Source organism: Colletotrichum karsti, assembly GCF_011947395.1.
Source record: "Colletotrichum karsti strain CkLH20 chromosome Unknown Scaffold39, whole genome shotgun sequence".
Classification (NCBI taxonomy): Eukaryota; Fungi; Ascomycota; class Sordariomycetes; order Glomerellales; family Glomerellaceae; genus Colletotrichum; species Colletotrichum karsti.
In genome coordinates, this window is record NW_024065939.1 from 143,267 (window position 1) to 205,551 (window position 62,285).

A 62,285-nucleotide genomic window follows, 5' to 3' on the forward strand; every position below is an offset into this window, starting at 1 on the left:
CCAATCCGACTCGTCCGGTGGAGCACGGTCATCCCTGTCATCACTTCACGCGCCCAATGTTGGGCACAGCAGACTTTTCTTGCCGCCGACCTATTCCTTGTCCACCTGTTCTCCAACATTCCTCTTCAGGAAATGGAGCTACGCAGCAACATCGTCACCAAAGCAAAACAGCCCTCACCATCCCATTTTCGTCAACACTTACAGGGCTGTGGGGCCTCCATCCTCCACTCCTCCCGACCTACCTACGACACCCTTCTGCAACTCCAGCAGGATGAGGTTGTCTAGAGCCCAAAAACGTGTCCCCCTTGTGATCACCACGGCAGCTGCCACACTATCCTCGAATTTGCTACAAGAGAAGGGAGGTCTTCACCGACTGAGCCGATATTACTGCCAAGGGACTTGGAGATGTCCCACGGCAGCCATAATCGGCCCATTGCCCCACGCAATGCACTCGACCTGTTCCGACACGTCGAATCTACCCAGCGACCCTAGCAGGGCACAGTAATCGCAAACTGTGCGCACCCAACGACCAACCCTTCACGCTTTGGACTGCCATTGCTCCCCGCATCGGTGAAAACCATCCGAACCAGAGGGTAAGAGGGCTCCCTGACCGCCTTGCAACGGACACCAAAGGACACGCTCGGAAGCCATTCAGGGGCCGTCGACGTAACGTGGGCCCCTCTGGGACACCAGCGAATGGACCCGAGACACTAAGCATGAGGCACGATTTTGACCTACTATGAGCGTCTAATTTCCGGTCGCCAAGTAGTCATCGAAGTCGATGTTGCTCGCCTTCTAGAAGCCACGAACGCACCAACCGCCCAGAACCCGGTAGCATTTGATGCTACGACGGAAGCTCGACTTCAACTGTGCCGTCGTTTTACCACACTACGGTTACTCACTGTATGGACGAAGCCCCTTGGACCAGGCTGTCAAGTCAGAGACATCCGCCCTGGCGGCATATCGTCTCCTGCGTATTTACAAGTTTAAGCCCGCGTTGTGCAACTACGGCGACTGGAACCTTGCTCTGTCGGTATCGCAAGGCTTGGCTTACAGAGTCTTGCCGATACGAACGCCGTCAGAAGCAGCGGCTTTGGGTCATGCAGTCGATCAGCCAGTGACAGAACTGCACTGCTCGGGACACGGTCGGGTCTGAGGCAAAGCATTTCTCTGTTACGGCAACTGGAGACAGCATTGCCAGCCGGATCGCTCTCTTGCGTCGGGACAGTAATGTGATCGATCTGGGGGAGGTCTGGGCATGAAGACGCTTCCGTGACAGGCAAGGCACCGTCGACGAGGTAACGACAGCGCATGTAACGTCAGAACAACCAACAGCTTCCCAAGCGCGGGCGCAAGCCATCGACGTCGCTAATGACGAACAGATTGGCATCAGCCGCGCCTTTTAGCAACTACACGAAGAATGCGATGCCCATACGTATCCGATGCATTGCACTCGAGCCTTCCAGGGTGAGTATCATTAAACGAACAAACTCCAGGGTCTGGTCGAGGATCCGAGCATGTAGAACAAGCGCGAGAAGTCATGCGGGCCGATTGGTGAGTTGTACGACCGCGCTTGGGACTTGATGCTCTCAAGTGGCCCGTTTACGTGTGATCGCACAAAGGATCGCTTTTCGAGAGGATCGCGGGTCTATGACAGGTAGAAACCCTGGTCACTCGAACATCAAGCCAACGCTTGCCGCCGACAGGCCCTGGAGAGCCACGTCGAGGGCGCTCACTACTTCTGTACGTCTTCCAAGTAGGACTACCTGCAGACTTCATCCGCCACATATCCTTTCGGCCCCCTCTGCGAGAACACGCGTCGCCCTTGCTCAAAGCGACCTATCATCGGACACAACGTTGTGGAATGAGTCGTTCATCTGCCGACTGGGATTTTTCGCAGTACTCAGAATGAGCGAAATCCGTACATGGCAGGAACGGGGGACGAAACGAGTGTACTGAGGCTATGCCGTATCGGAAACGCAAGACAAAAGGCCTCGGAGGTCTCTAGGGTGATAACGGCCGTCCCAGCCAATCTTGGCGTCTCGGAAAAGCTGGCAATACCGGTACACAGCCAGTCTTGCGTTGAGTCCAAGTGAAGCCTTTCTTCGGCAGAGATATGATAGACGATGGCCTCTCGTCGGCGTCAAAGTTATCGCGCCTGTTTTGGAGACATTCACTCAAGCAAACTGTCTGGCTATCGAGCCTGAATCTATCCTCCACCAGTGGTACACGCCAAAATCAACAACAGCAGCCTCCCCCCGCCTCTTGTGATGGCAACAGTGGTATGATGAGGACGATCCTTCTTCTCCTCTAAGGCTTTGTCAACGGTGTTCTGGGCTTTAGCTGGGTCCGAAGGGGTAACCACGGATACGCAATCTGCGAAGTGATTTCGCATTATTCACCTGAAAAGGTCCTCCATGCTCAGACCCCGTCGAACACCACCAAAGATGGGAAGCCCAAATTTCTGCGGTGCCCGAGCACGGGGGCCCTTAATTCCATGATGATGGATGCAGGACGGTTGAAATGATGGTTCCAGGGACCGCGTTATCCCGACTTGGGCGTTCAGTCTGGACCCTGACAGTCAACGCTCGGGGACACGGGAAGCCCGAAAGATGCGAGATTAATGGCCTGCGTTCACTGATCTAGACCTCAGAAGGGCGATTGGAAAAGGACCTATCTGTGGCCTTCGCTCACTTGGCAAAAGTCTTACTACTGGCGACGAAGAGCAGGCCTTTGAGAAATCGTCTGATTTCAAGAAAGAACTCAGGTACTGCTGAGGAATCTCCCGTTCATGTGGCTGCGCAAAAGTGTCCCCCGTCGGAGTCGGGCTTCAGCTCCGGGCGGGGATGATGTTGACGAACGCACTGGACGTATGTTCCTCGGAGTGCCGTAGCGCGCCTCGGGTGGCTTTTGCCGTGAGTCACTTTGATTCAAAGCGGGATCTAGGGCGACTCAAAACCGAGTCAAATTTCCCTTTGCCAAATGTTGACGGAAAAGCGTTTGGTTTTCTCATCAACTGAGACAAAAACCACCCTAGAATCACGGCCGCGGACGCGAGGGAATGACGGGCGCGAGGGAGAAGAGGTAACTGGATTCACAGTGGCGAATGCCCTCTCAACGATTGGGCGCGCGCAATGAAGGTTACGCCCTCATGCTATTCCCAGCGGGCTAGTTCTACTCCTTACGTGACGGTATTTTGAGATCATGCCCAGGTGACTTCTCTTTTCTCTCTGTGGGCGAAAGTAAAATGTCTAAGCATGTAGTCAAATTATATGCTTTTGAGCCGCTGTGACGCCGGGTACGTGCTGCTTGACGGGGCTTGACAGAAATGGGGGAGGCTGATCTCGCGGGTGATTGCATGCTTGTGTTGCAACGCAGCGGTTACAGCGGCAACAGGCCGACGACATCACCGCGAAGCAGGCGTGCATGTCTCTCATCCCGGTTCAGAGCTATCTCACTCGCTTTCGCAGACGGTCACCATTGACATGTAGACCTGTCATTCCGCTTGACCAGCTTCCTGATTTCCAACACAGTGTAAGTGAGATGTTGTTGTTGTTGTTGTTGTTGTTGTTGTCGTTCGCCAAGGCTGAAGTAAAAGCCACGACATCATCCCTCAGAACAGGACGGACCTAGGTCCGAAGAAAGCCCCCCGCCCCAGACACTACCCGAGCGGACTCAGGTTCGACGACCTCTTGTTAGATCTTACGCCAACGGTCCGCCAACTAAAACTAAGCCCGTGGATTAGCATGCGGACGTTTACCTGCTACCGGGTTATTGGGCAGGCACCTCAGCAGACACCATGCAAAAGACACGATTCGTCCGTTGGCCGGGGCTGACGAGGCCGACGCGAAGAGGAAGGAAGAGCGGGAGTAAGTGCCGAGGGTTTCTGTTTGCGTCATCGTTCATCGCATCGACTATCAGGGAGGCAACAAGACGAGAAAGAAGACCGGGTCTACGGGCGGACGAGATCTACAAGAAGTCGGCGCTATTTGAGCGAAGCCCTCGAAACAAGAAGTGAACGTTTCCTTTCCGTCCTGACTACGTAAATGCTCGCGCAGAGATTGTTGAAGTTAGAGAGGTAAATAACGACTGCCCCAACGAATGCCACTAGTTACACACCAACTGATCCCCCATGGTGATTTGAAAAGAGTAAGGCAACAAATAACGAAAACCAACTCCTTTTTGGAAGGGTCGGCGAACTTGCCGATAGCATGAAGGCCTCCCGCCTCCCGGCGGCGGAGGTCAAGTCTGTCGACCGATGACAGCTCGTTTCCACCACTATTAGCATTTACTCTTCCTGGTAAGAAATCTTACGCATCTCTCCTAGCCTGTGCCTTGCGGCCGACAAGGCATTCTCGAGCTGCAAAATCTCGACCTAAAGAACATAACGCGTCAGCATAATCTCCTTCATGAGTTGTTGGGACTGCCGACCAGACACCCTCTGCCAGCAATGGACTGACGATGCCGGGTAATGAACGTACCTGTTGCTCCATCTCTCGCACCTTGAACTCGTGCGCCCCGAGCTTGGAGTAGTCGACGGCCTCTTCCTCCTCGTTGCGATCCTTGATGATACTCTGCACCTGGCGCACAAGCGCCCTGCAGGCGGCGCCGACGGCCTTGGAGGCCTGCTCGAGGTTCTCCTGGCTCTTGGACATGAAGCCAGCCTTAACTCTGCTCGCGGCGACGAGCTGGGCGGTGGATGCCGCCACGTCGTTGGACGCCACGATCAGCTGCTCGGGACTGTTGCGGTTCGAGAGGACACCGTCGGCAGTCTCGATGAGGGTGTTGGTAGACGTCGCAACGGCTTTGGCTGCGGAGATGAGACCCTCTGTCCACCTGTTGTTCTTCTTGTAGAAGGCGGTTCGCGAGGATGAGCCACGACCGGCCTGAACGATCTCCTGCTGCGTCGCGGTGGCAGCCTTGATCAGCTGCGCGATGGCGTTGGTAATGGCCATGGCGGCGTCGAGAATCGTGTCGTGCACCTTAAGTTCGTAGGTGGAGTAGCCGTCACGAGGTTTGTTCTTGAGCTTGGCCAATCGTGCAGCGGCGGCCGCGATAGCGTCGGCGGCCTTGCTCAGTTCCTGATCGACGATGTCGCCGAGGTCGCCCTTGCCCGCCAGCTTGCCGGTGTTGGGCGCGAAGGTCTCGACGAGCTTGTTGAGCTTCTGGAGGTTCATCTGAACCTCATTGTTGCTGTTGATGACAACGTCGGTCTTCTGCATGGGGTCCATGCCCTCCAGACGGAAGCTTTGAAGGCCGCGGAAGAACTTGACGGTCGACATCGCAGATTGGCGAGTACCGTTCATCAGGGAATCGCCCTTCTTCTCGTCCGTCGCCAGACGGGTAATACCTTTGGCGTTAGTGCAGACATCGGCGATAGCTCCTGCGAACACATTGATCGTCTTGATCAACTCTGCATGCGTGGCGTTGGGACCATCGGCGATGAAGTTGTTGAAAGCAGTGGCAAATTCCATTGCACTGGAGGAGGCCTTCTCGATTTGCGACAGCACGTAAGACGGCGATGCATTCTGGTTACCAGCTTGCATCGTGGAGTCCAATTCGTAAAGTGCATCATCCACCCTCTGCACACCGGACTGCAACACCGAGTCAATGATGTCGTTGATCTTGTCCAAGTTGGCCATGATCAATGCATCAATCTGTCCATCAATGACTTGGTCGGTGTCACCTTGGTTAAGTTTCAGCTCGTTGAGCTCAATGAGCGTCTGGTCCATGCCCGCCTTGTAAACCTCGAGCTCCTCCTCCTTGTCACGGAGAAGTTGCTCAAGATCGCTGCTGCCATCTCTGAGCTTGGCCTGCGCATCTTCCAAAGCGCGGGACTTGAGGCGCAGCGCCTCCTCGAGGTCGGCCATCTCACGGTTGTACTTAGACAACATAGTCGAGAGCTCGTTACCCTTGCTTCTCTCGATATTGTCTGCGCGGTCCATGGCCATGCGCAACTCTCGCTTTAGCTTCTCGACCTCGTCCTTGTTCGCCCCGGAGAGACGGTCCTTGTCGTGCAGCGCGCGATCTCTTTCTCTAATCATGTCGGCAAGCTCAAGGTTCTTTGTCTTGATCTCGCGCTCGAGCTTCTCCCGGCGCTCAATCGCTTCTTGTGCTGAGGCGGCCTTCAGCTGGACGGACTTGAACTTCTGGAGCAGATCCAAGTGCTCGTGGCGAAGCTGAGAGTAGAGCTTGGCGAGAGCTTCGTACTTTGTACGCCATGTGTTGACCTGCTCCTGCAGAGCTCGGATCTGGTCATCCTTGCTCGCAACTTGCTGTCCGAAGTGGCCCTGGATCTGGGAGAGCTCGCTCTCAAGAGCCTTTACCCTCTGGTCGTACTGCTGCAGCATAAGCTGATCTCGCTCGTACTGAGCTCTAGCATTGAAATTCTCTTGCTCCAGCTCGGCAAGACGGCCCTGGGTTTGATATTGCATTTGCTGCTGCATCAAAGCCTCCTGCTCGCGACGCTGCTGTTCAGCCAACCTACGTTGCTGCTCCTCGAAGTCTCTCTGCGCCTGCTCTTGTGCTGCCATTTGCATCGCTTGCTGCTGTCGCGCCTGCTCCTCGAGGACTCTCTGTTGCTCTTCATATTCACGGTTTTGACGTTCCAGCTCGTTCTTCCAGAACTCAGATATGTCGTCAGGCTCCTGGGACTTCGGCTCGGGGGGTGGAGTCGGTCTCCGCTCAATCTCTTGCTTCGGACGAGCGGGCAGTTGTGGCGCATCTTCGTCCTCGGCCAGTAAGTTGGGCGGGTCTTGCGGTAGCTTGGGAATCGTAATCAAGCTAGTCAAGTATCGCAGGTTCGAACACTCGTAGTAGAACTTGACGAGGCGGTAATGTTGAGCGTCGTATCTCTCACGCAAAGGTTGGAGCACATCGGCATCACCGGTTGCTGCAAAAGTCAGGAACGATGCTTAGGAAAACGCAAATGAGGCCAGGGAACCCACTGGAGTGCATCGCGCGCAGCATGCTGGTAATGAACTTGTAGATACCGTAGCTCTCCTGCACCAAGGGCACCAGGGAGGAGATGCGGCACTCATTGTTTCCAACATGACGGAAGTGCGAGAAAATCAACTTCTGGAACTGCTCAATCTTATCCTGGAGCGTCATCAAATCGGTAATTGTTTCGTAGCCCTCATTGGGGTCGTTGATGGCCTTCAAACTGAGATATTCCTCGTACTCAAACGTGCCGTTAAACTCCGGGTGCTGCTGGTGGAAAGACAGCTTTGCCAGGAGGTAAAAGACGTATTCGCGAATCAGGGGGCCGTATCCGCGCACTCCTTCTCCGCCCATTCCGCGGTTCAAGCTGTCGATCCAGCCTCTCTGGGCCATGGCCTCCCTCAAAGTGTTCGGGTGCCCTTCCTGGAGGACTTTGTGCACCGTAATCAAAGCCTTGAATGTCTGAACTTCATCGGCAAGAATGGGCTGGCTACGGAAACAGTACCGTCAGCGATTTACCCCCACGTCGGCTACCATTCATCACTTACACCTTCATCCCGGCCCAGAAAGCCTGGGAGGAGCGGTGGTCCCATGTGTACACAATGCAGCTGCGGACATGTTTTCGCTTCGGCGCAGTCTCGTCGGGGTTCGTCGCCTTCTTGATGTTGATTGCCAACTCCTGGTCGGTCCTTACTAAGTGTCAGTGCACCGTTACGACGAAACACAGCGAGGCATTGGGCTGGAGGGGAGAAGGATAAACGGACTTTGTGTGTCTGGTATCGGGCACGGCGGCCATCTTGTCCAAATTCTATGCGCGTAAGGGCGCTATTCGTGGGAGATGGTTGGCGAAGGTGTTCGTTTGATCCGGGCGATTCGAGAATATGACGTCTCCCAATCAGTTAAAGGAGACAATAGCTCCACGTGCCCTTGTAATGCCGCCTGACGGTCGCAATATAACGGACGACAGGGTCTGGAGGAAAATGAAGCAGTCGCAAAAAAAAAGGAAAACTTCAGCGACTCCCGTGCCAAGTGGGAGAGGCGGGAAGAGTCGTCAGCGTTGACAAAGCTCTAGAATAAAGTGAAGGAGCTCGAGTGTGGCTGGGTTCTGCAACATGCACAAGCTCCGGCGATAGAAGCGCCAAGGCGACGCCGTACGGTGGTTGCGCTTCGGCTCGGTTCCAGTTTAGGTTGGGCATAAAGCATGGAGCAATGATAATCCGGTGGAGGCGCCAGTGTCACGGGCTGTCACTGAGCAGTCACCACTGCCACATACGGGGTCAGGTACCTAAGCTCTGTGCACATGCCTGATCTGATGACGATAATGGTGGGGTAAGGCGGGCAACGTTGACCCCAAGAAGTCCCGTCCCTGCAATGCTACCCGGCTGCTGATTGCGGTACGGATGCTGACTTAAACTCCCAGAAGACTCTCGAGAGGCAACTCAATCAACTACAAGCCGATGCAATCAATCTTAACTTGAAACCAGAAAGAGAAGGAAATCAGAAGATTAGCGCTTCCCAGCGGTGTAAAGCGTTGACAAGCGCGGTCGCAAAAGTGCATTGCATGTGTCAGGACTGAGCTAATAACTATGGATGACTGGATGAGACAGACTTTATTCGTATATGCAAATGCCAGGAGATGTCCCTCGCATCGACGTCAAGTTTCATGCGAGTTGCCGCGAATTGACTTGACTATAACCACCATGGTACTTCACATTGACCAAGATTGAGTAAGAAAGGATTGATCATTTCGAAACATCGCAGAATATCGACCTGTCTGAATTGACTCAAAGTTGCCAGTGTCCTTCACCCACCCCTGTCATCTTGATCAGGCTTGTGGCCGTCGCTCTTCAACCAAAAAACCGCTGGCAGGGCAGACGTAGAGGATGATAACGAATCACTGAGACGATGTCAGAATAGTGAATATTAAATTTCGCATATCTCCCCAATGTTCGTGGCGACGATACGGATCCCAAATGAAAAGTCGCAAGGTCATGTTCTTCCATTGATCAAGGGTATCATGAAGCCCGGCGAGAAGCAGAGCCATCTATTCTGTCTGCCAACCAACAGGCGCGCACTGGAATGACAGTGGGTTCCCGAATAACACAACACCTAGACACCGGACCTGTGCCATGCTTCCAACCCGGAGGGGCGACCCCGAGACGTTGCGGCAAGGTCGCGTAGGGCCGACGGGTCTCACTGGTAGCATTTCGGCGTACAGGCAGACATTGAATTGTCATTGGTTTCTTTTTTCCATTCCCTATGAACGTTGCCGAAAACGTGATGCCTTTCCATGCTAGAATTCTTTCCGTTCCTCACGTAAACACCCCATGCAAAAGAAGAACTGCCAAACCCCCACACAAAGACACCTTAAATCGTGGTCTCGTAAGGAAGAGGGGTGACGGTCTCGGGCTTGTTCTCCTTGAAGTCGACGGTGCGGGCCTCACGGGGGAGGGCGGGGAGGCGCTTGAGCTGGACGGGCTTGCCCTCGGCCTGGGCCTTCTTCTTCAGGGCGGCGTTCTCCTTGACACGGCGAAGGAAGTCGTCTCTCGAGCGGGAGGGAGAGATGTGCTCGATGCGGAGGTTGATGCGCTTCTCGATGTAGCGGTGCTTGACCTTCTTGTAGATGATGACACCGACGGCGGACTTGGTGACGTTGTAGATGACACCGGTCTTGCCGTGGTAGACCTTGTGAGGCATACTTTGATCCCAACCTGTCAGTCTTCAAATGCGCACAAAGACCACCACATTTCCCGAAAGCTCCAAGTCTTCTCGATTGCGATCGGTTTCGTGGTTTCTCGGGTGGGTTCGTATCTTACCCCTTCTGGACGGCACCGTTGGCCTTAATGTCGACAATGTCGCCGACACGGTACTCGCGGAGGTACGTGGAGAGCTTGATCATACCCTTCTCACGGAAGTTTCTGCTGAACGCATACTGCAAACGACCGTCAGCAATTCGCCCAAAATCTCAGAAAAGTCGACGGCATCGTGAAACTTACGCGCGTTCCCGCGCGAAGACCCGCTGGGTGACCCATTTTGCCGGTGTTGTGTCGTTAAGGTCGGTGGTGATGGTTGATTGTCGTCGAGGTCCTGAGGAGATCGCGAAAAAAAATTCCCAAGCAAATTTCGGTAGCCTGTGTCCTGTGGGAATTGCTCGGCCATCCGGGAGACGGTCGCTTAGGGCAGCTAGACCATCACGTGACTCTCGCCAGAGTGCCTCTTTCCTGATCCGGTAAGGGCCCACCTTAAGCCCTGTCCCACAGCGTCCACCAACTTCCGGCTGAATTTTGAGAACTACCTTAACGCTTTTTTTTTCTCCCCTTCGTGTATCGAACGACAACGACAACGAGGAAAATCGACGGGTCGGCAAGATGGCTCCGTAAGTCTATGGATGAGAGTCGCGCATCGCAATTCGACTTGCTGACAATGGTTGCAACAGTCTCACCTACTCCAAGACCTCCAAGGTCCCCCGTCGCCCCTTCGAGGCCGCCCGATTGTCAGTATTCTCCGGCCACTGAACGCGAGCTTGCTCGGTTTACGTCGTGAATCCGAAAACTGACTTCGACATCACAGGGACTCCGAGCTGAAGCTCGTGGGCGAGTACGGTCTCCGCAACAAGCGTGAGGTCTGGCGTGTCCAGCTTACCCTCTCCAAGATCCGTCGTGCTGCCCGGTATGTTGCTCTTGGTCGCGTGCACCCATGTGCGCACATGTGTTGAGGGGCAAACCTTTCGGCTAACACCCGTTCCAGTCAGCTCTTGACTCTTGATGAGAAGGACCCCAAGCGTCTCTTCGAGGGTAACGCCCTGATTCGCCGTCTCGTGCGTGTCGGTGTCCTCGACGAGTCCCGCATGAAGCTCGATTACGTCCTGGCCCTGAAGGTCGAGGATTTCCTTGAGCGCCGCCTCCAGACCTGCGTCTACAAGCTCGGCCTCGCCAAGTCCATCCACCACGCCCGTGTTCTCATCCGCCAGCGCCACATCCGCGTCGGCAAGCAGATCGTCAACGTTCCCTCCTTCATCGTCCGTCTCGACTCTCAGAAGCACATTGACTTCGCCCTTACCTCGCCCTTCGGTGGTGGCCGCCCCGGCCGTGTCCGCAGAAAGAAGGCCGCCGCCGCCGAGAAGGCCGACGGTGGTGAGGAGGAGGAGGATGAGGAGTAAATGCAACGCCATTTAAGCTGAGGATTGGTCACAAAAATATCTCTGGGACTGGCTGGAAAACAATACCAACCACGGGAATTGGGGTGTTCATAGTCACGGCGTTCGCCAGAGGCAAAATGGAATGATTGCATCAAATACGGATACCACGAATGAATGTTACAGAAAAGTTTGTTTTTGTTCAGGACACGAGAGATCACCCTTGCATGCGAAATGATGAAGGGAAATGGGTATCATGTTTGTCCTATGCAATGCCTCACTACCTTAGTCTAGACCAATTCATCCTTTCCCAGGAACTTTGCCATCGGATCGTTCGCCGCCGTACGCTTTCTCCTGTACTCTTCCATCTCTGCTTCTGAGACCCCTCCCATCATTTCCTCCACTGTGCGCTTCTTCGCAGCTTTGTCGGGTATGATGTCCTGTTTGTCTTCCTCTCTGGCGGGCTCAGGAGCCTCCTCCAATTCGGGCAGACCTACACCAGTGCGTTGTTTCTCTGATGCTTCCCAGGCCAACTTGCCCTCCTCGCCTGTGCAGTAGCTGTTCTTGACCTTCGAGTGACAGCAGGCGTAGCCCCATTGGAAGTTGTGCCACCAACTGCCCCAGATAGACGTGTGGTTGTGAATGTAGACATCCTCGGGGTACTTGGACTTGGCGATGATTTTGGGGGCGCCCTTGATGAGGCCGCTCTCATCGTACTCCACGTACTGTTCCGACTCCGTCATGAGATTCTTCATGTCCTCGGGCATGGTGTACTGCGATGTATCGCCGTACATCTCCTTGAGCTTCCTCTCTTTCTCGGCGCGCTTCTTCTCGGCTTCTTCCTTCTCCTTCTTGCGGTAGAACTCTCCTGCGGTGGGATTTGCCTGAAGATGCTGTGTTGTGTTGCCGCTCTTCTCCTGCGCTTCCCAGGCGTATCGTTGGGCCTGCTCAAACTCTCCTGCGTCCCCTGAAGCTCGCATGAATCCGTCCTCTGCGAAAAGGTCTGCTGCCTTGTCCGCTGTTGCGCCACCATCCACCAAAGATCGGGTCTTTGGATCGTATTTGGCTGAGTCCAAATCCAGATTGACAAGATACTTGGCGGTGTCTTCTCGTATTCTGAGCTGGCGCGTGGCTGTACTCTGGTGCTTGCTCATATCGTTTTCTTCGGCGTACTTGTCGCCTTCGTCCTGCTCATCCTCGTTTTCACCATTCTTGAGGGCCTTCTTCCGCAACGCCTCCATCTCGTTGTACTCCTCTACCACGTTGCGGTATTCCTTGGGGTCGTATCCGTTCCAGCGATCCCGCTTGGCATCCCAGCCCAGCTTAACGTCCTGGATAACCTCGTCCGCTTGGATATCTTTGCCGGTCCACTTTGCGCCCTTTGCCCTCGGTCGGCTCAAGCAGTCTTTCGCCTTGTGTGTCATCGCGCCGCAGTTCTCGCACGCGCCCTTGCGGTACTTAGTCGCGGCCGGGCCAGCTTTCCTCCCGCGATCGTACCATTGCGATTTTTCGTTCTTCTTTTGGAGACGTTGATGCTCGAGATAGTCGGTCTGGTCATCGCCTTCCTCGCCTGCGTAAAACGGTCGCTTACTGATGAAGGAGGGGATGTAAATGTTCTCCTCCTTCGATGCAGCGCCGGACGCCTTAGGGTCTGGCTTCCGAGGTGGCGGCGGTGGTGGCATTATGTTGGTGATGACGAAATTTTGAAGTTTTGAGGAGAGAGAAAGAGTAAGACCGACGTAAAGCCAGGAGAAAGGAAACCGTTGCAAGTTGCAGGTGTTGCGACGGAGAGCGATGTCTTTAGAAGAATTACGGGCCTGAACTGCGCCTGGCGGTCCGGGTTCTCGGGCTCTCCATTCTCAGTAAAATATGGCAGAAAGTGTGGCTGACGCACGTAATATGGCTTGCTTCACAGCGACTCTCACGTGATCCCGCACCCGAGTCGCACCTTCGACGCGCTGCCTGCTCGACAACACGACTAGGTCGCGTCGCCGCACACGCCTCCCAAAGTGGCCAAACGCCGTCAGCATGAACCGGAAAGACTACTGTCGCTGTTTATCATGATTCACCGTGTCTCCTCTCGCTTTCATCCTCCATGAGTCTCATTTATCGCCACTATGGACTTGTTCAGGGTAAGGTTGAATTGCATCGACCACTACCAAGCGACTCCGACGCATTATGATCCCCAGCTTCGCAATGATATCGGTTCTGCACAAGCGAAGAAAGGCCCGAAGGTTCCAGTGATCAGAGTTTTTGGCTCAACGGAAACCGGTCAAAAAGTATGCGCTCACATTCACGGAGCTTTTCCGTATCTTTACGTGGAATACGAAGGCAGCCTGGAGCCCGAAGACGGTCAGTATAAGTGCCGATTTGCTGAAACCAAACTGACTGTAAGTAGTTGGTGCTTACATATACCGACTTCATCTCTCGATTGATCATGCTTTGGCTGTCAGTTACCGACGTGATCAATACGGAGAGAATGCAAAATTCGTTGCCCGGATCACCCTCGTCAAGGGTGTGCCATTCTATGGCTTTTACGTTGGCTACAGGTTCTTTCTGAAGATTTACATGTTCAACCCAGTCGTCATGACACGACTTGCCGACTTGCTGCAACAGGGTGTCATCTTGAAAAAGAAATTCCAGCCATACGAGGCCCACCTTCAATACTTGTTGCAGTTCATGACTGACTACAATTTATACGGATGTGGCTACCTTGACGCGGCTGACGTCTACTTCAGAGGACCGGTGCCATCTTACAACGAAGAAGGAAACTCCCGACATTTGTGGCACGACAACTCAATTCCACGGGGCCGCGTACTCGACGATCTCAGTCTCCCAAGAGTTAGCCATTGCTCAGTCGAGGTTGATATTTGCGTCCAGAATATCACCAATCGCCGGCTGGTGCAAGAGCGCAGGCTTCACCATGACTTCGTCGAGCGACTGAAGCCACTTCCAGCGGACATGAAGCTGGTTTACAGCATGGCAGGGCTGTGGAAAGATGAGACTCGCCGACGAAAGATGAAGATGCCTGACGCAGACCCAGGAAGTAGTCCATTCCCTGCAGAAGTCTTGGTTTCAATGTCGGCGAATCCTCGAGATTCTCAACCGCAAGGTTGGATTCACGAAGAGGAATACAAGGAAGAGGTCGCCAAGCTCATCGACGCTGAAAGGAATCCAGACGACCCCTCTGAGCCAAGCTTTGAATCTTTTGTCGATCACGCGCCCCAAGAATCCACGATCAGGACGGCTCTGCAGTCCGTGGAGGATTTGTATCCTGCCAATCTCCTACCAGCTCTTGGGCTACCTTCCAATCACTTACCTACCAACCAAAACCCTGCTAGCAGTATCGAAGTCGACGAGCAAGCTGTCCTTGACCTCGGAGTTGACGACTTCGACCCATTCCCTGCTGATTCCGACGAGGAAGCTATCATGCAGATGGGCCATACTAGTACCAATAAGGGCGACCAAGTCGACCAAACAACTGAAACAGACGGGAAGCACCTTGCACATCAGACGAAAAGGATGCAGCAGAAGGCCAGCGACGGAGACACTAGCTTGTCTCTCAGAAGGACCATGAATAGCCCAAGAGACCCGTCGCTTCCACCATACGAGGGTGTTTGGGCCAGCAGGCTCAAGACCGGAAGGTTGCCAGGAATGCCAGTCTGGCCTGAGCTACTCAACTCGGCTGAAGAGGAAGGTCTTGTGTCCAAGATAAAAGGGGGCACTGATAAGACTGCGCGTCGAACGAACTCAGTCAAGCGGCCAGTTTCGCCTCATCCTGCAGCACCTTCAATCAAGCGCCACAAGTTTGTTGCCCCAGAGCTCTCAAGTATCGACCCCAAGGCACCGACCAGAGGAGCCATGCAAGGAGATGCTGCACCCGGAAGCCAGCAAGTTATCATGCTACCTTCCTGCTCCCAACAGAACCTGCGTTCGTCGCAACAGGGCCTGGCCGCGAAACAAATGGCCAATCAGCAACTATCGTTTCCGGTGGTTAAAAGTCAGGAAGATCCAACCACTAAACTGCGTTTGAGCCAGAAGAACCAGTCTCGAGCCGCCCAGCAGGGGGAGAGGGAATCTCAAAAGCACGTGTCCTTCAACCTTGCCCCAGATGTCGTTGGCCCCGAGACGGACGCCAACCGCATCTTCAAAAAAGTTCGCATCGCAACTCCGATAACAGACTTGAGTGGAACGGATAGCCAGATCCATCGAGCACAAAAAGCCCTTGAAGCTTTCAGTAGCAGACGGCATCTCTTGTTCGAATCTCTCCCTCCTGCAGCAAAAGGCATTACGTCAACGCTGAAAGACATGCAAATTTCCGACGCTATCTACCAGGATGCTTATTACAGCGAGGAAAAGGACGTGCCTGCTCGTCCAAGGGAATATGCAGGTCGAGAGTTTCGACTCGAGAGCAACACTCTGCCCTACCTTGCAGACTTTGATCCAACGGGAACATCTGCGGCAAGTATGGGCACCAAGTCAGATCATCCCTTTGACAAGGCCAAGGTCGATCTGGTTCACGAAGCACAAGGGATGATTTGCTCTTATCGAAGCTGGGAAATAGCCCAACCGCCACCATCGTTTGCCGAAGTCGAGAAATGGTGGAACAAGAAACGTCCTCCCCGGAAGGACTCATCCAGCGTCAACGGGAGAATTGTCGGAAGTCCACAAGCTTCAAGACGCCATCTGTCTCAAATCGACGGACCAACGCCGAAGAACAAGCATGGCTTCAAGTATTCGCCGAAGAAGAAGTCGACAAGCGTGAAACATGAGGCACAATACATGAGCACCTTGGCTTTGGAAGTTCACGTCAACACGAGGGGAAAATTCGTTCCGAACCCCGAGGAAGATGAAGTCCAATGCATTTTTTGGTCCATCAAAGCAGACGGGACCATCAGCGCAAGCCAAGATGCAACTGGCGGGATCATTGCTGGAGTTGTTGTCCTCTCGCCGGATGGTGAGCTTGCTTCTCGGATGAGGCGATACATATCTGCAGAAGTTCTAGAAGAATCATCCGAACTAGACCTCATGGTGCGCATGGTGGAGATTGTCCGGATGCATGACCCTGATATTCTGACGGGATACGAAGTCCATGGCAGTTCCTGGGGCTATCTCATTGAGAGAGCTCGCTTGAAGTACGACTACGACCTCTGTGACGAGTTTTCTCGTACGAAGAGCAACTCGCACGGTCGGATTGGAAAAGAGAACGATCGATGGGGCTTCAACACAACCTCGTCCATTCGTGTCACTGGCAGACACATGATCAACATTTGGCGAGCGATGCGAGGAGAACTCAATCTGCTTCAGTACACAATGGAGAATGTTGTGTGGCATGTCCTCCATCGCCGCATACCTCATTATTCCTGGAGAACCTTAACCGAATGGTATCGAAGTGATCGGCAAAGGGATCTTGACAAGCTACTGCGCTACTATCTTGCCCGGACAAGGATTGACATCCAGATTCTGGAGGCAAATGAGTTGATCCCCAGAACCAGCGAACAAGCTAGACTTTTGGGAGTTGACTTCTTCTCCGTCTCCTCTCGCGGTTCCCAGTTCAAGGTCGAATCCATCATGTTCAGGATCGCTAAGCCTGAGAACTTTATGCTCATCTCCCCGAGCAGAAAGCAGGTTGGGGGTCAAAATGCCCTTGAGTGCCTCCCACTCGTCATGGAGCCTCAGAGCGCCTTCTACAATAGCCCATTACTGGTACTCGATTTCCAGAGTCTATACCCCAGCGTCATGATCGCCTACAACCTATGCTACTCCACCTTTCTCGGACGTATTGTCAACTGGAGGGGAATTAACAAAATGGGCTTCACAGAATACCGGAGGCACAAGCGGCTGCTCGAGCTTCTGAAAGATCATATCAATATTGCACCCAACGGCATGATGTATGTAAGGCCTGAGATCCGGAAGTCTCTGCTGGCAAAGATGCTAGGCGAGATTCTGGAGACCCGAGTCATGGTCAAGAGCGGGATGAAGCAGGACAAAGACGACAAGACGCTGCAGCAGTTGCTTAACAATCGACAGCTTGCACTTAAGCTCCTCGCCAACGTTACCTACGGATACACATCAGCATCGTTCTCTGGCCGTATGCCTTGCTCCGAAATCGCCGACAGCATTGTCCAAACTGGCAGAGAGACGTTGGAAAGAGCCATCGCGTACATTCATTCACAAGAGCGATGGGGAGCTGAAGTCGTCTACGGCGACACAGACAGTCTCTTCGTCTACCTGAAAGGTAGAACCAAGGACCAAGCATTCGACATCGGCAACGAGATCGCCAAGGCCATCACGGATATGAACCCAAGACCTATCAAGCTCAAGTTTGAAAAGGTGTACCATCCTTGCGTGCTGCTTGCTAAGAAGCGCTACGTCGGTTACAAGTACGAGAGCAAAGACCAGGCCAAGCCGGACTTCGATGCAAAGGGTATTGAGACTGTTCGACGAGATGGAACGCCCGCAGAACAGAAGATCGAGGAGAAGGCGCTCAAGATCCTTTTCGAGACAGCCAACCTCAGTGAGGTAAAGTCCTACTTCCAAAAGCAATGCGAGAAGATTATGCGGGGGTCCGTCTCGGTTCAGGATTTCTGCTACGCCAGAGAAGTCAAGCTAGGCACCTACAGCGAGAAAGGACCTCCGCCACCAGGGGCCTTGATCAGCACCAAGAGAATGCTCGAGGATGCTCGCGCAGAACCGCAATACGGAGAACGAGTGCCCTATGTTGTCATCACCGGTGCGCCGGGGGCACGACTTATCGACCGGTGTGTGGCGCCGGAAGACCTTCTCAAAGACTCCCATTCCCAGCTGGATGCTGAGTACTACATTTCCAAGAACTTGATTCCACCCCTGGAGAGGATTTTCAATCTGGTAGGCGCGAACGTACGGCAGTGGTACGACGAGATGCCCAAAGTACAGCGGATTCGCCGGGTTGATCAGACACTCGGTGGTGGACTGGCCAAAAAGACGCTAGAGTCATATCTGAAGTCTGCATCGTGCATCTCATGCAACGTCAAAATGCAAGTCGAGGGAGTGCTGTGCTCGAAATGCCAGCAAGACGCGCCGTCGTCCCTGTTCAATCTTCAAACACGGCTGAACCATGAGGAGAGGAAGTATATGGACGTCGTCAAGATCTGCCGAAGCTGCTCGGGACTCCCTGCGGCAGACGACGTTCCTTGTGACAGTAAAGACTGTCCTGTATTCTACTCGCGCGTCAAACAAAGCGCGCGACTAAAGACGGAGAAAAGCGCTCTAGACCCAGTTATTCGAGACTTGGTGCTGGAGGCAGGAAAGGCAGCATTGGACTGGTGAGGTAGTTTGCTTTCATTATGATACCTGGATGGTGTGGTACGTTTTGTTTCGTTTCGGCGTTTCTGGCAGGAGGCATTATGAAAAATGGATTGGATGCTCCAACGGCCTTTGATGGACAATGAGCTATGATGTCACGATTGAACAGACCGTTGTTTTGGTTGGACCGCTGTAACAAAGACGGAGATTGAGTAACATAATTGGAGATTAAGCGGATACAAGCCCGTCTGTTTTGGTGCCAGACAGACTTCCGGATGCACTGATTGATACGTTATCTACATTGTACTGACTTATCGATTTCATTTGTGAGGATGGGAATGAAGCAAGAACGGGTATTCTCAGCATGATGCTCTTGATGCTATCGGTGACCTCACTGTGGCCAGGGAGCCCCATTTTCAGCGATCCTCGCGGGGTATACAGGGATGTCCGGGTTGCTACCGGCACTGCTCTCCCGTCAGAGTGAGCCAGGAAGCGGTGTTGGCGGTCGGCGGGCGGGTCATTCGGCACCTTCTTTCAGGCTCTCGACGCCACCGCTTCCCACTAGCCGCCCTGCGACTCCACACGAGGTCCTCGTTCAAACCGCTGGAAGGCAAAGCCAAAGACTGTCGGCCCGCTGCGGCCAGCTGTCACAAAGGCAGCACTCCATCACATGACGGTGTCAAAGCAACCCATTGGACACTGGGGAGCTCTAAAGTGACCTGCTGAACGTGCGAAGGTAAGTACCTGTCTTACCTGGCCCATCTTCGATCCAGAAACTCATTCGTGTGGCCAAGACCCAGAAGAAAGCCGCGTGGGATTTGCTGTCCACTTTCCCAAAAGTTGCTCTTCGAACTTGACATTGCCGTACTCATTTGTTTTCGGCCTGAAACAAGAGCTCTCCTCCCCGCGATTCCCGAGCGATACGACCGATAATCCAAGCGCCGATGCTCCCGTCCAAAACCCTCCACTTCCTCCTCCTCGCCTGCTAGTTGGCAATACTGCAGATAGTGCAGCCTGCGCAAAAGCGGAAATCCTAGGAGAGGGCGAAAGAAGAAGCAGCCGCAGCCATGGGGGGCTGGACCAGCTTCTTGTTCACCTATCTCCTGGGAGGCTTGACCTTCATCCCTCTGGTCATCGTCGCCGTCCTTGCGCACGCATACTTCACCCTTCCCTACCGACAGGATGCAGACACGAGTCTCGAGGATGACGGCGGTCAAGACTCTATTGTGCAGCCGGGAGACGATGTCAAGGCCCTCGAGGCTGCGAAGGCTGTCGATAAGGACGACTCCGCGAAGCGACCTGCGACTCAGGATAACGACGTAGCGGCGGGGTACTTTGCCGTGTGTCGCGAGTACACGCCCATGGGGATCAACGCGAAGCCTATCGAGCGAGCCACACCCACCGGGTCTGCCACTGTCGCCGCGCCGAGCCAGAGTGTCTACCAGACTATGTATCGAAGCATTTTCGAGCGGAAGCCGACGCCAGGACCTCTGGACAATAAAAATGGCCTGAGCCAGCGTCCCAAGAATGCTGGCAACGTCTTCTATGTCGTCTTGAGGTGTGTGAACTCTGCTGTGCGCCTGGTGTTCTCAACTGACAACCCGCAGACATGGGCACCTGATGCTCTTTGACGATGACGAGCAGATCGAGGTGCGACACGTTATTTCGCTTGCGCACCACGATGTCAGTATATACTCGGGAGGAGACGTGACACCAGAGGGCGAGCTGTATATCAAAAGAAATGCGCTGTGTCTTTCCAGGAGGCCGGATGGCCCGGAGGTTGGCCCCGACAGTCAGCTCTCCAAGCCGTTCTATCTTTTCTCGGAGAACTGCTCAGCCAAGGAGGACTTTTACTTTGCTCTGCTTCGCAATCAGGAGCAGACCTTCGGAGCCGAGCGGAAAGCGCCTAAACCGAAGCAGTTTGAGGTTAAGAACATCATATCGCTTGTGCAGAAGCTGCACTCGTCAGAGGAGCACCTGTCCACGCGATGGCTGAATGCCATGATCGGCCGAATATTCCTTGGTCTTCACAAAACAGCAGACCTGGAACACTTGATCCGAGAGAAGCTCACTAAGAAGATCGCCCGAGTCAAGCGGCCGTCCTTTCTCACCAACATTGCGATCCGCGGGATTGACACTGGTGAATCAGCTCCCATCATCACGAATCCCCGCCATAAGGACCTGAATGTAGAGGGAGAGTGCGTGATGGAGGCCGATGTGCGATACACGGGGAACTTCCGGATTGAGGTTGCAGCAACGGCCCGCATCGACCTTGGATCGCGCTTCAAGGTTCGCGAGGTCGACCTCGTTCTCGCAGTCGTCTTGAAAAAGTTGGAGGGACACATGCTTTTCAAGATCAAACCGCCGCCGAGCAACCGAATCTGGCTCTCTTTCCAGAGTCAGCCGAAGATGGAAATGACCATTGAGCCTATCGTCAGCGCTAGGCAGATTACATACACTATTATTTTGCGACAAATCGAGAACAGGATCAAGGAGGTCATTGCCGAGACGTTGGTGCAGCCGTTCTGGGACGATATGCCCTTCTTCAACACGGAGCACAAGAAGTGGCGTGGTGGAATCTGGGAGGATGACGATGCCGTTATTGGCTCGCCTACTCTAGAGGCTCACGTCGCACAAGAGGGAGACGTTGAGGGAGTCGACCGCTTGGACGACACAGGAGACTTGCAGAGCGATCTGAGACCAAGCGACATGAGACCATTCGAGAAGAGTCACAGCATGCCCATCGTCGAGAATACACCGCCAACTGGCTTGTTCGGCAGGAAGATCCAGGGCAAAGGACTCAACAGCCCCTTGAACGGATCTTCTACCAGCGTCGACGCCGTGGGGTCGCCGCCGTCGCCAGCATCGAAACCTAGGCCGTTTAGATCGCCGTCGGTGTCAAGCCCTGCAAATCCTGTTGTTGGGACCGACGCTGCTCATGCAGACATGTTCAAGCCGTCATCATCTCCGCCTGATCATGCGTCAAATCTGATGGCGGCGTTGTCCGCAAAATCTCAGGCCAATTCCCCCGCGGTAACACCTGCCGAGACACCTGCAAGGCCGGCATCCGTCGCAAAGGCACCGAGCCAGTCTTCTGCTTCGTCCCGTGAGGCGACGGACAACGAAAACGAGGCCGACCGGACACCCGTGGGCAAGATACGGCGAAGTACGACGTCGTCTGCCGAGTCGATGCGGGCGAATGAGACGACAGATCCGGGTTCACCAAACCCCTCCTCACGGGCGCCGTCGATCAAGAGCGCCACGGGCTCCATCTCAAAGGGATTATTCAGGCGTGAAAACACGGGAAGCACCATCTCGGGCTCGGGCGCGTCGACAAATGGCGAGACCAAACGCACCACCCTCGCCGCCGTCGCAAACGCGGCCGTCACGGCGAGACAATGGGGATGGAACGCTCTCCAAAAGCACAAAGATACAAGGAACGGGAACTCGGCCGAGCAGAATCCGCCAGTGGACTTGAACCGGCCTATGGGACGTGGACAACCGCTGCCGCCGCCCGGCACACCGCTCCCTCCTCCTGTGAAGGGCTCGAAAGTGACGACGATACCCGTGCCCAAGCGGAAGCCCATCCCTCCTCCAAGTTTGCCAGAGCGTCCGCATTCCGCAGCTCTTGCAGATAGCAAGCCAGAACGCAAGCCTATCCCGCCGCCGCTGGTGGAAAGCAAGTCGGATCGGTCGGAGCGCAGGCCAGTCCCTCCGCCGCCCTTGCCCTCACGCCGGCACATCGACAAAGATGACAATGATGCCGGCGAGAACATGCTAGTCGTCGAAGCCCCTCTCGACTCGGAACCGACGACCCCAATGGACGAGAACATTCCCCAGCCAGCATACGTACAACCGTGGGCCGAGGACACAGACGACTACGAAGAGCCCCCCTCGATAGGCCCATCCCGCGAGAGCAGTAGCTCCTCAACTACCAGCGAAGGAGCCAGCCGCACCCCTCCGCCACTACCTGAAAGACGTGCCAGCCCCATCCAGACGATGCCGGCCACCGTAGGCGACGAAGACGATGATTACTCCGCGTGGATGGAAGATGACGACGCGACCACCACCACCAACGATACATACGAGGACGAGAACAAGAACCCCGAGTATCACGGTCTCGGCGGACGGAACTAATGGGGCGGTACGGCGTTTATTTTGTGATTTGTATTTTTCCCCCTCTTTTTGCATCGGGAATCGGCCAGGGATTGGGAACGAGGAGGGATTGGGGGAGTTGCACATTTTTAGGATACCAAATCATCATCACTTACTCAATCGGTATACACATTGGGAAAGGTAAACCGAAATCCAAGGTCGACACGGACTTTTGCTGTTAGTATACTTTTACCGTTCCTGTACATAACACACACATACAATTGGTATTCCCCAAGCCGAGAATTAAAGAAAGACATCCACTTAGATCAGAAAAGATGTGCATGGCCTCGTGGTACCACGTCGTTGATACCGTCGCACGTCTTGTCTTGCGCCGCACGCCGACGAGAGATACGTCCGTCCTTCCGTGAATGCTCACGTACCTTACGTCGGGCTAACTTCATGCGTCCCGATGGCGCCGAGGAAGGACGGGGTTCATCGTTCCACACAGACACCAAACGCTTGGCTTTCCCGAACTTCGTTCGACATGTCACTCACGGGATGATCCCAGTCGTTCCCGGGAAGACGCGTATCCCAACAAGTAGTCAGCAGTCAGCCACCGCGAACCGATCAACCTTCGCTCGCGCGACACGGTACACGCAGGAATCATAAGGGCAGAAGCAACTAAGCATTACATCTACACTATGCCGACCGACCCAACCCAATCTCGTAGAGGGTTGAGCTCGGCGGTCTGATACTAACGTAGTAGAAAAAAAAAGAAGAGGTTTTTAGAGAGAGAAAAAAGACTGGTTTTACATAAAAGACTGGTTTCGAGTGTTTTTTGTGGTGTGCCAACAGAGAGCAGAGGAGTGTCAAACAAAAACTCCCACCGCTCCGTTGCGGATTGATTTGTGATACATTTGCCATGCTATGCCATCGCCCCCAGTTCGCCGCAACACGCCGTTTGGAAATAAAGAAAAGGTACCAAAAAGTGGAAAAGGCTCGGCGGAGTTTGATTAAACCACCCTCCATGCGAGCAAGCGAGACAGGTTGCTCCCGGTAATACAACAGAGACCAAGTGAATAAGCCAGCATGTAATCTTCATGATTGGTTGCCGGCAGTCCCCGGAGATCCTTTTGCGGTTGGTGGTTTGTTTAGCAGTAGTGGTTTTTGTTGATCAAGTCGGACGACGAGAACGCGTGCAAAGGAAATTTGGTCGTAGGACGCGGTGTCCTGGATGCAGTCGTTATTGATTAGGTCGAAAACGGAAGGAGAATTGGGCCTTGGGATGCAGGGCAATCCTAGGCTAGTAGACGGCAAGGAGAAGGTTGTCATAGACGTCGTGATCCGTTGCGTGAGAGCGAATTGATCATGAGTGGGGAGGGCATCCCACGAGCCAATTTTGGCGGAGCGAGTGGATTTGAAGTGTGCTTCATTGCATTTAAGATTACTTGAGAGGGCTGCTCAACAGCCGCGTGGAAGTGTCGACGGGTCTTGAAACCACAAGGTTCAGGCTCGTGACCTCAGAGTGCTCATGGCAGATGCAGAGCGTCCGGGCTGAGAGTGAGAGTGAGAGTGAGAATGGGAGCCAGAGGGCTGACCTCTCTTAGAGTGGTGGTGAAGAGTACCAACGTCGTGCTTCCCTGTGTGGCTGTTAGTATTATCCATGTGAGAGAGAGAAATTAGAGGGACTCACCATCGCAGCAGGCGCGCACGTTCTCAAGCCTGTCGGCCTCCCGATCTTGCTTCTCAATAATCTCCCTTACGTCTTCAGCACTATCGTGCACCTCGCTAGCCTCGTAGATGCTGGAGTTCGGCGCCACTCCACTGCGGCTTCTCAGACTCGAGAAAGTGTTGAAGTAGCCGCTGATCCTTCCCAGGGTTCCGATTGAAGGTCTCTGGGCCTGGCCCTTGTTGGGGGTCAGTGTAGGAACATTCATCGACATGTCGATCGCGGGAGACTGGTTGCGAGTGGTCCGCGAGTTGTACGAGGACAGGGATGGCGGCGGGCGGGGTCGAGCCGTGGAGTTAGTACGGCGACCAAATTGGGGGTTAAACTCATCCACATCGGCTTGTGTGATGTTGCCTGCCATCTCCTCCACGTCAGATTGACCCTCATCAGCAGTACGAAGCAACAGGTAAGACAAAGCGTTGAACCAGGTCTCATGTCGCTGGCCCGTTGTGCAGGTGAACTTGATAGTTCTGCCAGGAGAAATGACAATCAAGCTCTTGCGGTGGAGACCAGGAGGCATGGGGTTGTCGTCCGTTACCACGCGAACAGCCTCGATGGGTACACTCTTGCCGCGGAGCTCAGAACGGCCGGCAGAGGCGGGGTCACGGTCGCCCCAGTACAGAGTGCGAGTGTACGGATGAACCCAGAAGTACCGTCTGTGTCTGTAGTCGGAGATTTCCCCACGGCCAGCCTTGCGAGTGTACTTCCACAGGTATTCACCAATCATGGTCTGAGTGATGGCCTGGATCATGCGAGGATCGGTGTTAGCACCAAAGCCGGATGGGTCCATGCCGCCCAGCTCGTTACGAGGGTTGAAGCGATGGTCGATTTCAGAGACGAATGAGGACACCGACGATTGTCTGCTCATAGTCGACAGCTTAGTCGGAGACTGGACGGACTGAACGTCGGCTGTTCCGTATGAAGGACCGGCCCGGGCCATACGAGGAGTGGCCGAATGCTTAGTAGCAATTGACAGAGGAGATTGTGGCCTTCCACCATTGGGCGTGTGCGGGCGTTGATGCCTCATAGCGGAAGCGGGCCACAGAGGAGGACCCATGACCGATGAGCTTCCCTGCGAAGATCCAGTTCTTGCTGCCTCGATGGCCTCCTTGTGGTTCGAAGGCAGAGGCGGGAGTGGCTGGTTAAGCGCACGGCTGCTGCTAGAGCTGCCAGGTCTCCTGTTTGCCAGGTCCATCTTCTGCTCCGTAGACACACTGCTGAGGCTGTCATGCGACGGGCGGCGGATACGAACAGTGCCCGAAGTACTCGGAGTACCGATGATTGACTTGTCTAGTGACTCGACAGGCTTCTCCTTTGCCAGCAGCATCTCATCGATTGCCTCCGCCGTGAGGGAGGTTTGAGCGCCCATATCAGTTGTTTGGCTCGTGGCCTTGCGAACAGGGCGACCGTTGGCGTTGGTTGAGATCTCCTTGAAAGGCCGCTGGGACTCAGGAGTCTCAGACTGACGGACCTCGCTCGGTGACTGCCTCGTCTCATCCTCTGCAATGACCGGGCTGTCCGGGGCCTTGTTCTTGCCGCGACCAAACACGGATCCGATAAGAGCCTTCTTGGGCGTCCTTGGCCTGTCCGTCTCATCGAATGGTGACTCCATGTCGGTGGGAATGATGAAGCCATCCCGCTTGGGGCTACGAGGCGAGATCGGATGGGTCTCGATTGACTCGATGTTGGAGAAGGCGAAGTTCGGCTTGGGAACCATGGTTTCGGATGCTTGCACAGGCTCGACCTGCTGTGACTGGAGAGAGGAGAAATCCAACGCGGGGAGAGAATTCGCGCGCGGTTCCACCGTTTGCGAATGAATGTTGGAGTAGGCGAGAATGGCAGGCGGAGGCGCGAGAACTTCAGCTTCAGCCTTTGGCTCGATGTGCTCGGAGGCGATAGACGAGAGAGTGAGGGCTGGCGGTGGCATCTCTGGCTCAGCCTCGGGCTTAATATCCGCGACCGAGAATGAAGACATGGTGAGAGAGGGGGGGAGTTCAGCCTTCGGCTCGATATCTTCAAACGCAATCGGTGTAAGGCTCAGAGATGGCATGGGCGGAACGACCTCAGGCTCCTCCTTTGGCTCAACGTTCTCTGCCGTAATCGACGAGAAGGATAACGAGGGCACTTCCGGGACGATCTCAGGCTCGGCCTTGGGCTCGACGTTCTCTGCAACAATATTTGACAGCGTAAGGGCAGGTGGTGAGACTTCGAGCTCTGCCCGCGGCTCAAGATTGTGGGAGTAGAGCGCAGAGAGGCTCAGAACAGGCGCCGGATGGACGACTTCGGGTTCGGCCTTGGGCTCGACGTGCTCCGCCGAGATGGAAGAAAGGCTGAGAGTAGGCAAAGCCACAGGAACCTCAGGCTCCGCTCTAGGCTCGACGTCCTCAGAAGTGATGAAGGACAAGCTGAGAGTGGGGGCTGGTGCCGGCGCCGGGATAGGCGTTGGCACGGCCATGACAGTCGCAGACTCGGATTCTGGCTCGACCTTGGGCTCAATATCTTCGAACACGAGTGCCGACAATGTGAGATCGGGTGAAGCAATCACAACTTCTGGCTCGGCAATGGGCTGCAGGTCGTGGGAGTGCAAAGCGGAAAGACTCAGAGCCGGAGGCGGGACATCCGGTTCAGCAACAGGCTCAAGGTTATGAGCGTGCAGGGCCGAAAGGCTGAGAGCTGGAAGAGGTACCTCAGGCTCGGCGATAGGCTCAATATCGTGAGACTGGAGTGCAGTCAAACTGAGAGCAGGCGGTGGCACCTCAGGCTCTGCCACGGGTTCAAGGTTGTGAGCTTGCAGCGCAGAGAGACTCAACACTGGAGGCGGCACATCTGGCTCGGCCTTTGGCTCGACCGCCTCAGAGAGGAAAGATGAGATGCTCAGCGTGGGAGGTGGCACTTCAGGTTCAGCCTTGGGCTCCACGGCTTCCGAGACAAGAGGAGTGTATGCCAAGGCTGGTGCCGGCGGCACGATCTCGGGCTCAGCCTTAGGTTCGACAACCTCGGACACCAGTGATGTCATGGTCAACGGAGCTGGAGCAGGAGGAGGCGTCTCCGGCTCGACAACAGGCTCGATGTCCTGAGTGTCGATGGAGGAGATGCTGAGCTCAGGAGGAGGCGGCAGAACAAACTGGTTGGGGCTGGACGGTGGCATTGGGAATTGAGCCAGCTTCTCATCCATGTCGTATTGTGCACCGGCATCGCTGTATGAGATCGTCGACAGCGGGCGAGACTTGAGACCATCCGTGATCCTGTTTGCAGCCATCATAGAGCTCAATGACAGTTCGCGCTCGTCATGAACGACACTGAGAGGCGTTTCAACGATCGGATCAGTCATTACACCAGCATCAACCATCACAGGCCTAGAGGCAGCCGCAGACCTCTTGACAGGGTCAGTCATCAGGCTGCTATCGGCAGTGTCGTTCAGAGACAATGAGGGAATTGTCGTCGTGGACTGAGAAACCTCCGATTCGGCGCCAGGCGTGGCGGACCTCGCATGACCGGGAGTGCCCTCAACAGATTCAGCGTCGCTGGTTTCGAGCTCAGCAAGCTCAGCGAAGAGACTTTGGCCGCCAGCTTGAGGTGTTCCTGCAGCGCTGCCCGTGGCGGCGCTGGCCGGGCTGCTCTGGTAAGCCGGCTCTTCGCTCGCTTCTCTGGATCGGCGGTTGATAAGTCCTCGGCTGAGCCTGACGCGCATGCGCTGGTGAGAGTGCTTTGATGTCGGCGTCCGAATGTACTCGACGTAGTCTTCGTCTTCGTCGGCGGATGTCGAAGCAGTGCTGTCGTACGAATTACGGCCACCTCCCATAGCGAGAGTCTGAGGACGGATCTCCCGACCCTTAGACGGGCTCTCGGTCTCAGTCTCGGTATCATCAGAGCCAGAGAAATCCTCAACGCCAGTCTGGAAGTCTTCCGTTTCGGTACCACGCTCGTTCGCAGTCTCAAAGGCGGCATCACTGGTCTCGTTGGCAGTCTCGAAGTGGTCGCTGGCGTCCGTGACGTGGGTTCTGTAGCTGCTACCAGGTCTGCGAATAGTCGACGTGGAGTACGAGGTCGGCGATGTTCTGGGGCTGCCGATTTCTGTGGCTTCCTCCCATTCAGGATCGTCCTGGTAGATCTCGTTCCTGCTGTGGCGATGACCTCCGAGCAATCCACGGGATGGCTTCTTGAACTCCCTAGACTCGACCTTGCGGTTGCGGCGAGCAGGTGCGGGAGCTGCCTCGGTGCGCAGCTTCTCCAACTCGTCACGGGTGTCCTGAAGCAGTCGCTTAAGCTCGAGCTTCTCGGTCTTTTCGCGGTGGATGACGGTCTTTTGGCTCTGGATGGTGCGCTGAGCATGGAGCAGGGAGCTCTTGAGAGTCTCCGACTCAAGCATAGCATGGCGAGGAGTTCCCTTGATGGGAGACGGGGGCGGGGAGTGCTCGGGAGTGAAACCGTCTGCGGCAGCCTCCAAGTCTTCGTCGCTAGGGACACGGCCGAAGTCGCGATCGGAAAGGCGACCGCGCTGGGAAGAAATGGCTCTGGCGAGCTCCTGGTTCTGGCTCATCAAGTCATCGACCTTGCGTTGCAGCGCATTTCTCTCAGTCTCGGCCACAGCGGCATTCTTCTTGGCGGTAGTCAAGTCCAAGTCAAGATGCTTGGCAAAACGTTCGTGCTCTTCAGCAAGCTTAGCAAGAGACACCTTGGTGTCATCGAGTTCCTTCTGGGCAGAGTTCTTCTCCGCTTGCAAGACATTGAGACTCTGCGTCAACTTCTTCTCGCGATCGGCAGCATCCTTCTGAGAAGCGATCAATTCGTGGACCTGGGTCTCCAGGTTCCAGTTCTCGTCTTTGTACCGGTTCTCGCTCTCGTCGAGGGTCTTTACACGCTGCTGGAAACTCTCGGTCTCGATCTCTAACCTGGACTTTTCGGTCTTGGTATCTCGAAGCTCTTCGTCCTTCTCGGCGAGCAGAGACTGAAGATTGCGGACTTGGGCGATCAGAGAAGTACTGATTTCGGCGGCGAACTCGATGTCGTGAATGCGGCTGGACTGCTGGTTGCGGACTTTGCGATTTGGCACACTGAGCTTCGAAGGTGATCCTGTAGCAATGTTCTCAAACTTGGAAGGGCTGACGGAGCGCTGCAAAGGGTGAGGTTAGCGCCAGTAGGCGCAGGCGCATGCGCATGCGCGGCAGGAGTGGAAACGCGGAACTTACTCTGCCCATCTTGCCGTCCGGAACATAGGGTGAACCTCCAGCAGCTTCGTTGCTGGGGACTCTCTGCTTGGGCAAAAACGCCCGTGCTGTCTCTCGGGCGACATCGTTGAACTCCCTCTCAATGTCGACAAGCTTCGTGCGCAGATCGGGAGTGAGCTCTCCCTCGGTCTGCAACTCCTCAACTTCCTTCAAGCGCTCGGCAAGTTCCTTGCGCTGCTGGACCAAGGCGGTACCCAGCTTCCCGGCTTCATCTAGGCGACGTTCGGTGTCGGCAATGTGTGCTTGCAATGCGCGTTTTGCCTGATCTGGGGATGCGCCGGGGCCAAGAGCAAAGAATTGACTGTCGTAGCCGGAGTATCGTTGGTTGGCAGGGCCAGGAGGTGAGACGAAGGGGTCGTTCGCATCCGCATCAGCGGGCGGCAAATGGGGTTTATCGACGGCGAGTGAAGTAGCCATGTTGGTGGAAACGATGGGGGGAGGCGCCGCCGTTAAATGCGTTGCGGCCACATTCAGCGCAATTATTCGTAGGTCGTCGTCGTTGTGGTGTCGCCTCGATGCCGTGGTTTGGTCGTGAGTGGTGTTGTCGCTGTCGCAATCGGTGGTCGAGTATTCCGAAGGGGATTAGGCGATGTTTGCTGCAAGGGAAGCGCGGGGAATGCAGAGCCGGCTGCCGTGTGCAGAAGCGACCTTGTCGTCACAAACACAAACACACACTAGAGGCCGTAGGGAATGGAACGAGGGGATGAGGGGAGGAGAGATTGCGGTCGCCGGTCGGATTGTCGAAAACGGAAAAACAGAGGGAAAAGAGTGACGAGGGAGTGGATGGGGAGGGGGAGCTGAAGGTGATGTTTTTTTTTTTTTTTGACTTGACTTTGTTGTTTGTTTCCCCCCCAAAAGTCAGGACTCTTGTGCAGAGAGCGGCTGTGTGTTGTTGACTGGAATGCGGTCCAGGTGTCCGGGATGTGCGATGGGACGGGCGAGCAGGAATGGGCTTCCTAACGCGGCCGGGAAGACAAGGCAGTGCCTGTCGGCTTTGTTGTTTGGCCTTGAGTACCTGCACGGGTGCTGCAGCTAGAGGGGACCTGGGATGGAGTGGGATGAGCTAGCCGCGCCCGCACTGCTGACTTGCTTTGCTGCTGCAGCGCTACAGGTACAGTTCAGGTCCTCCAATGATGACTGCCCTGTGGGTGGTGAGCTGTCGCTTTCTTTTCCCCCACACACAGACGTCCTTTTTTGGGACGAAGCGGTAAATCGAAAAAGCTCCGGGTTTGTCGTTGTGGTCGCGGTCGCGGATGCGGATGCGGATGCGGTCCGGGAAAGAGAAAAAAAGACAATGAGGAATAAACGGCGATAATAAGACAAAGGTATTATTAGGGAAAGGTCTCCCGTTTCCCGGAGTCTCGGTTGAAGCGGTCGGGCGATGGCCAGGAGAGAAAAAGCAAATGAGCTGGCGTGGTCGGTACAGAGTAGAGCAGAGGTCTGTCTCACTCTCAAGCAAGCTCAAGCTCAAGCTCAAGCTTCTCAGTCCCGCGTCTGGTGTCGTCCTCAGGATGATAACAGACCGATGAGGTGAAGGTGTGATGCGGATGCGGTGTACCGAGAACGGCAGCTGACTGACTCTTTTGCTGGCGTCTGGTTGGGTGAGAGGTATTCGCAGCGTCGCAATTCGGTCGGTCGATCGGTCGGAGGAGCGAATGAGAGTGCCGCGGCGGAACAACAACACACAAGGCTCGCGCAATAAGAGAAGGACAAGAAATAATACAGATAACGAAAAGGGTAAAGGAAGATGGTAGTGAGGGACTAAGGTCGGGTAGATGCAGGTAAGATACCTGTTACTTTCGCAACTTTGGTGGTGGTGGTAGGGAAGGTGGGAGTAGTCGCAGCGCGGTGACGCTGTGTCTACGACGTGATGTAAGTACGTACAAATAACGGTGTAAGGGGCCAAAAAAAGATGGATGACAAGAAGGGTAGAATTAAAACAAAAAAGTCCCAAACCAGAGTCGGAATAAACACGTCGAGAGACTGCTACGTCTCTCACTTGTTTCTTACCTTCTTTGCTGGTCCTCGATTACGGGTGTCAATTGACTCGCGATAGGCACACACGAAGACAAATTGGCGGCCCGGAAAGGAAGAGAGGGACAGAAAGAAACGCGGTCGCGGTTGTCGGCGTCGGCACGAGAATAAGAGGGGGTGGAGGGAGGGAAAAGAGGGAGAAGGGGTTAGAGAGGAGAGAAGGAGAGGGAATGAGAGAGAGGCAATGTAATTTTTCGTCTTCTTTTCCTATTTCTCGACTCTTTCCCCTACCCCAAGACTGGATCCAGACCAGGCCCGGGACCAGACGTGGAAGAACAGGACCCAGCAATTGAGGTTTTGACGAGAGGGCACAGGACCAGCTCCTTTCGTCTCCCCGGGGTGTTTGCAAGGTCAGTCTCTCCAATCATCACCGGTTCCACCGTGGCCGTGGAGCTGCGAATGCCTGCAACTATGACTGTGCAAGCGTGCAACTCGGGTACCTGACATCCTGTGGATTATGGCGGGACAGGTACATGAACTGTCGCCGGGATGACGTGATAAACTCATGTACTGCGCATCCGTACATCTCAGACATAAAGTAGCTGTTCTTCGAGAATTCTCCCCCGTTAGCCATTTCACGCCTGCCAACTCACACTCATCAATACGTGGCGTCGCAATTCAATTTGGCACTATCGATCGCATATCAGAACACTTGGATTTGTTCCCCCTATGCTTACATCTTCTTGTAAGCCGGCAGTCCAACTTCCCATAACCAAGCACCAAGCTACCCCGGCTGCCCGCTGGTCATCCGTCCGGCTCATCATCATCGCTAACCTAGCTCAGCTCACCTCCGTCTGGAAGCTTTCAATTTCAGCATGCTTTAGCGAAGGCCTCAAGGACCCATCCAGTGAGGCACTGCGAGGCCGCTGTGACGACAGCTGCAGGGACGCGGGATATCAGATTGATAGGTATCGATGAAGAAACACAACCACAAGCACAAACCGGGGGTTACATTTCACTCACAGTCTGCTGCAACCACAGATTGGTACGGCCAGTTGGGCCTCTAGCACAGCTTCTGCACGCTCCTACACTAAGTGCTGTTTCCGTATGTTCTTTACGATGTACTCATGCACCATTGAGGAGGATCACTACTTGTTCATCCAATCTTTTGCTTCCCTCAGAGTCAAACACGCTGTGTAGCTGTTTATCCCGCATCCGAAGCCGCAGCCAATCCCAAAGGCCAAATTCAACAACACAACCTCGTTCTCACACGGCCTCTCACCCCAGCGACCCTGTCTCCCAGCCTCTTCATCAACAAGATACAGAAGCTAAAGGCTAGAGTAGATGGCCTCTACACTACCTCAGCTACGGATCCCGTACGGAGTATTCACCCCCGGTCCCCAAGCCTTTTTCCCCAGCGCGGCCACTCATGCAAGCAATAAGTCGCATCGCCCATCGCGCATCGCACGGCGTGGCATCGACAAGGCATAACCCATCCAAAGCTCGCGACTTCCCCGCCAATCCATACCGCCATATCGTATCGCTTCAAAACAAGAACACGCGAGTTGTGTTTTCATCTGCTGCCCGTTGCCCGCATAACTTGCCAATCTTAGTCATGGCCCACTATGACTCTGTCCTAGCCTTTTTCGGATCTTACCCTTGCTAGCGTGTCCGTGAAGACCCTGCTGTCGTCCAATCACTATCGGCATTTAATTCGCATCTATCCACTGGCGTTGGGCCGTCTCTGAAAGCTCCACCCGTCACCTGATTGGCTTCACCGGTCAAAGCAGTGGAGCCTACAAGTCCAAGCCACGAGCTTTGTCAGCCTTGTGGCTTGATCTTCAGCCTTCTAGAATTCGTCCGGTCCCGTCGTTTGCAATTGACGTCAAAGCTCAGGAGGCGTCCCAGGATTACCCAAATTCCGTTACAACCCTTTTTCCAGCTGCCAAAAATCTCCGACAAACAAATTCTGAAGCTGGCCTTTGTGATCATCGCAACGACATCCGAGTTACCCACGACCGAATCCGAACAGATCCAATAGCCATGGCTGACAGCGCTGCCGCCCCCGTCGCCATCTTCAAGAAGCGTGGCGCGAAAGGCAAGGCCAATATCCGGAAGAGGCCCGCCACGCCGCCGCCCGCCAATAGCGACTCCGATTCCGACTACTCTTCCTCTGAAGATGAAGCAGGCCAGCGGGTCAAGAGGAGGAAAAGAAACACAGGCACCGTCACCGCATCATCAAAAGACCAGGCAGCTTCGAAACAGGACCTCTCCGCCACAGTCTTCACTGCCGACCGCAATGCCCCAATAACGAATAGCAACGATGCGACGAAACATAGCAACTGGTACGACGAGGATAGCAAGGATACTCTTTCCGCAAAGAACCTGCTGGGCACAACACGAGGGAAGGCATCGTCACAAGCGCCTGACGGCACCTATAAGGGATTGGCGAATCAAACGTCTTTCATCCAGAAGAACCCAGACGCGCCGACAAGGACTGTCGGTCCCATCAAGGCGCCCACCAATATCAGAACGATCACCATTACCGACTTTGCCGGAGACGTTTGCAAAGATTATAAGCAGACGGGTTTCTGCGGATTCGGCGACAACTGCAAGTTCCTCCACGCTCGAGAGGACTACAAGGCGGGTTGGCAGCTGGACAAGGAGTGGGAGAAGGTCACCAAGGGAAAGAATGTGGGAGGCACCGTGGTGGCAAGTGCGGACCGGGCCAAGGCGGGTGATGACGACGATGACGATGAAGACGCAATGCTGGAAAACATACCGTTCGCATGCATCATCTGCAGAGAGTCATATAAGGCGCCGGTCATTACGAGGTGCGGACACTACTTCTGTGAGCCATGCGCGCTCAAGAGGTATAGGAAAGACCCGACATGCGCCGCCTGCGGGTCGGGTACGAATGGCGTCTTCAACTCTGCCTCGCGCTTGAAGAAGTTGTTAGAGCGCAAGAGGGAGCGCGCCGCGAAGAGGCGTCAGGAGGCGATCGAGGCCGGGGAGGAAGTGAGTGATGAGGACGAGGAATGAAATAGATACCAGCGGCTCTGATATGCCGAAATAATGAAGACAGAACACATTGCTCAATTGACGGTGTGTCGACAACAGTCAAACTGTCCCTAGTTGCGGGTGAGATTACCTATCGAACTATTGTTCGCAATTGCGGTTCCCGCTTAAAGCGGTGACCTCGCTTGAGCTATGTCTCAGCGGAACGTGCTTTGGGAATGAAATTCGAAGAATTCGCTTCTTTCGCTGAGTATTCAGAGCAGCTGGAAGTGACCGAGATCAAATGGCCTACTAGTATGGTTGACAGCCAGTTGACATCTAAACTCGGTATCATGGTTATTTGGTGCTGAAGCCTCAGAGTTCGCCCAGGTTCGGATTTATTTTCTCTTCTGATCACACGATGACATGTGAGTTCTATGACTGAACCTCTCCTGCTTCTTTCTTTCACGTCTAGTCTCGTCACATGTGGTTTTGTTTCATGATATATACATGCTTGTTGAGAACACTGTGAATCGTTCCAGAAACATCGGGGTCAAAAGGTCGGATGCGCTAGCAAACATGGGTTTCAGGCAGGATCGGCAAGCGCCTGTGCAGCAATAGAAACAGCCAGCAATACACCTCACAATCCGTCAGTGGCAGAGGCACCTCGGCGCCGTTGGAACGGCTCTGACAAATGAGATCCGAGCCCCTCCACCCACCTCGCCCCGATGAACAGCGTGTGCCTCTTCTGCCACGCAGGCTGAGCTTCACCTTCCACCTCACCGACGGGAGCGCTCACGACTGATAAGATAAGCATACCCAGGCAGTCGTCACCCCGCCACCTTCTCCCCTGTCCAATCGTGAGACAACCCCGCCATCCATGTGATCGCTTGGAACAGCTGCCATAGCTCTACTCCTAGTCATCGACATCAGGCGGAACCTCGCAGACTACATCATTTCGGTGACGACAGCCAGGCTGCTACGCCAACTTCACCCTTACACTTAACATCAACGGCCCCACGAGCTAAGCATCGTGAGAGATCGCGCGCAGCGCAAGGCATCGCATCGCATCACATCGAAAGCAACGAAGACAGACCATCTACCAGACCCCGCCATCCACTCGCAACACAACATACATATCGCGCTCCGAGTTGCGGTCTGCGACCATGAATCTCCTCTATTCGACCGTAAACACCCTTCGCGACCGGTACACCCCGGTCTCGCACACGTCCACCTTCCGCACGACCGGCCAGATCACCCCCGAGGAGTTCGTCGCAGCGGGCGACTACCTCGTCTACAAGTTCCCGACCTGGTCCTGGGGCGACGCCGACTCCGATACCCGCCGCGTGAACTACTTCCCGCCCGGAAAGCAATACCTCGTCACGCGCAACGTCCCCTGCCACCGCCGGCTGGACGACGACTTCGCTGGCGATGCAGGCCACGAGGAGGCCGTGGTCGAGGGCGCCAAGGGCGGCGATGACGACGAAGACGGCTGGCTGCGCACCGGCGGGCTCGCAAGTTCGCAGCCGTTGAAGGTGAAGGAGGTCCGTACCGTGGATGACTCGGGCAATGTCGGCGAAAGAGAGATCGTGGACGATGACGAGATCCCGGATATGGAGGATGAGGACGACGACGAGGCTATCATCCGTGACGCGGGAGACAGCGGCAAGAACAGGTACGTGGTGACTCGGACAAGTATAATGCGGCGATGCTAACGTCTATGACCATCAGTGGCCGCCGGACATACACCCTGTACATCATGTACTCGACCTACTACCGCACACCCCGCCTCTACCTCTCGGGCTATCTTCCCACCGGCCAACCCCTTCCACCGAAATCGATGATGGACGATATCGTTGGAGACTACAAGGACAAGACGGTGACCCTCGAGGACTTCCCCTTTTTCGCCAACAACATCAAGATGGCAAGCGTGCACCCCTGCAAGCACGCCTCCGTGATGAAGACGCTGCTCGACCGCGCAGACGCCGCCCTGCGCATCCGCCGTGAGAAGCTCAGGGCCGGCAAGGCCGTGGGCGGTGATCAGGGTATGGAGGGGCTCGTTGACGAGCTCGGCAAGCTTGATGTAAAGGACGCCCAAGACGCCGCCGATAAGAACGACGAGTGGGAGGAGGTCGAACAGAGCGAGGTCGAGGACCAGGAGGTCGCTATCAGAGTGGACCAGTACCTGGTTGTTTTCCTGAAGGTGTGTATTTCCCTCCCATCAGCGGAAAGATGTCGAGGCGATGGCTAACGAGACTGCAGTTTATGGCCAGTGTGACGCCTGGTATTGAGCACGATTTCACGATGGGCGTGTAAATGATACGATTTTCCCTTTACGGTCTAGGTTTGGAGTCTGTTTTCTTTCTGGCTCATATGCCACTGGGGTTTCCAATTACGGTACTTGGACACGGGGTTAGATTACGGGCAAGGGCGATAACGAGAATTCCATTAGATTACCTACAGAGTCAAGAGAGTAGCCTTCTACTTTCTTCCAGGTCCACAGTTGCTTTGGTGTCATAGCCTTCTTTTTGTGAACCCCCTCCCTATATCGTCTGGCGACTGTTGATGAGGCCCACGGCAGATTTTCTGTCCAGTGCTTGGGCTCTCTGTAGACAGGAATGATATCCAGGGTGTAGTAGGGTAGTGAGACTAGTAGATGGATCTCTCATGTGAATCACTTGATCTTAACCACAAAGAGGTGGGAAATGATAGTTGTGGCCATCTATCTGATTGCCAGCAACAAGTTGCTATAAAGAGGTAAGACTAGCAATGTGAAACCCCTGGTTTTCTCGCTGCATTCTTGCCTGCAGATCTATTACAAAGGTATCTTTTGTGACTCAAAGTATATGTCTGTCTGTGACGGTTTTATGTCACTCTGGAAGGTGCCCACTAGAACAAACACTCTGGAGTTAAAATATGCATGGTCTCTAACAGCCGGTCCCTCAACTGCACCGCAGCGAGCTGAGGTCTAGATTGAGTCTCCTGCCTTAAGGAGCATGTAGAGTCGAGGCGAGCTGTGAGGTCGTTGGCCTGGAACACTCACAGGCTAACCGCAGATAGGCTCATTAGTAGTCATTTCTATCCCTGATATATTCGTATTGGTTGAAGCCAAAGCTTCATTTTCTGTCAACATGGTCTGTTAATCCAACTAGCCCAGCTCTATCGATGGCTCCGCCGAGTTCTTCTCCCAAGCTTTCCAAGTTTGGTTGTCATTCTTCGACAACGAACCAAGTGACGAACTCGCTGCGGTGCGACATCAACGCCATACAGATCAAATCGTACAGCCTTCGTTTACATTCGCCACTAGTTGCGCGATCTCGAGGCTGACATCTTGTCATAAGACTCTAGGTTTAAGCTGCCGTTGCACGATGCATGTTCATGTGACACGCAATAGTTAACGAGGAATCTTTCGGATGAACCCAATAATATACATAATCTCCTAATATCATTAAATATTTCGAGGCACGGTTACATTTAGCGTCGTTTATCTAAACTTTGAGAACAAAGAGAAAGTTAGGGACAATTAGGGACAGTGAGTGTCATTTCCAGTTGATATTGGGTTTTTTTATATGGATAACTAATTATAAATACACAGCATAATAAACCCTAGATGAGAGTGATGGTAAGTGCCGATGAATAACGGGCGAAGTTGTATTCCCTTCGTGTCCAAGGTGATTTAACTTACGAGGGATTCCATCGACGCCGAATCGCACTCTTGGAAGCGCTGGACCGAATGTGGGAAAGGGGTAACTGTCTTCCCTGGCGCCTGGGTGCTTTGGAATTGTACAGCTTGCCTACTGCTGAACTTCGTTTATATTCTCTGTAAGGCAGGGAACTCGCTCTCATACGGCCATCGGGAGTACAAAGCACACGCCAAGACGCAAAGATATTGAGTCGACCACAGTACTAGACCTGAATAGGGTACGCTTTTGCGAATAATATGCAATAGACGTCGTTTGGTAAATGTTATTTACTTGATTCGTGTGAAGTTGGTGCCAAATAACTTGGATGTGATTAGAATACACAGGCACACACAAGACGACAGAGTTCAAGAATACCGTCGACCTTGAAGTAAAGACACTACTCAAGGAATACCAGATGTGCTTCCTGTATTTGAACGACAATAGAAAAGTGTTCACAAATTGCAACACTTCGTGACATTGCGGAGCTTTCCAGAACTCATTGGTTTCGGTTCCGTCCTTCACCATCTTGCTTACTGGTTAAGGCCCTCAGTATAAATATACATGTGAGAAAATGAGAGAACCCCTAGTCCTACCTTGGGCAAGTGCCCATGCACATACACGCGGTAATTTGAATGTAATTATGGGCCTGAGAGATAGTATCAGCAATCCCTCAAGAGCGACGACGGCCGCTCATCTAAGTATGGCGGCTAACAGCGATGATGCGTGAACCCTTTACATCTCCAACAACGTTTAGGTTTGAATAAACGTTTACTCGGGTTGAAGTATCGCAACGAGTATTGATCAGCATGATATGTGCTTTGAGGGGGCGTTTGACGTTGAATGAAAGGCGTCTGTTGCAGAAGTGACGATATGTCCACGTCTCCTTGATCGCTTCAACCCAGTAGACTTCTCCATCTGATTTGCTTCCTACGCCAGTACCATTCAACAATAAAACCGCCAATTCTAATTGTAGCCTTTGGAGAGCTTGAGATGCGATGGCCCCTCTTCCCCCTAGCTGCAAGGACATAAGTACGGGTTTAGGCAGCCATGCCTTTTGGGACCACAGCCCACCTTTCGCCCATTCCGCGTTCACATCACGACTTAAAAACAGCGTAACCGGTCAAGCGTTAAAGAAACTCTCTCCTTTCATACACAGCATTATTCATTGCTATCAGAGACCAGAAGCAAAATGGACAACCATGTCAGAGCATTCATGCGGGTCATCCGCAAAGTCGACGACTTCAACGAATTGTCACAATCCTTTCCAGAATGGGAGAAACTCGCTCTCTCCCAAGACGGAGACTCACCGCCGATCAATCCCCAGGACCGCCGGAGGATCCTCGATTTTCCAGACCCCGAGACTGAGACAAGCAACATTGCAAAGTCGACAACTCTCAGCAAAGAAGAACTGCTCAAACGCGCGGTCGAGACGCCCGCGCAGCTGTCCGATACAGAGGCCTCTCTGGTCTCAGACCGTTACTGGCTGGACATCACGCTGGATGAGAAGTCCGAAATCGGCCACGCGCAGGGGCTTCTCGGCGGACCCTATCGAATCTCCCAGGAGGATTTTGTGCAGGCAGATGAGCGCCTCAAGGCTATGCGGCATCCGCTCTACGCGGAAAACGAGGAGAAAGCCATCGCGAGCGCCAGCATGGAACGCTTCAGGCGCTATTACGAGGCGTCTCAAGCCGATCGGCTTCGGAGGGCAGAAGAAGTCCTGAAGAAGGCGTTCCCCTGGGTTAGACGCCTTTTCGAGGAGGACCAGGGCAAGAGGCGTTGGGGGTACGCCATGTTCGAGGAGCCGAACTTGTTTGCCGACGATCAGGCGAAGGAGGATTACGGATGCCGACGCGACGCGGTTCTGTTCTATGCTTGCGGCGCCATCGGGGCGGAGACCGCTGCAGTCGGTGGTATGTGGCAGTTGCAAAACCTGGGCTGGCCTGCGGATGCTACCGCAAACGACAGGGACGAAAAGGGGAGCGCCATCGAGCGCTCAGAGACTGAAGATGAACTCGCCGCTAAGTTTCAGAAACTGCGCAAGCACTTCAGGTCCATTCGCGACCAGAAGCAGATGCAAGAGCAGGCCGTCTCGGACGGTCCTGTGCAAGCGCAGCCTGGTGGTTTGCGAGACGGAATGCTTCGAAACGTCTTTCTCGTAGACGACAAGCACAGCGTAGCGTCGATAACGAAAGGTCGGGGGTTTGTCGACGAGATGTGGGTTTGGGCAGTTGATCCCGACTACGACGATCCGAACGACCAACCAGCCGCTTCTGTTACGACCGAGGGCGCGGTGCCGACAGAGACACCTCGCAGGTACAGAGGCTTCATGCGCGTACGACTTCAGCAGATTGTCAACAACTTTTACGATGCGCGGCGCTTTCATGAGGACGAGTACCCGATGTCCAAACTCTGGGAAGCGGCGCAGAAGAGCAGGTTTGAGGCCTTCGTTTCGCTCAAGGAAGACGAGGCGCGGATGAGCAAGATGGATAGGTTTGTGGGGAGTTGCATGCGATCACAGCAGCCACGGATTGTATATGGACCCAAGCCAACGCCCTAATGTTGACGAGATTTGCTGTCGTAGGAAACGCGGGCGTGTTAAATGTGTCGAGTTATATATATCCAGACTGCGGCATCAACACAGCTTCGCAGCAAACTCTTCAACAAGCATATGAGTGTCTTTCGTGCGTCATCCTCGGAAGAGCGTATTGAGACTTCGATCTGATAAAAGAGTGGTAAAATGCCGAGTGAACACTTAGAGAGCGCACATTAAACGCAGATTTGAATTAAGACAGACGTTCGTTCCACAAGACATAGGTCCGGTTTTCTTGCCCGTATTCTTTCTAATCTCAAGTTTTCATACTTGGCTAGCTATGATTCACTTCTCGTATCAACTTGTTTGTGAGGTAACAGACAGGCAGTTCGTGAATGGAAGTACATTAGTCTGGACAAACTCCGCGAATCTACCGAAGAGAGACGACTACGGAAGAGGTCGTCCAACCTCAGTCGTTAGTGGAGGGAGTAATCATAGTGAAATTTGGTATCGATTATCTTACACGTACGTCTTACTCAAAGAGGTCGTCTCGTCGAGCTGTCAATGGCACTTTCACAGTAAGTATTGACACCGGATTGGAGAGATTTTTGTGAAGTTGTCATATAATCCTTCCCTAAAGAGTTGTGTAAGGGATAAGCATGTGGCAAGCCGACTCGGCGCCCAGAGTCTTCATGTACCCGGTATGTTACCGTTCACATCTAAGCTTTATCCAACCCAGCGGTATTTCGAAACCCTTACTATTTGATAGATTATCACATGCAGCAAACTGGCCACCTGCAACAGATTCTCTCCATCACAAATGACATTCATTTGTGTCCCCGTGTGTACCCGCGTGACGATCTCTTCCCAAAGTCGATCTACAAGACCGTCTCAAGTTGCCACACGCATGCCGCAGGAATCGCTCTGGACACAACATCGCCAGCCGGAAGCTAACCAGACAACGACCATCTGAAGCATGCCAAGTGTTGACTCGAGATTAGTAGATCGAACTTCACAAGTGTCACAAAACCATCCGTCAACATCCTCATGACACAAGCTCCCTTTCCCCTGCCCAGTAAATCGACGACGGGAACCGGCATATCACTCCCTCCCCGCCACTTCGGAGAGGAGCACAGCATTAGGTCTTTGCGGGGGGGAGGTGACGAATACCCATCCTCCGTCCACGGCGCGGTGCGGCGCGGCCGATATCCGTGTGCCGTGACCGCGGCGCTAGCAACTTCACTCCTCCCCAAGCCACGATGCTTTTTCATGTCCACCTCGAAGCCCAACCATTTCGGCGAGACAGAGCCTCCTCCTCTCCCACCCGCATGTCTCCCATCACATGTCCGTCGTATTCCCACAGCCGTTCCCGCTCCTTGTGCAACATCATCCTCCCCGCCGCCATCCCACTCCTTACCATGCAACACCAGCCCAATAGGAAAAGGCAACCCCCATCGAGCAATCCCAGGTACACAATACCTCTGACCAGCGCCTTTAACATAATCCTCCATATCAGTATCGTATGCCCACGGCCAGCCGGGATTCGCATGCCACGCGTCCCACGCACTTCCAGGACGGAAACCACCAACCAAAAACACGCATTCCCCCTTCGCGCTGCCAGATCAACCATATCTCGACGCCAACACTAACGCGCCCCCCAAACTAACGCAGACCAACAGCCCGCTTCGCCCATGGTCACATCCCATCTGGCCCTACCCTCCTTTACACAAGAGTCCACAGGGGAAAGCAAAAGGACGGCGTGAAAAAAAAAAGCATTTCAGCCCCCAAAAGGTGCTGGAGTAAGAACAAACCCGCATGACGAAGGTCAAATGTCTGGCAGGCCTCCTCCTCCCACCCGCTCGATAACCTTGCCGACATACCCGCCTCCCACCGCCGTCTTGGCAGAAGCTTGACTCGATGTCTTGTCTGGTTTTACCACGCGAGCCCCAGCTGGAAACGGCCATCCAACCGTACCTTGCTGTCCGTTGGCTTGGAACTCACCTGAACCGATACCTCGCCGTTTTCGGCCCGATGAGGGAGAGTCGGAGCAGAAGGATGAAGACGCTTGGTAAGAAACACCAGCTCAACAGCCAGCCCGACTTTTCCGCGCAGGAACCCGCTCAGTCATCGCTGCGTGAGTCGATTAATAACCCACGATCCCGATATCTCCGTGATATCCGTGGAAGAAGACGAAGAGAAGTTACCCATCTCCACCTCCGAAAAAAACAAAAGACGGCCCCCCGACTTGACGCGGCCAGCAACCCCGCGCCGCCGCGGAAACATACACACATGCACATCTCCCCCTCCAAGATCCACACCGCCGCGTCCAAGACAAGAACAGCGCGAGCAGAGGGCGGCGGTCCTGGTCAAGAGAGAAACAGAGAGAGCACAGGAACGCCGTTTTGCCAAGCCGGGCATCAGAACTCTTCGGTCCCGCGTTTTCGACACCGAAGCCCCCGGCTAAAAAGCAAACAATGCACCGCGCTAGTCGCTGCTGGGTCGAGCCGGCGACACCAGCACATGCATACAATAGAGCGCTAAGCACACAGGGTAGACGAGAATGGCCATCACTACGTTAGCTCAACCTCTCCGATGGGAAGGGGAAGGAGGCCTTGAAGGAGGTGGAGGGAGGGGGAAATGGGAATCGCGAAAAAGGGGTGGGAGAGTCGCGGGCGGTGGACAGGCCAGGCCCGGCCCAGCCAGGCCTCTCGGTCGTCGCTTTTGTGAGTGAGTGTGTGTATGTGGTGTCTGAAGCCGTTCATCTTTTGCTGCATGTCACATCTCCTACATGAAGCCGACCTTTCCAGCCCGACGCATGATCGAAAACCGGTGCCCCTGTTTCTCATTCGCACCCGGAACTCGGCCAACATGCCGTACTGGACAGCAGGACACACATGCCGTAGCCCCTCCCCGAATGATCTTCGTGTCCGAAAGAATCAAACTATCAAGTACCGAATGATGAGCGCAGCAACGAGCGAGAAAAGGAGGGGCGTGTATGCAGGCGCGCATGAACGAAGCATCTACGTAGTAAGCAGCTGCAAAGCACGGAAAAAGATGCTAGAACAACAACAACTAATACCTACCTAGGTAGCTTCAGAGGAGACGTGGGATGCGCACAGGGCTGGGCTCAGGCTGACCTATCACACCACCAACATCCATCCCGTTCCAAGATGACGGAAACACCAAGCTTACTAGCAAACAATTCTACACGCTACATACACTTGAAGGAAAAGACGGGAAACGGAAAGGAGGAAGCAAGAAGGGTGATGGATTAGTAGGCACCGTATGTGGCGCGGACGGATTCTGATTGGGCCGCCTTTGCCATTTCCTGCCGGTTTTTCCCAACCTTGGCTGAATGTTTGGCGCCGCCGCGGGGGAAGGGGGAAACCAGTACCTACCTACATACCGATGTCTTCTTGACACTTCCCACCCCCTCACGATCACACAAGACGTCAGGGCTCTTTTCGGGTCTCCGTCGTGCGTGTGTAACGGATACCTACATACTCCGCAAGCTCGCCCCGGATTGCTGGGTAGAAGTGTCTACCTTGCTGCGGGGGAAACCACATTCCCCTCCCTTGCTGATATGAGCCACATACGTCGTGTCGACACAACTTGACGAATCCTTCTTGTGCCCAGGACGAGCGCGGTCACTAGATGTATTCAGTACCGATACCATAGTCGTATTCTTCTCCTGGCACTAGTTGATAGCAGTGAGTTGTGGGAGTGGGACTTATAGTTGATTGAATTTGAAGAGACCTCAGTCTCTCTTTGAATTTAGGTTCTTTTGTCTATGCCATTGCTACTAATAGTAATGTATGTTTCTGAATCTTTTTCTTCTTTTCTGCGCGCGTGTCACAACGGACTGCTTGCTCGCTTGCATCAAAGGAAAAAGTTGATTATGTACGGCGACCAACACATCTTCCTCAGTGCCTTCTCCTGGCCTGGGTCTCTCTCATGTGCGCGCGAAAATCCTTGTGAGCACTTCTAAGCTAATAGCTTGAGCTGCCCCAAATGATTATAAGTTTGTTCCATCCAAACGGAAAAAAGGCACCCTCCAAGGCTTGTTCCCAAAGCCTCCGTAAACGCCGTGTATGTTGAGCGCGTCATTGTTCGGGCTCATTGACTGAGCTGACGCGGAAAATGAAAATTGCAGCGATGCAGATCAGACATGTGATAATTCGTACAGTCGTGACCGGGTGTGGTCAATACCCAGCCTGGCCAGGCATCTTTCCTAGCGAGTGCCCATGGCTTTGGAGAGGCAGGTGGTTGTGGCAGAACACCTTGGTAACTGTCTGGGCATCGCTCTTCTTAGATGCATCGATAATGGTTACTGGGTCGTCGTAGTTTTCCAACTGGCAGCATTCAACCTGGTCCCTGAACCAGCGATTGTTGATGATGTCAGAAATGCTGGCCCGTCTGTCGGGGTTGGGGTCGAGCATCCTGAGCAACAGGCGCTTGAACCCGACGGGATGGCTAAGGTGGTCGAAGGGGGGGAAGTGTGGGAGGTTGTCTGCCTTCTTCGGGTTGATATCCGGGTTTTTCGTCTCCCATCTCTTCCATACCTGGCACAGCTTGTCGAACCACTGGTTCCCGGCCTCTGCTCTCGTCCACAAGCCACCGCCGAAGCAGAGATAGATGCCGATGCAACCGGCGCTCCATACGTCCAGGCCACGAGGGTCGTATTTGCGATCCTTCAAGAGCACCTCTGGGGCCACGAATGGCTCACTACCGCACATGCCGGGAGAACACAAGCGGACATCGCACATGTTCTTGCCACATTGTCCGCCGGCTTCCCGGAGGCCGGGGTGAGTGCCAGAAAAGACTTCTGAGACGCCGAAATCGGTGATCTTGAGCTTGCTGTCTTTGGTGATGAGAAGATTCTCGGGCTTAATGTCGCGGTGAGCGATACCGTTGCTGTGCAGGTAGTTGATGCCCTGGACCAATTGCTTGAGCAGGCAAAGACGGTCAACATGGCGATCAGGATCCCTCAAGTACTTCAGCTCCAGTAGCGAGAATAGGTCGCCGGCTCCGCAGTACTCCATTACATGGTTCCATCGGCCATGGTCGGTGCAGAGTCTGATCGTCTCGACAATGTTGGGGTGATGTAAACTCTTGGCGATGCTGAATTCAGACTTGATCTTCTTCTCGTACTCCTCTTGGGATTCCTTCTTCGTCTTGCCTCTGAACTCCTTGACGGCGTACAGTTCGCCAGGGCAGTTCTTCCGGCACATCAGAGTCACCTTTGATGTCGCGCCCTTGCCGAGGTGCTTGCCATGACGGCCGAATTTGGAGGTGTAATCGTACTCTTGGGTCAGCGAACCAACGTCGACCTGGAAGTCGTCGGGGAGACTCAAGCTCAGACGACGAGCCTTGATACCGACGCCGGCGTCAGGCAGTTGCGCCCAAGGAGAGTTCTTCTCCAGAGGAATGGCGGGGTTTGTGGAGTTGGCTTGGTGGTTTATCGCGGGATCATGACGGGGGACGTTCTCGAAGCTGCTGGCACGGCGTCTTCCTAGGTGCACCTTGTGTGTGTGCTTTTCCCGACCCGGAACGTTGGCGTTGACGAAATTGACAGCGCGTCCTCGGAGGGAAATGCCGGTTGATGCACGGTTCTTCTTCTTGTTGAAGTCATCCGTACTGGGCATGAAGGATGTCTCCTTGTACGAGGAGGCCACCCCGACGGGGGAGCCCGGCGAAGGAGGCGTGTTGGACCTCGTGGTGTTGTGTGAGGTGTTCATGGAGAACCGTCTTCCACTGCTCTTAGGGGGAGACGGGTCGATCAAGGCACTCTCGGAGGCGCCAATGGTCTGGTCAATGGTGAAGCCAAGATCGGGTCTGTTGAAGGACGAGTTGGACCTGCGGAAAAGGGTGGACATGGTGTTGGACATGGTCCGCTTAAAGCTGGAAGTCGAGCCTCGGGTAGGCCGCCTAGACAGCGGAGTTGGTGGCGTATCTTGGTCAGCAGCAACAGTTGCGGCAGCCGGAGCCGGGGCAGGCGTGTTAGCGGTGGGTGTTGCTGATGCCGCCGTCGAGGTGGTGTCAGCGGTGTTGACCAGAAGAGGCTTTGGTGTGGTCTGAGCCTGAGCCTGGTGGATGCCGTGATCCTGACTTGGGCGAGTGGTGAACTCCTGGGACTGTCTGCCGCTGCTGATGGGGGTCACAGGTTCGTTTGGAGATTCGCTTTCGGATTCATCGGCTTCGAGGATGGGAGAAGTGAGGTCTGAGGGAAATTGACGGGGAGACGAGGACAGGCTGCTGTTTTGTTGATGTGCGGAATGCTGCTGCTGCTGCTTGGCTGTAATCGCAAGCGTTATTATTAGCGGCTGGCCAGGGATGCGACTGACGGAAACAGGGCGGTTGGGAAACGGAAGCTCAATGACGGAAGGGCTTTGACTGTTGCGGCAGGGGGAAAGTGGCATTGGGTTTCGGGGGGGAGCTGATTTATGGTGCAGAGGCAGCAGAACAGAACGTACCTTGGGGGATGGGCTGGGGGACAGCCAAGCTGGGGAGGACGGCTGCCATAGCTGTCGGATTGCGTCCGGTGGGCAGTGGAGTGTCTGGTGTTGGCGTAGGTGCAGGTGCTGGGTGGTTCTGACCAAGCAAGGTAGGTACCTATGGGCCAAGAGGTAGTTGGGCCACACACACAGAATGCTTGGTGCAGGTGCAGGTGCTGGTGCTGGTACCGGTGTTGGAGGTGTCGCTGGCGTCGGCGTTGGTAAAAATGATTTCCGCGGCGTTACCGAGGGGTAAGGTAGTGGCTTGCAGTGGCAGCAGCAGTGGGTGTGTCTTGGGTGACTGAGCGAAAGATTCCCCCCCAATTATCGGGCCCGAAGCACCAACGTGAGCGAATCGATAAGTCGAGTCGTGTTCGGGCAGGGTGTGATGGCGAGGACGATAAGCCTTGGAGGCCAAGACACCAAGGGACCAAGGGAGACGGAGGAAAGGAATGTCGACGAGACGAGAGGAGAAAAGACAGCAAAACGTATTGTATCTCTTCGTCTTTATCCCATCGCTTGTGGCTGCATACGTTTTACACCTTGTGTGTCGCGTCGAAGTGGTGCTCGTTCGGATTCCGTTCAATGTGTCGAATCAAAAGGTGCTTGAGGCTTTTTTAAGTTGCTGTTTCTTGCAGGGAAGCGACCTTTGCCTTTGCCGCGAGACTGTGCTGTGTAGGCGGTGGCCAAGCAAGAAGCTGGAGGTGTATGTGTGTATTGGGCACGCGAGCCTCTGCGGTTTCTGTCGAAGAAGCAAACAGATCGGGAGGTCGTCTGGGGAAATCGGCGACGGGTGTGCTTTGGAGGGGTCGAAGTTAGGGTGACTGCAGGTGCCAGTGGCCGTATATATGTAAAAGCAAGGTGAGTGACCTTGCTGGTAGGCGGAAGTCAAGGTTGGCGATGAGGTAAGAAATTGAGGTTGTTAGGAGAGGATATTAGAAGAGAGTTAGGTCAGAGTTGAAAGAGGGCGAAGGGGAGGGAAAGGACGTGATAATAATTCAGGCGTCCATTTCAGAAAAAAGGGCCTGGCGGCTTGGGAGTGGGAAGGCTGCGAGTTTTGAATCGTCGAGGGGCACATTCGCGAGAGAACGAGAAGGGGGGGCCAGCGATTTCTCGATTTGGATGAAGACAAGCTTGAGGAAGACCCCCGCTGCTGCAGCTGCCGCCGCTGCTGTTGCGCTTAGAGGGGCGTGGGTGTTGGAAAATAAAAAAAACATAAAAAACATAAAAAAGACGCTCTATTTTCCGCCGGGCCGGGTGTGGGAGACGAAAATGGTACGCAGAGCTGTGCGAAAGTGGGTGCGAGTCTGGGAGTGCGGGTTTTAAGTGGGAGACAGCAGAATTAAAACGGGGGCTGCGATAGGACGGGTACGGGACGTCAGGTACGGAAGACGGTAGGTATGCTGTACCGCGGTCACAATGTCTCCAGAGTCTAGCGGGTTCAAGTCGTGTCTGAGTGGGAAAGGCCAGGGAAGCCCAGTTCATTCGGGATTGGGGACGATGAATGGAGACGATGGAGATGGGGGAACATCGAGTTGGGGGAGGCAACAAAAGAAGCTGACTGGTTCGAATTGTTGGAGGAGTGGGTGGTGGCGGCTTTGGTTTTGGATTTCTCGCAAGCCCAGTCCCGTCTTCCCGGTTGACTGCCACTTCCGCGGAAAACGGGACGATGGAGGCTGGAAGCTGGAAGTTGACGATGATGATTTACGGACGGACTCAGAACACACGACACGCCTCAGAAAGACACAGAAAAAAAGATTGTGCCGAGAGCCAAGCCTGGACCACGTCTAATATCTGAGGCGAGATCCAATGCCCAGCCAGAACGCGCGAAGGTTACGGCCAAGACGTGCGCAGCCAAGAGAAAAATAATAATACACACACACAAGACACAGACAGTGAAAGGAAAGGAAAGGAAAGTCTTGGGTACTCTGTACATACGGCCTTTTCTCCGCCGAGAGATTTGAGCGAGTATTCGCACCTGCCACCACCATCATCATCACCACCTCAGCACTCAGGAAAGCACATTGGCACAGCACCTTCCACCTGCATCCGCTCCTGCCCTCCTGCTCCTGCTCTTACCCTCTCTTGGCATTCCCGTCGCTCCTGCCCTGCCTGCCTGCCCTGCACACTGGACGAAAAAGAAGAAGTGGGTCTGGAGAATGCCCTGGCGGGGTTCTCGGTGGGTTTCCTGGGGATCCACTCCACTGGCTGAATGCTGCACCGATGAGCCCTGCCCTACCCTGTCACCCTGTCATTGTCATGACCTTCCATGTCCAAGTCAGCGCTGCGTAAGGGTATCCTCTCCAGGTCCGCAGTCCATCCAGTTGTGCTGCACAGCACTTCAGCCCATCACAGACATCAGACGGCCCGTATGCCTCTGCACAACACTGGAGCAATCGACAGAGTTCTCAACTCCCTGTGGCTGCTCTCCTGTGCAGCTCTGCCACTTCAACTGTCCGAAGTCGGGCCTCTGACGCCCTCGCCATCCAGTGGTCTGCCCGGCCGTGACCGAGGCGATAACTGACCAAAAGTCACCTGAAGTGACTGAAGAAACCGCGGATCATGCCGGGATGTCAGGAACACCACGAGGGCGACAAAATCCCGAAGCATGGAAGCCCGAGAGAAGCCTGCCCATCTGTCCAACATTTTCTCTTTGACAATGACGATCACAAGGCGGGGGACCTGGAAATGGAAATGTCCCAATGGCATCCATTTGCTTTGCTTTACTTTACTCACGGATATGGCATACAGTTACCTCGAGTTTGCATATCCGAATCTCTTAGCCAATCTAGTACGTACAACTTGGATATGTATCTGTAACAAGAACCTCCAACAATAGCTGCGCTGTGCTGATGAGCTTAGCATTACTAGCACCGGTGTTGGCACTGACGAGCGAGCATTGGCAGGCAAACAAGCAAAAGCAGGCAACGCCCTCATCCATGCCATGTCTTAATTACTATCGCCTCGCCCTCGCCTCGCCTGCGCGTATTTCGAGAGGGGCGTAGGTGGGCGCGCGAGGCCCCAGCATGCGTGACCGCCATCATCAACCCCGTCAAAACCTCTGCCCAGGCCAATCCAGTCCTCACCTCGACCGCAAAGTGGGAGAGCCGAGAGACAGACTGAGGTACTTATAGCGAGGTAAACCCTTATAGGGCCTAATAATAAAAGGTAAATAAACTATAAGATAAATAAATTTAATACTATATTTAGTACTTATATAAAAAGATTTACTTTAGTTTAATATAAAGAAAAATTACTAAAATCTAATAAATATGTATACTTTTTATTATAAATAGCTTTAACTATTATAATTTTAAAGCCCTCTTATATATAGAGTAATATATAAGAGGAGGGTAGTTTCTATTTCTTTTTTTCTTTATTTTAAATTATTTTCTTTAAGTAATACTTCTTAAATAACTTAAATAACTATAAAAATACTACTTAAATATCTTAAAATTAATCCTATTATATAGTAAACTTTAAAATAGGGTTTAATATTAAGGCTATATTTAATATTATATTAAGAGATAACTATACCTTTTAGCTATTTATTAAATTTAGTAATAAGTATTATATTTATAATATTTTTAAGTCTACATATTATTTATAGCTACTTAATAATAAAGATATTATAATTTATAAAATAATAGGGGCTATTAAATAGACTTAGACTCTATAGCTAAATTAATAGTATATCTAGCTATACTACTTAGCTTTATATAGTATATATTACTATCTTTAATATAATATAGATTACCCTAATAATAAAGCTTTTATTATAAAGCTTTAAGCCTTAAGTTAATATAAAGATACCTATAGAAACTTATTAATAATAGCTATAAACTAGCTCTAGCTATATATAGTATAAGAAAAAGATAATTTAGGGGGATTAATAGGGATAATTAATACTAAATAGATCTTAAATAGGTACTAAGTAAAATAGTAGTTAAAAAGAGGTTAAAAAGTAGTTAATAAGTAAGTATAATATTAATTTTAATAGTAGTATTAATTAATAATAGACTATATTAAATAACCTAGCTATTTCCTTACGGGGGGAGCCACCCGCTAAGAGACAGACTATACAAGTGACAAGACACAACCAAGGGGGTGCGGCCTACATCGCATTGCATGGGGGTTCCAACTCCGACTCGATTCCTTCACCCAACTGGCGAATGAGACGTGCTGTTTCTCTGTGGGGTGGATGATGCGATTGCTGCTTGGCTGCAAACCGCTGCTGTCCTTCCTGGAAATCATCGTTTCTGGCTCCAGTCTTACGGAGTTTTCCTCTTGGTTTCCTGCTGCTTCTGGAGAAAAGGAAATGCGAATGGGGAACTTCGCCCTCGCGTATCTGCTCTAGCGCCCAGAGTCATCTGGGGTTTTCTCTAGCCCTCGTGCCCTCGGCCTCGTCACAATTCACAACCTGCCGCCGTCAGCCAACTGATGAGTTGCCGCCTCGCCGTTGGCCAACACCGAGCAATGGTGGACGGAGTAGGCAGTCCAGGGCCTGCGTCCGTTTCCGCTTCCCATCAGCGCATGCGCCCACAACGGCAACCACATCCATGCCATGCTGGCCCGTCGCCCGTGAATGACGATGTCGCTGCTTCTTTGGGGAAACCGAGTCCATCGTCATCCCGGTCCGTCCAGCCCACAGGTATCCGTATTCCCGTGCTTCTGTCCCTGTATCCGCTGGGCATGGAGATGATGAGCTTGGGATGGGGACGGATACCTGTGCTGTCTGACCTGAAAGCATTACATTACAACCCGTGATTTGGATCTTCTTACCTCAGACCGTTGGGGGACAAATGTTTCTGAAGACTAACACCATGTCATTTACTGTCCTTGGCCAGTCTTGGCCGTGGCTATCATGATCGGTCCTATCCACCGCCAGCAGGCATTTCACTCATTATTGATAGGCAATTTGCTGGAGACTGAAACAAATGGAGCAGACGCGGAGGCGGAGGTCAACCGTGCAATAATAATAGTAATAGGACTGACTCTGGCTGGCTGCCCTGCGGTCCTGGAACATGGAATCGCGGCTGCGGCTGCGGCTTCCACTTGGGAGTGTCTTACAGGATAACAATTACAGCCCTGGTGATCATGACGATGCCAGCAGGCCGATGGCGAGGCATGTGGAAGCGTACTTGGCCGACGGTTGCAAACAAATCAATTACAGTACACACTTCTTTCGCGGAAGCTGTTACGAGAGCACATGTTGTACGCACCAAGATATCTCTGCCGGAGACTGCCCGTGACTTGGTATCGACAAAGACCCTGATATTCTACACAACGTGAGTGGGTGTTTTCTCACGCGCTCCAACAGGAAATCGGTACCTGTGACAGGGACCTGCCACTGACATCCAAGTGGTGAAGACGGAAGGCCCGGCCAGTAAGGACAGCTGCCGCAGGGTCCACGTCCAGCGTCTTCAGGCTTCTTCTGCTCAAGGGAAAATCCCGGCAGATGTGACGTCCCATCTCCATCTTCCACCATCCATCTTCATGTCCGCTGCCCTCCGCCATCCACCCATTCAGCACCCACCCACACGCACAAACACCGCGCACCCTGATCCCAAGCCCAGCCAACCAGCCGCAATCCTCCAAGTGGCTCAGTGGACCTGTCAGACAATCGGGGCCCTTTCCTCGGAGTCGCTGCTGACCAGAGACGGCCTGGGAGCGCAATCTTGGCCCTGATTCAGCGCACTGGAGACCGGAGAGAACACGGTGAGAGGGAGAGTCCCACTACAGTGTCCCATCGCCAGTGGCTTTAACGAGAGTGAAGCCCCGATAATAATAGCGCTCTCGAGGGCCAACAGGGCCGATGTCCCTCGGCTTCTCCAGCTCGACAGAATGGTCTTTTCAGCCGATTGGACGTGTTCGGCAGACTCGGCACCGATATCGTCTACGGATACAACACATGGATCTAACGACATCATCAACTGGCAGACGCTACTTTGTGATGACGACCAAATAATCACGTTCGGCGGGCAGGACAGACGTCGAGGTATCAGGCCGAGCTTCTTCCCCCATAGCTTCGACAAGACACGACGAATACTTCATACAGCGTTGTGGAATCGCTCTTCAGAAGCCGACGACGACGACGCGGAAGTCAATTCGCAAGGCATACAGACTTAGGCTGGTGATTGAGTTGAGCTTAAACTCAAACGAACCGGCCATCATCATGTCATCGCCAGGAACAGCCTAGCACCTGGGCGCCACATCCATGTCAGGCGCTGTTTGGTTGATGAATATTGTTGTCGTCGATACTTCATCGACAAGTCTCGCTGTCGCACTCGCTCGCTGTCGTAGTGTCAGCGCCTCGATTGACTTCGCCAACCCCAAGATCTGGAGATCAGCTCTTTCTGGAAGGGCCGAAAGTGGACGAAATGTGGCAGGCGCCTACCTTCTTCTCGTGCGTCAAATTCACACCATTCTACTGCCCCAACGGGCAGCATTTGCCGTCATTTCAGTCTTGGCCTGCCGTATGGTATAGCGATTTCCCAACGACGGCGATGGGGTCAACACTCACCTCGTTGAATCCTCTCGCGCACGCCTCGGTATCTTTCACGCAGTGCAGCATCTGGGATCTGTTCTCGGTCGTGGCCAAGCCCGCAATGAATGCTCCAGCAACCCAGTTCTCTATGGATCACTATTCGATAACCGGTATCGCGACCCGCCAAGGATTAGCTAGCCTGACAATAAACGGCCCTAATCTGGACCCTGCGCCGATACCTTCCTGTGTCCTGACCTCACCTGGACATGTACTATGTACGTACACCGACGACCAGCTACGTGCTCTCAATGCTCGGCAACATCTTCCACGTCTTCACACTGCGTAAAGCAGCATCCGATCATCTGCAGTTCCGATCGCTGTCGTTATCAGTCAAAAGCACATGTCTAAAACGCGCGATCAGTTGCACAACCCATCAAGGCGCCAGGCGGAGATTGTATGTTTCCATTCGAACAACACAACGAATCAATACGACAACACGGTGCAGGAAGCGCGTACCGCGGCTTAATTATCAAATGCGCTGTACGGATACCAGGGTCGTTGAACCAGGTGCCGCGTCTCGGATGGGTCCAGCTTCTTCAAGACATTGGAGGGGTAGGGGTGCGTCATGCTCCCCAGACGGAGGTGGAGATCTTCAGCACAGAATCACCATGCTGGAAACGTTACTGTTGATAACACATGACGATGTTTCTTTCCACGCCTGCTCACCACTAGACCACACGTTTCCGAAGTCTGGTACATCGGGTCTACCGGGACTGGGAATGGCACAGCCATCATCTTGTTCATATGCCTGCGAATCCAAGAGTCGCCGGTGTTTAGATGACAACTCTAGTTGGACGGCTGGTGTCGTCGTCTCAAGTTTGGCATCGTTGCTTTCGCCGCATCGGAAGTGAGAGCGAACACAGGAGCAGGTCGTTCTTGGCGGTGCATCAAACGACGTCTGTTTGCTCCCACGATGTCCCACAACGTCGCACTCAACAAAGGGTAGTGCCCGATGCCATGTCGGCATTGGGGGCACGGCAGTGTTTGGCCCTGTTCCGAGTTTGAGACGTTCACTGCGGCAAAAGCTTCGCCTCTCGGGTTGTTTGAGTCCCTTGAATGTGCCCCCAAAAGCACTGAATGAAATAAGGCTATCAAGATCGTCAGGATATGCTTGGCAATAGCGAGCAAAGCGTATGCCGAGCAACTCAATCTAGCAAAGCCACGAAGCTAAATCTAACTGCAAGTTTTAGCAACTCGACAAAATCTGCTTCCTAGAGAAACATACATCTTGCAGACTTGGCAGTTTCGCGGAAAGACTCTCAATATTCTGATGGAGACGATGGACTTGTTGTAGACTACAATCAGCCTCATCGTAATCCAAAATCTATTTGCACCTGTGCAGCCAGCGGTGCGTTGTCCGTGCTCCGATATCTGCACGGTACGCTTCCGGGCGAATCTGTAACGGCACCGGGAGGAACATGAGCGGTCGGAATGAAGACTAGTCCACAGCGCTCTGTCTCGTTGTTCTCGATTACCTGAACCGAGTGTCTTGGTCGGGACTGGTTTCACCGTCCGGCCACGAATGCTTCCCGTCGATCACCATCGATGGTGTTTTCACCATTGCGGCTGATACTGACAGAGTTGAACCGGGCCTACGCTACACCAACAATCGACTTGCGTGCGGTATCAGGCCCTGCAGTACCTTACATGGGGAAAAAATCGAAGAAGCACTGCTAGTGGTTGAACTCGAGGCACGTTGCGTATGTCAAGCACCTGTCACCCTGCAAATGCACATCCCGTCGACCGAACACTGTTTCGGTTGACAGCTTGTTTCACTGGCCTGGATTCTCTTGGAAATCCTCCTGCCTTTTGGCTCTCAGCAAGCACGGTAGCGGAGCGACAACTGGCGGACGTTCAATGGAGGTCAAGTGAAGCTATTCTGGGGATGATGATGCTCATTCGTACCAACCGCCTTTTGGGTGTAGATCCCTTCTGTCGCAATCCAAGTAGGGCTCGCAAGTGGCGGTTCCGGTTACTGATCAAACAGTCACCGCTTCTCCTGTCACTCGATTCCGCTTCACAGGTCACCCGCGTCGGATCTAATGACATTCGCGTCTGGTCGGGACCGTCTAAGGATTCGAGGGCAGCTGAGGGTGTGCTGAAATGGCTTTATGGCCCTGCTGCCACGACATGTTTCAGCCCAAATTCACGAGAAAATGCTCCCCCCACGCTGGACGAGACCCCGCCATAGTCTAAGGAGGACGGTAAATGGCTCGCTTGATGCACTACTGCAGACGGCCCAAAGGAGACCGACGATGCACAAGGAAAATGAAGTTGGCATTGGCGCGGCGGCGCGCTGCCAACACGGAGAGGGGAGGGGAGGAGAGGACGGATCATGGATCTCGTCACTTGACCGTGCGAACCCGAGAGATCTCGCAACATGATTCTCGCCGTGACTTGGCGACCGAGTTGCTCCGAAATGAGGTCCGGAGCCTGTGTCAGTGACCGACAGTCGGCCCCAGAAATTAGAAAGGCCCTCAACAGGCTGTTTGCCGAGGACGCTGGAGCCGCTGGTGGACACTCGCCTTCACCTATCAGCCGGGGCGATACGCGCAGTATGAATAATTGTCGAGGGTCAGGGCGGAACCTCATCTCGAGACTCGAGAGTCGTGTCGTGTCCGCTACCAAGACGGCCGGGGCTTCGCTCGATCTTCGGTGTTCCTAGCGCCGTCTTCGAACAGTGCACTTTGCGAGCCTTGTGTACACTAACATGCTACCATCTGTACCGTTGACACTGACTGCAATGGTCCCAGCCGCAAGTTGTGCCCCTTATTGGTTTTACCCCCTAAGTCGATGGGCGCGAGTTGACGAGATGGCGCCGCTGAAAGCCAAGTTGGTAGCTTCAAGCGGAGTGGACGTCGACACGCATCTCTACAAGGTGGTTGTGGCATGGCAGATCCCTCCTGGAACCGAGAGGTCTGGCCTTGGCCGTTTTGCAGAGCAGAACGCGTCTGGTGTTCACAGAGACCTGCCCAGACTCCTGGTTGCTGATGCGGCATGCTACGTGCATCACGGCGACAAATCAAATGGCAGTATTTTTTGATGAAATAAGGCGTTGCGGCAACCCGCCTCGCATCGAGATACGCGCACGGCAGAGGACCACACGGGATGGCGACGGAATCCGAGATTCTTGAAGAGGCAAAGGATTCGATGAAGGGGTATCCATGACATGAACATCGTTGTCACTTCTACTTTTGACTTGGATATCCATCATCATCAACGACAAAATCCCTTTTTTTCTCGCGCACAAGAGAGGTGGAGGCAAGGTTCCCGGTTTTCATGTCGCTCTCGGTCTCTCAATGGGGGAAATAGGTCTCTCAGCTGGAATGAGTTGGGATGTGTGGTCGAACATGGCTGGCTGGAGCTGGCTGTCAGTGGGCTCCGGACGAACACCACGAGACATTAATCCGGGATTCGGAGAAGCTGTCAAAATGGCATATTCATCCAATCGAAGTAACTCTGTTGCCAATCCGCCACGATCAACACAAGCACCAGCCTCTCTCTCCTCCTGTCCCATCCACCACTCATCTCGCCGTCCCTTCTTCTCCACGTCTCGACGATGGATTGCCGCCAAGCCAAGTGGCGGTGAGCTACTGCGTAGCAATGGCAATGGGCAATGGCCCGCGAATTCGAAGCCGCCCTGGAAGCATCGGTCTGCATCTGATCCACGCTCGCCCGGCGGCGCGGTGCCCCTCTTTTCGTTTCGTTCCAATCCCCGTCCTTGCAGCCGCCGTCCGCCTGCTTGTCACCGGAGTCTCTCACAGCGGGCCCTCCGCCCTGAACAACTGTTGACATTGCTGCGGTGCCAGCGAAGGCCAGTGACGCCGATGATACCGGGTGAAAAGGGGTTGGGAATCTCGCTTCTGTGGCTTGCTGCATCTTGCTGTAGGAGAATGCGAACACGGATCGCAATCCTCACCCGCTCAACCGCTCTCCCCAGCTTTGCACCCCGGAGAGCTCATGCGACAGCCTTCTCTTTTCGAAAAAGCTGTCTGGCTTGCCGTCTCTCACCGCAGCTTTACCAGCCGCATCCTGCATGCCTCTGACAGTCCCGACAGCGGTGCTTTTCAATTCATCCAGAGCTGTCGCTGTCACACCGCAGGCGGGCAACCGCGTCGAGTCTTCCAAATACGCGGGTAGCACTCTCACCACACCCTCTACTACAGGCAAAGTCTGGGGTTCGCGGGGTTGAGAGGGCTGAACGGAGAGTCCTATCACGATGCTCCTTTGCCCCGACACAATCACACCCAAGGAACTCTATTCGATTGTGAGGGAACAGCCGATTCTCACCTTTCCGTACACACGGCACCTGAAAATCCCTCACATCCTCATGCGCCATGATGATGAAGGCGAGGAAGATGGATGCCCCTCGCATCATGGCTTCTCCGGGTAGGTACTCGGTGCATGTACCATCTACATCACACTCTCCATCTTCCACACGAAGATACCTCTGTTGCTCTACCGGCGATGGCGAGATAGGCCTCGCAAAATCCCTAGGTGAGATGCATTTCTGCAGAGCCTGGAACCACTTTGTTGATAAACAAATTTTCCACCTGCATAAGGCGACGCCAACCCGAATGGAGTCCTGGACTTTCGACATTCGTAACGGCACCTTATCTCTGGTGGCAAAGGAAGAGTGGCATGGCCTTCTAGGCCAGCACCAGATCTTCTGGAACGTTTCTGCTGCCTTTCCCAAGTCGGACATGTCCGCACCTCTAGTGCGAGCATTCTGACGGACGGCGATCAAGCACCGAAAAGAAAAGCGTGTTAACGGACAGCGGACCTTGGCGTCTGCCAGATACCACACAAACCGGTGCAGCAAGCACGGCCGGCCAGTCAGCAGAGCTCTTGGCCAAGAGTTGAACAGACCACCAACCTAACCAGCAATGGTGACGCCAAGTCTGTATTCTCTGGTGGTCATATCCAAGTCTTGGCTTGCACGGGGATTCCCATTGATCGATAGGCGAAGGTCGATCGTACACACGAGTCTGGTCTTTTCCTTGCCCTTTCACATTCATCCGTCTCGAACTTCGTAGGGCGGACTGCCGTCGGGATGAACAAGATGGATTAAGAATGCGGGAAGCCAGATACACACCTTGTCGAGACACGCACGCCCCCCGAAGTTCGGACGGGGTGAACGGAGGGAGCTGGCGCACCTGTGCGGACCCGGGGAATGCCCCCTCCGACACCCGGAGCTCCTGCGCCTCTCAACACATTCCCGGGGATGACTTCCGGGTGCGTGTTGCAGTCTCGCAGTCTCGCTTGTGCTGCGCGGTAGATGCACTTCGCCGGTAGCGCTTCTTTACGCAGCAGCGGCTGTTAAGCTTCCTAGCTGCCAAAGGCTCGACAAGTACCCTGCCGTACGATAATGTTGTTGATGATGATGGGCCTCTTGGCATTGGTTTTGAATGTGCAGGTCTCAATCCGCTTTGAACTCTCCTTCCTTATATGTCCGACGGACAGAATATGTTTCTTTTGCGGCGTGTTTCCCACCTTCTTGGCAAAGCCTGTTGAGCGGCGGCGGAGGTGTCCCTTTCGGTCTGTTAAACCTTACCTCAAGAAGGGGGAGCTTGTTGGATCTTGGCTGTCAAGATCGACGAAACCGAAACGTTGCTTCTCGTGGACGGCGCCAAGGAAAAAAAAAAACACACACATGTGCTTTGACGAGTGTCAGAGAGACACCAGAAAAGATTCCCGCGGCGGTTCTGAGCTGGCGTCGCGCCGGGGTCTGGGCGAGCGAGGGTACGTGGAAGGCTTGCGTTGCGGGATGGCTGAGTTGGATCGTCGTCGTCGTGGGGGGGGGGCTTGGCGCGGCGGGTGTTACTGTTGCGGAATGTCTTGTTGCAAACCACAGCAGAGTTTCGTTAGTCGTTTGCTATTCGGTTTCGAGGTTTATGTTGTCTTCACCTGACGGGGGGCTGACGATCTTCATGTTTCCCTCGTTTTCATGTTGGCGTCGGGCGGGCTATCAGGGGTTGGTCTTGGCTTTGAGGGAGGCAGGTCCAGAGAGTGCGGATGGCTCCGGCGACTGGATGGAGGTTTGAGCGTCTTGCGTTGCGTGCGCTGATCTGGTACGCGGCTGCTCTTACGGCTGGGTTTTGAAGTTGGAGTATGGCTCATCATGGAGTGGTCTTGTTGAGGTGAGGTCGAGGTGTCTATGAGATGAAGATGCGTCTCTGTGCAACTGCAACTGCGACTAGGTCGCGCGGAAGTCCAGTATGTATTTGTAGAGGGCCGCTGATAATTATCGCGGTGGGAGGAAACGCTGCTCAGTCTAAGGTACCCTCGAGCTCCTTCGAATATGTGAGCGTATGAGGTGCCCACGATCCGTCTCCTCGGTGAGTTCACCGGGCCCGTCTCTCAATGGTTGCGGTTCGGCCAACACACAACATGGTTCATGGCCCCGTCAGGAGATGTGATATACCAGGTTGCGTTCTCGAACCCATCATCAATGAGACTCTCGGCATCCTTAGACGTCGTGGAACTTGAGGATGATGGCCGAGGTTGCCCTTTTGAACCCGGCCGGGGAGAGACCACGTTCGTAACCCGATGAAGCTTGATCGAAACACTCTCTAGAATCGGCTCTGCAGTCTCCGATTTCATGCTTGCTATAGGTCGAAGCTGCTCTTGGTATTGGCCTGAGTAGAGAAGGCAATAATCGAGAATCCTTTGATGATGCCGTTCCCCTGTATCGTCCGCCCTTGACAGATAGTCCTGTTGTCTCGTTAGCTCTCGGACGTGTATCGACCGAACCGTCTTTGATATTGATGCAATAGCCCGGTTGATACAGCTCAGGAGAAGAAGGCCAATTCCCAACCCAAGCCTCCTTCGAGAGCCAGCAGGCATTTACATCAAGATTGCGTGCATAGGTGTAGCATGGCTCGCGGGATTGCATTCGAACCTCGAGGACCGGCTTGACCTTTCGAGGACTCTAAGAAGACTCATAGGCTCTCGGAGGACTGACATCCCATTATGGCGAGATGTACGAAGTGACATCCAAATAAGATATGTCGTACAAAAGCTGTCGACCATCACGGGTCACCGGTATTCTAAGGACCAACTGTAGTCGTCGAGCGACCTGTGGTGTGATAACAGCATCTCTCTCTGCTTATTCTGCGAACCCGTCTTGGACTGGAAACCTGAGAATCTTGGTTGACCCGTAACATCTGATATCGAGTTCTTCTGTGCTTCAGAAGCTCGCCAACTTGAGTTTGGTTGCGAATACAATGTCTGGACAGCAACGAGAGTGCTGAGAAAGGGGCGAATCCTGCAGCACTGGTGTTTGTTCAACTGATAGACGGAACTATCATTGAAGCCGAGTTTCCAAGAGAGAAGCACACCCTTCGAATCAGCATCTTGACTGCCAGAGGGCTTGATGAGAGCTTGGAACCGTAACCAACTGATGTGATTGGGGTGCCACGGTAAATAATTTCGCAACGGAAGACCGAGTTAAGTGGCAAACGCATTTGTGCCTCAGATCTCATCTCTGGACATCTGATAACTAAGATATGTCGACCTCGGATCTAAGAATACAATAGACACAGGTCATTTCCTCCTCCCTTCATGTTGTCTGGCTTCTTCAGGCCTCACGGTGTTGCCACGCTTATCTGACCCGATCTCCTGTGTTGATACTGGTAGTATATCACGCTGCATTGGTAAGACAGTAGTGTTCGCCAGTACTAACTTCTTTGAAATGCAACTATGTTTGGTAATTGCATAGGTTAAACTCTTGACGCAGTTGATCTACTTGGACATGTGGGCGGAAGCTTAGCTGTGGCAATGAAGTCTACTCATTTGTTTCTGATCAACTTGGTGCTGTCAATGGCAAGCCTATCTGCTATCCTGACACGAGGAGTCTGGTTTCCATGGCGCCTCTCACCCTTTGGAGGCCTTGCTTGGTCTTGCTGGAGTGGAGGATGCATAGCAAGAAGAGTCACATATCGCTAATATGTAGATAAAAACTTGAGAAATCATCAGTCAACTGAGAATTGAATGAGCAGTTCAGTCACTTTTGAAGTTGAGCACAGAATAAACTTAAGCACAAGATGTTTGCTGTCACAACACCACACAGGGGGATGCATGCATGCATGGAGGTGACAGGCAAAGCACTTCAGAACCCATATGCAGAAAGAAGCCTAGTGAAAAAAAAGCTTTCCATAGCCACATTGCAGAATTCCAAGTAAAGAATCATGGAATTAATGAGCAGAGAGACAAAAGTAGACAAAAAGGAAGTCTTTTGTCAACGGGAACAAAGGATGAAGGACCGACCGCGGTTCGAACGCGGGGCCTAGAGATAACTGCGTGTGAAACTGCAATCTCTCGCTCTACCACTGAGCTATCGATCCTGCTGTGGTGATTGGTTGTTGAACATTTGAGTACAAAGCGTGGTTAAGGCGGATGGCGCGTGCATGGCCCTCTGGGAGTGGGGCTGACACAGCACTCACACTCTCAACCAGCTGCTGGCCGTTGCAGAGCGAAAGCCGGCTGAAAGTTGCTCAGCTTCATTTAGATAGCTGAAGCCTGAAGTTTGAGTGAAAATTTCGCGTGTTTGCTTTCTGTTCTCGTCAAGCTGGCTGATGCAGCTGAAGTTAGGTACTGTAAAGAGGTGGCCTAGAACTGTTTTGACTTGAGGCAGTATCATCCTCTTCTC

At 53.7% G+C, this 62,285-nt stretch overlaps 10 protein-coding genes across 10 annotated transcripts; 5 read left to right on the plus strand and 5 right to left on the minus strand.

Annotated features, from left to right (window-relative positions):
* Positions 1-4,288: 4,288 nt before the first annotated feature.
* CkaCkLH20_10284 (cytoskeleton assembly control protein) lies at positions 4,289-7,735 on the minus strand (the record flags this gene model as incomplete). Its single annotated transcript, XM_038892998.1, has 5 exons — positions 4,289-4,375; positions 4,482-6,892; positions 6,948-7,429; positions 7,488-7,628; positions 7,704-7,735. The coding sequence occupies 5 exons, from the start codon at positions 7,733-7,735 to the stop codon at positions 4,289-4,291; spliced, it is 3,153 nt and encodes a 1,050-aa protein (XP_038741653.1).
* Positions 7,736-9,306: 1,571 nt separating this feature from the next.
* Positions 9,307-9,971, minus strand: CkaCkLH20_10285 (60s ribosomal protein; the record flags this gene model as incomplete). The annotated part of the gene is made up of 3 exons (XM_038892999.1): positions 9,307-9,637; positions 9,756-9,871; positions 9,936-9,971. The coding sequence occupies 3 exons, from the start codon at positions 9,969-9,971 to the stop codon at positions 9,307-9,309; spliced, it is 483 nt and encodes a 160-aa protein (XP_038741654.1).
* Positions 9,972-10,223: 252 nt separating this feature from the next.
* Positions 10,224-11,098, plus strand: CkaCkLH20_10286 (40s ribosomal protein; the record flags this gene model as incomplete). Its single annotated transcript, XM_038893000.1, has 4 exons — positions 10,224-10,315; positions 10,376-10,432; positions 10,510-10,608; positions 10,687-11,098. The coding sequence occupies 4 exons, from the start codon at positions 10,224-10,226 to the stop codon at positions 11,096-11,098; spliced, it is 660 nt and encodes a 219-aa protein (XP_038741655.1).
* Positions 11,099-11,364: 266 nt separating this feature from the next.
* Positions 11,365-12,756, minus strand: CkaCkLH20_10287 (pre-mRNA-splicing factor; the record flags this gene model as incomplete). The annotated part of the gene is made up of 1 exon (XM_038893001.1): positions 11,365-12,756. One exon carries the CDS (start codon positions 12,754-12,756, stop codon positions 11,365-11,367), a length of 1,392 nt encoding a protein of 463 aa, XP_038741656.1.
* A 435-nt stretch (positions 12,757-13,191) lies between these two features.
* On the plus strand, positions 13,192-18,382 carry CkaCkLH20_10288 (DNA polymerase family B; the record flags this gene model as incomplete). Its single annotated transcript, XM_038893002.1, has 2 exons — positions 13,192-13,426; positions 13,473-18,382. 2 exons carry the CDS (start codon positions 13,192-13,194, stop codon positions 18,380-18,382), a joined length of 5,145 nt encoding a protein of 1,714 aa, XP_038741657.1.
* A 1,043-nt stretch (positions 18,383-19,425) lies between these two features.
* CkaCkLH20_10289 (putative ph domain-containing protein) lies at positions 19,426-22,495 on the plus strand (the record flags this gene model as incomplete). The annotated part of the gene is made up of 2 exons (XM_038893003.1): positions 19,426-19,916; positions 19,966-22,495. 2 exons carry the CDS (start codon positions 19,426-19,428, stop codon positions 22,493-22,495), a joined length of 3,021 nt encoding a protein of 1,006 aa, XP_038741658.1.
* Positions 22,496-23,897: 1,402 nt separating this feature from the next.
* On the minus strand, positions 23,898-29,827 carry CkaCkLH20_10290 (Ami1 nuclear positioning protein; the record flags this gene model as incomplete). Its single annotated transcript, XM_038893004.1, has 4 exons — positions 23,898-24,007; positions 24,052-24,093; positions 24,147-29,295; positions 29,372-29,827. 4 exons carry the CDS (start codon positions 29,825-29,827, stop codon positions 23,898-23,900), a joined length of 5,757 nt encoding a protein of 1,918 aa, XP_038741659.1.
* A 3,600-nt stretch (positions 29,828-33,427) lies between these two features.
* On the plus strand, positions 33,428-36,697 carry CkaCkLH20_10291 (autophagocytosis protein; the record flags this gene model as incomplete). The annotated part of the gene is made up of 4 exons (XM_038893005.1): positions 33,428-34,402; positions 35,488-36,056; positions 36,113-36,584; positions 36,644-36,697. 4 exons carry the CDS (start codon positions 33,428-33,430, stop codon positions 36,695-36,697), a joined length of 2,070 nt encoding a protein of 689 aa, XP_038741660.1.
* Positions 36,698-39,253: 2,556 nt separating this feature from the next.
* Positions 39,254-40,621, plus strand: CkaCkLH20_10292 (uncharacterized protein; the record flags this gene model as incomplete). Its single annotated transcript, XM_038893006.1, has 1 exon — positions 39,254-40,621. One exon carries the CDS (start codon positions 39,254-39,256, stop codon positions 40,619-40,621), a length of 1,368 nt encoding a protein of 455 aa, XP_038741661.1.
* Positions 40,622-44,796: 4,175 nt separating this feature from the next.
* CkaCkLH20_10293 (kinase domain containing protein) lies at positions 44,797-47,116 on the minus strand (the record flags this gene model as incomplete). The annotated part of the gene is made up of 2 exons (XM_038893007.1): positions 44,797-46,889; positions 47,068-47,116. The coding sequence occupies 2 exons, from the start codon at positions 47,114-47,116 to the stop codon at positions 44,797-44,799; spliced, it is 2,142 nt and encodes a 713-aa protein (XP_038741662.1).
* Positions 47,117-62,285: the final 15,169 nt, after the last annotated feature.